The following is a 71,892-nucleotide window of genomic DNA, read 5'->3' as shown; positions in this document are numbered from 1 at the left end:
TCACGCCATACGCCCCCCCCACACACACACACACACACACACACACACACACACCCACACCCCCCCACGTCTCTGAGGCATCATAGATCAAATTAATTTAAACAGCCGTTCGACCACCCACCCCACCCCACCACTACCCAACTCCCCATTAGAACCACACATCTCTCTGCTTAACACTCGTCCACTGTCTCTCCTGTTGTGTGTGTGTGTGTATGTGTGTGTTTGTGCAAATCCGTTATCGCAACTCTGAACTTGTGAGTTGCAATGATTCCCCTCGTAAAGCACAAAACAATCCACGCAGTCTTAACACACAGACCTTTAGAGCAAAGGCAGACTCTCTTAATTCTCCACCAGTCTGCCAAAAATAGCAAGACTTTTCCTCCTCATGCTGTCTGTCTGCGCAGAGTCTCCCACAAAAATGGTCAAAGCTCAGCCGCCATTTTTGGATTTGGTCTAACAACTTTATAGAATCGCACACACTTGTGGGATATCAGTGCTGTACTGTTATACATGCAGGAAAATATCATTTATTGTGTTTTGACAGCAGATTCAGCCTGAGGTTGACATTGGTTCATCTAAAATTGAGTTTGCGGTGAAGCAGCTGTAACAAAACTCTTCCTTCCGAAGTCCCAGCTTTAAATAACTTTTTGTGTGTTTTTATGAATTGCTCATCGGCAATAATGTGTAGAATTAACTGAACAAAATCTACCACAAACACAGATTCTGACCTTTTAAAGAGGTAATTTGAGTCAGCACACCAAGCACAAACACAATCATTAGCTTTCCATCTGTTTGGTGTCACAAAAAGACGAAATAATTCATTATGTTTAATTTTTTAATTTTAGAGCTGCAAAAATATGAGGAATGCAGACTTCACCATAAAAGTTTTCAGCCAAGGCAACAAACATTCAACCACACTGAATTTGTAACCTGAATAAAAGCAGAATTTGCTCTGGAAAAAACAAAAGCTGTCGTGTTTGAGGAATAAAATCGAATATGAGCTTCAAGAGCTTTAAAACCCAGCATGAGTAATTCTGTAAACAACTTCTACAGGTTAACATTGTTCTGTCAAGGATCAAATCCCTTTGATTTACTCTTCCTGTGTCTTAATTAAAATGTGCAAAGTATAAAAGAGCTTTTAAGTTAAAGAAATAAAGGATCCATTGTAACATTGTTGTCGTATTATAAAGAGACCTTCAATGAACAATTGACGATGATGGTGATGGTGACGATGATGATGATGACAATGATGAATGTGGTTTGTATTGAAGAAAAAAAAAATTATGGAAATTTGGAACCAGAATGCCACAAAAAGGAAAATGGTGAATCGGGCCCAGGTTGATGAAGGCCTGAGTTAACAGCGAGGAGATGAGGAAGGCTACAAAGAGGAGAAACCTAATTGCAGAGGAGGTTTCTGGATTGAGCTCCTGTGTGAGATGGTTAATTTATAAGACCGGCGGCTGGAGTAGCGTGACAGGCCAAGTAATGGTAAGGAATAGTTTGAAAGATTCCTTTGTCTCTCAGGTCATGCATCCTTTCACATCACTCAATCCCCTCTGCTGTCTCCTCTCCTCTCCTTTCTTCTCCTCTCCTCTCCTCTCCTCTCCTCTCCTCTCCTTTCCTCATCCCTTTGCAGAAGTAATCAATCTTAATCACAGTCCGAATAAAATATTTGCCTGGGCTCAGCCGGGGAGCATCTTTGTGCCGGGTGGAGTTCTGCCCTGAAACACTGTGATCCAGGAGGTCCTTCACCTCAGGGAAACCTGACCACCTCGGGACTGGATGACAGACAGAGGTGCTGTTAGTGCGTTTAAAAATGTTTCACATTATGATTCTGTAGTACTTTGTTTTTATTTTCTGTTTAACCTCCATTTTTTATCCAGGAGAAATCTGACAACAAATCCCTTTTCTCACACCCTCTTTCCCCTCAGCCTCTGCTCCTTATAGCCTCTCTCTCTCTCTCTCTCCCTCTCTCTCCCGGTGCCTCATTGGCAATGCAGCGTGCATAGCTGCAGCCATAGACCTCTGCGTGGAAACACCCAGCAGACAAGAAAAATGACGGCCGGCGCAATCTCATTTTCTGAGAGGCTGCAAGTCAGGCAGGAAATGGCTATTATTCCATCGACACTGTCGGTATTAAGTTATTTCCTTCTCTAAATACGAGAATGTTCATGAATATCTATTGAGTTCCAGGTGCGAGCGCTGGAGGTTTTGTCGCCACACACTCGGATGATTGCGGCCCTATATTCTGCCTAGTGCGCCCTCACTTCTGAGATTGAAGTGAAAGACAATGGTAGTGGAAATTGCCTAATAAATCCAGAGGAGGCAAAGGGCTGTTTGAGCAGTACTGCTAGCTCATGCATGCTTTTTAAGAAGAGTAAACCTTTTAGTTCTCCTCAACGTTATTCTTTTCTAAAAAAGGAGGCGACCTGGCTAAATTGCTAAATCTCCCCTGCCAAGTCCATGTGCGCTTCCCAACAGCTTGGCTATACAATATCGCAGCGTGGCGAAGGGGATGCCAGAACAAATATACACACACGCTCATACACACCATCTATAGCTCAGCGGATTAGATTATACACTTTTCCGTCGCTAAGTGTGCCACAAACGGTGAGATGGAGAGCACAGCGGGGAGAGTGAAGAGGCTCGTGACAGAGCTGAGAGCGATTTACATTTGTTCTGCGTGTGCTCCTTTCGTTCTGGCGCAGCACCGTAAAGCTTTGTTTATCATGATTCAGAGCCATATAAGTTGGCGGGAGAGGCAGGAAGACGCAAGAGAGCAAAGAGCCGGAAGGATGAAGCCCAGCAGCCAATCTAGGGTTTAAGCAACCAGTTACCTCCCCACTGCACTGCCCAGCCGGCAGGGAGGAGGGCGGGGTAGAGGTCTGAGCTCGGCGTACATGTGTCCAGTCTGAGGCAGTCCATCGTGGAGAAGAAACAGGGGCAGAATTGATTGAAGGTGGTGGACCATAAATGAAGGTATTGATTTTGGGGTCAGTGTCGCAGGATGAGGTCTTGAAATAAATTGAAATAAACATATCAATACATCAAGTATATTACACCCCCAGCACACAAACACATTTTCACAGATATATTATTAACCTTGTTTAGTGTAATGGACAGTTGATTAATGACCATGTAATGACGTCATACAGATAACCGGACGAAATAAGCAAAGTCGGCAATAACTTCTGATTATGATTGTTTCAAAGCAGCTGTTTTTGTGGGAATATTACGCCTGCTAATTGAAGTGAATGAGGGATTACAGACTATAATGAGGCACTATTTGCTATAATACATGCGCCACAATGCAGCATTTACACTTTATACAGCCATTACATTCATGTCTATTTCAAAGCGATTAACTCCGGTGAGCAAATGTGATTTATTTAAATAATTTGTCCGTCGTTATAATTCCGTCGCCGTCTTCTTCTCTGCGAATATTCTAAAATTAAACGCGGATTTTTGGGGAATGAAAAGGATTCAATAAACAGCAGGTGTGAATGATTTCGAGGGCTCTTTCTAAAAAAAAAATTTGAAAATCAATCTTATCTGCATAATAAAAGAATAAAGCGAGCTCTATAAAGTGAGCACTCAGGAAAGGTTAAAGCGCTTCCAATTTATGGGTCAGAGGGAGACGCTTAGCTAGGAGAGGGGGAGAAATTACTTGGCTGGGAGACCCAACAGAATCTCAATGTAAAGACATGGCAGCCAATTAAGAGAAAGGTCAGACCATAAAAGAAGAAGCGGCACAGAAAAGCCTCTGCGCACATGGCGGCGGCGTCTCCACCTTTTTTAACTATCTCTCTCTCTCTCCAGGTCACAAAATGTCTTTATGTCTTTTATAATGACAATTTGTTTTATGAACCACGTTTCCGAGATTATTATTCAGATGAATAAAAGTTTATGCCCAGCTGAAGGGGGAATCGGCAGCTCGGTCGTGTTCTGGATGTCGAATTCAAACTTTCAGAGGAGGAATGGGATCAACATGTCGGCCTGTGAAGCCGGGGATGCATTTTGAGTTCATTTTCCCTTCAAACGCTACAGTTGAGGCCCTGAAGCAGCCACACACACACACACACACACACACAATGAGCTTCCTCACAGGTGCGACCATGTTTTTGGCGTTTGGTGTTTTGTGTTCTTTCTTCCAACACATTCATCATTACAGCTACACACTGTGCTCTCGGTGAGGTGAAGGACGCCTACGCCTACCCAGAGAGTGGCAGCAGCACTAAATCCCCTCTATTTGTCGACAGTTTGACTTCATGTGGGTTGACGAGCACCCAAGTCTCCTCAATGCCTCTCTAACGGTCTCATTCTGACTTTGTTTTGCTGGAATCGTGGTTTGTATTGAGAGAAGGGAAGCAGATCCTCTGGGTGAGCACAGGTCCAATCCCAGCTCCTTAACTGGAACACCTGTTAAGGAGCATTAGCTCGTTAGCTCAGAGCTTCTTTCCCTTTCAAACCCAGACTTTTAAATGTTTAATTGTTTTCTTTGGTTTCAAGTGCTTGTTGTTTCTTTATCTTGACTTAGGTCAAATTGTGTGTGTCTGTTATTGTGACTTTGGTAAAGATCAGACTACATTTATTGAGAAAGTGTGATTAAAGGTAAACTTTCTCTTCATTTTTTGGAAGATAATCTTTTATTTCTAAATTGTCTCCATTAAACTCAGGCTTCTGTCTGTGCTACATTATCTCGCTTTAATAGGAGAAAAAAAGGAAAAACAAAGGCAAACGTATAGGAAACGATGTGATACGACTTTTAATTCGAAGCATTTAGGGAACAAAGCATCCATTGCCATTAAACTGCACTGCCTGGGATCTAACTACTCACGACCTCGCTATTCTGTTTGTTTCAAATAAACCACACTTACTACCAGGAGCATAAATCTTCTTGCGTGCCAGAGTGTTTAGACCAGCAAATGTAAAAACCTTAATGAACTGAGTACAGATTGAATTCCTTTTATCGACCACAACTAGCAAAACAGACATCTGTTTAAATGAAAATGTTGATCATTCTTAATGAAAATCTGAGAGATTTGATGACCGGCTTCCTCCATCACGTCTCAGATTCCTCCACAGCCGCGGCGGCAGCAGACCAGTGTGTCCTCATTAGGGAAGACTGATAATGTTTTTCATTCAGTGCTAATGATACGTGAGGAATTAAACGGTCATTGCAATAACTGCAACTGCAGCAGTTCAACTCTAGTTTTCCCCCACAAATTTCCCCCAAGCCACCAGAAAACAATTAGACATAAAAAGCCCAAAGACACAAGCACACACACACACACACACACACACACACACACACACACACACAATTTGAAGATGATTTAAGACGCTGAACTCTGTGGGGTTAAATATCACGTTGAAATTTTGTCATGAATAATATTGGAAAACGTCTTGTGGAAATACAAAGCTCTGGGATATTTATTCTCTCCCTCTGTTGTTCTCTCTCTCCTTCTCCCTCTTCTGTCCCGGTGATGAATGTGTTTATGTTCATGTATGCACGCATGTGTATATTAGGCGTGTGTATTCTTTCCCATATCAGGGCACGGAGCTGCTGTTTCTCCAGGGGGTGGGGAGAGAGAGGGAGGGAGGGCGGCGGGCTTCGGGCTGACCTCTCAGCTTACACAATGACATCACAGGTCACTCGCCCAGTAGGAAGTGAGATCATGGCTGCCGTGAAACATGCTGTATCTTTTTAAAAGGCTCTCCGGTTCCTCCCTCCCCGCACCCCTGGACACAGCCTTCGCCTTCCCCTCACGACCAGTCAACCGTGGACTCCGTTCCCTGCCTCATTTGCTGAATATAGTTTCTGCTTTGTGCAAGCGGTGGCAGGTGGGGGTGGAGGAGTTGTCAGGTCCAGCAAGTTTCAGAATGGAAGGAGTGTACTGAAATACTACCACGGGGAGTATATGCACTGGAATGGATGGAAATCTTTTGGGGTCCTAGATTACATTTGCCAAGGTAATGAGACAGAACAAAAGCTGTCTAATATCAAGCTGTTCAAATGTATTCTTCATGTACTTAACACTGCTTTCTGCAGATGTTCTTGCCCAGGGGCTGACAGCCAATAGTGATTATATTTTTCATTTGTGAGAAACCTGGGAAAATGTGAGAGACTTGGACACTTACAGCTTCTTTCTACTTCAACCTTTCATAATAAATCTGAGGTTGTGATGCTACACGGAGGTAGAAGATGATCAGCTCTATATTTATACGGTTGTATGGTGAGAAAATGTACAACTTCTGTCATATCGGTGTGTAGGAATGGTGACACTTTGCCCCGTGCTCACCCCCCCTCAAACCCCCGCCCTTGGAGCAGCTGGCCAGGCCCATGGGCATGGGAGCGTGGCATGAGGAATGACATCTGTAATAGGAAGTGGCGTGACAATTAGTGTGCTTATGTGGTACTGGAGGTGGGCTTGGAGCAGAAGGGCAGCCAACATCTCTGCAGGAGTAATAACTAGCATGTAGCAAAAGACCAAAACACCAAACTTTAAAACAATTCTTGATGCTATTAACTACTAGAATAAACATTAAAGTAATTTGCTTGACCTCGTATCGTTTCATCAAATTCTTTGGCGATCCTGCGGGTTAAAATATCAATGATCATTAACTGTCAAAAGGACCATTTATTTAGATTAAAATGGTGCGTGTTATTAGATGTTCCATGAAATTAGTTCGAAGGAAAGAATCTGGACATCAGGGACTGAAACAGTTCATAGCCTCATCATCATCATCATCATCATCATCACATTGAGGCCCGGTGCCAATTGCACTCATAGGAACTCACTGCCAAAAAGGACAAGGCGGTGATGAATCACAAGAAAGATGAAGAAATTGGGAGGAAAGAAGAAAAGAGAAAAATCAATGCCATAGAAAAGTTAGAAATAGCTGAGACTGGAAATTCAAGCATAAAGGATTTTCGACTTCTTCCCTGCTCGTAGTCGCTCTTTCACCTCAGCAAATCACTTTTCTGTCTCTGCTGCAAAGGATCCTGATCCTGAAATACAATTCCCTGACGCCTTGTCACCTCCTTGCTCCTTCTTTAAGGAGCGCCTTTCCCATCTCCGAGCCCCCGGAGCTTATTTAGCTCCCTTTTTTTTTTGCATGCAGCAACTTAGTCAGGAACATGAGAACCTTTTTCTTTGTTTCACACCGAGAAATCTGAACCCATTTTGGTGCCGGAACGATTGCTCCCAAACTTCACTGTTCAGAGGCCCCAATGCGCCAGTTTTCCTCCTTTTTGTGAGCTGCGTGGTTTGCAGTGATGTGGATAATTATCATGGTTAATGTTAGATTTGCACTATATATTTGGTTTGCCATAGTTTAAATCCATTTCTAGGCCATGATGCAGAGCAGAATGGGAGGTTGCGGTACACAGGACTCACTCCATGGGTTTAAGGTTTTGGCAGCAGAATGTGTTTACATTGTAATTAGGACTTAATTGTCCTAATTAGAATCCCCAAACCCTGATTACTCAAAACCTGCAACCTGCTGAGCCAAATGACCTGCCTGTGGTTCAGTCGTCAAGCTTAGACATCCTGCATGGTGCTTGTTCCATAAGCGTGGCGTAATATTGATATCATCCTCCAAAAGGCTCTGATGACTATGAAGGGACTTGCTCAAAACTGCCCAGGGAGCATTGAGAAAAATGGATTTCCTGAAAATGTATTCCTTGCCCAAGGGCTGTGAATACATTAGTGAACATATAGGCTGATATAGAGCTGCAAAACCTTTGTCACAAACTTCATCCCACAGAAAATTTGCTATTGATTTCCATTGAGGAGATTTTATGAGATCAATTTTCCTGCCAACGTGTGTTTCCCCTTATGTTCCTGTCGACTGTCTGCCCCAAAATCAATGTTACGGGCAAACGTAAACACCAAACTTCCTCACTGGGTAGAATCCCCAACCCCCCCACCCCCCCACCCCTTCAGCAGCTGCAGTCCATCTGAGCCCTGTGGCCAGCTCTGCCAAGCCCGACTCCCTGAAGAACACAATGGGCAAACACACCAAACTGGTGGTGGTGTTGGTGGTGGGGGGGGCAGAGCAGGCTGGCTGGTTTGGCTGCCGCTGTGTTGTGCAGCAGGGGGAGCGAGGAGCCCGTCAGACCCCACAGCAGGCCTCTCCTGGGGCGCCGCACGGCTGGACGGGCCTGATGCTCGCAGGCACAGAGGTCGGATCGATCCACAGCCAAGTCACGAGAGGCCACCAGACATCGATGATAGGGAGGAAGGAACGATGAAGACTGGAGCTCTGTGTCCTTTAACACGCTGTCACGCTTCTCATCTTACTTTTCTTTAGGTTTCAATTCCATCATGCACATATTTTTTGTTCTCATTTGGTTTAATATCATTGGCTATTATCTGATAAGGCGTTTCGATGTATGTGTGTGTGTGTGTGTGTGTGTAGATACTGTATGTGTGTGTGTGTGCACATACACACCCGCAGCATCAGTGGGATCACAGTCCATACTAAGCAGCTGTGTGAGAATCATGTAGCAAACTTGCTGCCAAGCTTTAACCGCTATCAACAAAACATTAATTATTTCCTTTTTACAGTTTCCTCTGCAGTCACACCGTGTTTCGTTTCTTCTGCTGTGAAATAATTAAATTAGAAGAACAAAAACATAGGGATGGCCTCTGTGTGTGTGTGTGTGTGTGTGTGTGTGTGTGTGTGTGTATGTGTGTGTGCGTGTGTGTGTGTGTCCTGCGCCCAGCCTACACCACTCGCCCACATCATTTAATGAACCAAGTCCTCTCACTAATGAGGCTAGCAAAGGACTCCAGGGTCAAGTTCTCTCGCACACATTCACAGTCATACACACACACACACGTACTCATACACTGATACACACACTTTGTCTCCATTTGCTCTCATTTTTGAAGATCTGCCTGAAAAGAACAGCCTCAAACTTTAGTGGTTGCGAGTTAATTAGTCAGGATGAGGTCAGAGTCTCTTCATTAGACTTTAGTTCATTAACCTTGGTCAGGAAGATGAAGTGTCTCTTTCATATCACATCACTGAGGGGTCGACTCTTCACGACCTCAGGAGACACCGTGTGTTTGTTCCGTGCAGCTCTCAGGTGTGATTAGCTGAGTCATGACTGAAGCTGCTGTAAAATCCCCCCAATAAATAATGAAACAATCCTGACATAATTTAAATATTCATGTCCTCACAGAAAATCGCCACTCACACTAATATTTATTTGTTGCTCGGCAACCTGTTCGGCAATTATGCTGCTGCACAGAATATCATTATTATTATTATTATTATGAATTTTAAATGAACTCTGCCTCCTGGTGCGCCTGATAATAGATGTAAAGCCTGAATCTCTCGCAGCTTAATGTCTATATCTGATGCTGAACAGCCTCATTAAGGAGCCTGATTCTGTTATTATAAGAGAATATTATAACACTGTAGTTTCAAGTTTATTGAATGTACTGTCTGATTGAATGCAGATTAAATACGCAAGCTGTTACCGTGCACTCTAAACCAGGACATCCAGGTGATGATTCTCGCCTGCGTGTATCTGAAGGCATCTCTCAGTGAGGAGTAGACAATCATTAGAAAATACATACATGCATGCACACACACACACACACACACACACAGACACGTAGATTGTGTGTCTCTGTGGGTGCTGTCAGAGGCCCACTCTTCAGCCTCCCATCCCTCCTCCAGCTCTCCTCTCCTTCCTTTGTTCCCAGAATGCACACCGTCATGTCCAGGTCTCGCCTCTGGGGAGTTCAGCCTGGCAGGAGGCTTGTTTTCAGAGCTTTGCTCTTTTTTCCTTCCTCTTCTTCTCCTTCAGCTTCCTGGGTTTTTTTTTTTTTTTCGTCTGTACCGGCGCTGGCTAATTACCGGCGCATTCTCCTCCTGCCAACAACGTGCTGCTGTCGAGCGCCTGCCCGCACCCCCCCCCCCCCCCCCCTCCTCCCCTCCACTGCCTCCCCCACACCTTTGCTTCCCTCCTCCTCCTCACTCAGGGAGGGAGAGAGAGAGTGGGGGTGGGGGGGTGGGGGGGGGAGTTGAGGGGTACAGATGTGTATTAATGAAGCGGTGAAGGGCAGGGGGGTGACTCGTAGAGAAACAGAGGGAGAGAGATACGGGAAAAGAGGAGCAAGAGGCCATTTGCATGCAGAGACAACGAGATTCAAGACTTCTACAATGCCTCCCTGCTATCTCCATCTCTCTCACCACATTCCTATCTCAGCCAGCATCCTCTCACTGTACTCTCTCTCTCCCCCTCTCTCCCTCTCTCCCTCTCTCCCTCTCTCCTCTTCCTCCTTGCCTCTCTCCTTTGCTCTCCGGCTTGCTGCCACCGCTGATTTGAATAATTCAGCACAAGCCAGTATTCTCCAGGGCCCCATTGTCTGTACGCGGCAGGAGAATGAGAAGGAGAGAGATAGGGAAAGAGAGGGGGGGGTAGCTGAGTGGAGGGCAGTGTGTGCATGTGTGTGTGTGTGTGTGTGTGTGTGTATGTGTAAACGGTGGGGGGGGGCGTCCTGCCTGCCTTCACCTAGCTGTGGCGTAAATCAGCACTAATGAGGCAGAGGAGGAATACCTGGGCCTCATAACAGACTACAGAGCCCTTCGTCACTCAAGCACTCGGATGCATACACAGGTAGACGCACGTGTAGCCATCTTCATAACCTTCACTACTCGCCGCTGTTTCCAGTTATCGACTTGTTGCTGCTAACTGTCGATGCCGTGCGAGTTCCAAACCCGCCATGTGTTCAATGTCATTGAAAAACAAAGATCGTGTGTTAACACGCAGCAAAACAATCGTCACAACCAATCGATGCGGCAGATGCTTGGAGAAAACGCTCCCCACATCTGCCTGGTTGACTCTCATCGGGTCTCTGTCCAGTTTAAAAACAAATGCGGCCATTTCTGACAACGGTTTGAGTTTTCTCTTCACTTTCTATTTACTTCTATTACATCGAGGCGTCTTCACCACTAGATGACCTTGTTTACTTTATAACAAAGTGAAAAGTCATTTCTTGGAAGCGGGAAACTTTTTTAGGGGTTGTGTGGGGAAATAATATCCAGATGGGAATTAACTCAAATCGAATGGTTGATTCATAAAAATTCTAGATACTTTTTTAACATAAAATTGGTAAAAATCCCAGTGTGTTCATGAGTCAAAGTGAAATCAACTATGACATCCAGCCGCAATGAATAATTGCTGGCACCAAACTGAAGCACTTGCTCATGTGTTGACAAAACTGTTAATTTAATTTTTTGCCGCTGGATTATGATCATCCTGATGCAACACTTCAGTCAGGCTTGGTGAGAGAGTTTGGGGCGTTACAGCTGTGTAAATAAGAGAGAGAGACCTGCTGCGGTCTGAACCTGGTACAGAATCAGAGAATCATGAACTTTAAGGCCATAATGTGGTTAGATCAGCTGTAGATTACACACACCAGGGCCAAACACACACTACTGAGGACACAACACACTTTCTCTGCACTTTCTTTCTGTCTTCCCACTCAACACTCCTTCTCACCACCCAATGACTCAAATAGGCAGGGAAGCAAACAACATAAAACAACACACACAAACCGCCCCGTCCCTGACCAGTCCAGGCAACACAAAGCCCGGAGTGTGTGTGCGTGCGTGTGTGTGTGAAGTCTGTGCTGATGCTGCTTTACACACTGCTGCTGATTTGTTCCCATAAGAAAATATGTCAGTAAAAGCTACACCTTCATGAATATGGACCAATGTGGAAGCTTTGTACTGTCGACACAGTGACTTCAGTCAAACACGTCCCTCTTTGGAGACGACATACCAGCTCGTCAGAAGCAGGATTCTTAGGTTCTTTTCTTTTTTTTTAAAGAGAGAGAAACATATAATGTGGCGACATCAAAGGAATGATGCAAATGTTGTGAAAGGGTTTTCTTTTGTAAGTCTTGTGAACTCGCTGTCAAGCACGGGTAAAATACGCATTTTAAAACATTTGGGGATTTTAGATTCCAAACTAAGTCTTGCACATTATTTCTATCAGCGCGGCTTTGGTTCTATATTTGGCTCCTGTGGGTGAAGAACTCAATAAAAAACAATGAGCATGGGGGAGGCACCATCACAAGTTTTATATAGAGGAACTGATTCCCTGGGCACATTTTACAACTGTAATAATCTAATCTGGGGAGCATTTATTGGGTTGTTTATCTGAAATAACAAGCTAACAGTGTGTTAGATTGGCTCAATTAACCAGCGAATCACAAAAGCAGCCTATTGTCTGCGTCTTCCTCTTCTTACATTATTTTTCTTGGGGTGTTGTTTTAAACTGTTTGCTGTTCTGCAACCCCAAGTAATTAAAAAGTCCAAACCATGAGGTGTATTTCATCCTGGCGAACAGAAGAGGAAACGACTCGAGCTCACATCATCAAGCTCTCCGTGATGAATGAATCCATGCGAGTGCATAATAGTTAAATAATCAGCTTCAACAATTTGGCCGATGAATCAAACTGCAGCTTAGGGATCTCGGGGATGACTTTTCTTTTTTTTTTACAATGAGAGGAAAGAGAGGAACTTTCACTCTTTGGCGCTGTGAGGCCTCTGGTTGGGTCTGTGTTCGACTTCGCCTCGCCTCTCTTATAAACCGGAGCAGGGATCGCTTCTTTTGCAGGATCATGTATTCAGTCACAATAGGTTTCAAAATTCAGTTGTACTCCAATAAAGGCGGTAAATCAAATCTCACGTATTCGCTGTAATTTGATTGGAATCGAGGTGAACTCACGCTGTAACACCATGCCATTCTAAACCAGTTCATTGAGGCGGGTAAATGTCTTGGCAGTCTCTCCTCACACTCCAGTTATGTAACAACGCAACATATATATCCTCAAAGAAAGACCAAATCATATCAATCCCATCCACTGCACACGTCTGACTCACATGTGTGTCTTGATTGCAGCACCGACAAATAATCACAAATGGCAAAAGCGCGATTGCCGGCGAGTAATACGTAGATATAAAGGGGAAAGGAGGACACGTCAAGAGAGATGCAAAGGGCGAGAGAAAGCAAGGAAAAGAGGGGGGGGGAGAAAGATAGATTGAAAGAAAGAAAGATTCAACATCTGCTATGCAGCTGGGAGGATTTCTATGAGACGCCAGGAGAAAAAGGAATTAAACACAGGGAGGAGGAGGAAGAGGAGGAGGAGGAGGAGGGGACGCTCGGAGAATTGGAGAAAAGAGAAACAGGGGATCCAAAATGGCAGGGCTGGATTAAAATGGCAGGAGTGAAGGAATAGTTTTTAGCCAATAATATGAGCATGGATGAATTTCCATATCGAGCAGCACCGACCTCTGTCACAGGATGAACAAAGTCAACATATGAGCCCAGTTTTCAAATCCAGAGTCCTGATTTTACTGCGACAATTTGCACCTTTTAATGTGAAAAGTGACTCATTTACAGCTGCACTTGGGTTAATGGTGCAAGAAATCAGTAGTTGTGGGATACAAATTAAAAGTAAACTCCTCGTCTTTCTCTCCAATTTACAGTTCTTCCACAGTTCACACACACTCTCACACACACACACGCACACAGCGGTGCGGCGGGGCCAAAGCGGTGTCACTCCTACAGGCCCTGACAGTAATCAGGAGAAGTGAGTGCTGAGGAAGTGTCAACAGAAACAAACCCTGTGCTTCGTTTAGGCCAGATTAAACTGATAGCTCATTGCCAGTGACATAATTTAGATGAATGGTGTGTGCAATCCATCAGAAGAGGAGAGTCGGTGTGTGTGTGTGTGTGTGTGTGTGTGTGTGTGTGTGTGTGTGTGTGTGTGTGCGGGTGTGTGAGGAGGTGTGCGACCCTCTCTGTGTGCCTGGCTGCCAGTAGGGATCCCATTTCCCTACACCTGTTAACAACACCAATCCTCTTGTATAAACAGTAAAGTGATCCTTTTATCGAAGGCAGAGGAACAGAAAGAGACAGAGGGAGAGAGGGAGATGGAGAGAGAGAGAGAGAGAGAGAGAGAGAGAGAGAGAGAGAGAGAGAGAGAGAGAGAAAGGGACGCAGACGACGTGAGGAGGGAGCTGGGAGGAGAGATGGAGCGGAGGAATGAAGACGTGTTTCTTGTTTGGTTCTAGAGAGACCGGCACCTCTGGACATGATGGATGAACTCGGGGTCTGGAGAGACAAGTCACGGACAGATGGCTCAGACACACACTCACACAGCACAGCACAGCACAGGAAGGCCCTTGACTAAAGCAAGAGGGACATCTAGTGGTAAAAGAGAAAACTGCATCACACAAGCGCTGAATTATTATGACTTGGATATAAAACTGTCAAAAGCATATTTTCAGGAAAGGGGATGTCAACAAGCAAAATGTGTTCAGTTTTTTTCCATGGTGATGTTTTTAGCAATGAAAAAATTATTACCAGCAAATATTTGAGATTTATTATATCTGCAATCCTTTGGAAAATTAAGAAATCATAACCAATAATATATAACTGCAGATGCAAGCTGAAAAGAAATCAAGAGTTTCCATGTAAATAACTGAAATAAATCCAAAAATGATGGTGCATTACACTTCAAATCGGCTGTGGGCCAATATCAATATATTCTTATAAACTGATGGATTAAGTGCAGGTGTCTGAGCTCAGGGCGGCTGGCGTGGAACAGTGTATCGTTTCATTTTGAGGTTTCGTCTTGTTTTTATTTAGCCAATCATGCTCCATGTGATGCTGATTGGAGGTTTCAGCGGTTGGTAGTGGTTAGCAGAGGCCGGCGGGTGCTTGGACGCTCCACAACGACATAACAACGGCAACGGGAATAAAAGAAAAGCTATTACTAATAAACAGTTTACTAGTTATTCCAACAAAAAATGCAGCTTTTGAGAAAGAATAAGTGTATATTTACTTTATCCGCCTGTCTGGCAGAGGTTGGATCTCATTCCTCCAGATATTACAGCCACATGAGCCGTTTGCCTTTTGACCAACAGAAACGAGTGGTGAACCGTGACACATATTGTTAATTCAGTGTGTCGGGGTGGGACGGGGGCGTTAAAGTTAAGTGAGTGGCTATTATCTACTCTTGACAGGCTGTTTTTGTGCGATGCATTATTAAGGAAAGGCTCGTGCTGAAAATCAATGGGAGCAACAATGGTGTGAAAGCGATTAACTCGGAGAATAAATGTTGTCGGCCAAAAAGCAAAAAATCTCTCCGAATAAACGACTCAAATAAAACTAGTATCTGCATCTGTTGTGACGTTCATCACTGAGGCCACCATCATCTTCATCTGCCGTCTTTATTGTTTCCCTCGTGGTGAACTTTGACCACTTTGAGAGGACACAAACACAAGGCCGCTGTTCTCCAGCCTGCGTTGAACATCGACAGCTTCGCAGCTTCACAGCTTCACCGCGATTTAACACCAACAGGATGAGGACATGAAGTGCTCTGTGCAGACGTGTGGACAGATGTTTGTCCTTATTCTCATCTTATTGTGTGCGACATGTTAAATCAAATCCATGCATTGCTTAAAGTTGTGTTGGGTGTAAATGTGAGCTAATTTGACGTGCAGAATTTGAGAATTAAAGCAACTCAGCGTTTGCTGTCTTCAGATCATATGTGCTTGTCAGTCTTGACTTTGGAATTGAAACCAAGACTTGAGACCTATTGGTGACTTGCAAAACATCTGACAGATTGTACCTTTAGCCCCACTTTTGCTGTGGAATATGATGTATAAGACACAGTTTGACTAGTTTAGGACCTTTAGACATCTACATGTTCTTTGAAACAGTCTAATAATTCACTCTGAACATGTAAAAATGGATTTAACGAATAACTCAAATTAAAGCTTAGTCTTTACAGTACATAAAGTAAGACAAAAGATCACAACGTTCCCCATCAGCCTGGATAAAGTTCCTGTTCTTCTACCTTTATTAATATTAAAATGACTAAATACGTTATTAGAAATGTTGAGTCCTCTTTTCTGGATTCCTCTTTGTCTTTTCTTTTGCTATATCACTGTGTAAATGTTCGAACCTGTAACCTGCATTGAGAGGTTGACAGGAATGTGTCGGGTTCTAATAGGAATATTTAATTTACATAAGTGGAAACCAATTCCAGCCATGAAACCAGCATTCATCGTCGGGAGGCCTTAGCGTCTCCCACCCTCCTCCTCCTCCTCCCTCTCCCCCTCTCCCCCTCTCTCTCTCTCGTCAACATTGTGTCTCTAACGAGTCACGTCCGTCCAGCAATTATTATGAAATTAAAGCTATTTTCCGTGGCCGATGTTTGCCCCGGTAATAAGCACGCCGAGATAGGCTTCATTCATTTAACATTTTAGTTCAGCTCAATTCCTGTCGCATTAGCAGGAGGAGCAAAATCAGAGTGTCACTCAGATATTCAGCTTAATGGTTTGGTGATGGCTTGGCCTTTTTTTCTCTTTTTCCTTTTGCGATCCTCCTAACCCTTTCTGCCTGCCAATTATGCTGTTTAATCTATATGTAGATAATGGTGTCCAGGACCTCCCTGTTGAAATGTCAGGTGTGAAGAGGTTATTAGCTAACTTTTAATTACTGTCCATCATTCACCAGCCAGTCGGAGAGATTGGTCCTCGCCGACTGTCCGCTTATCTAGTCTGAATGTTGGCTGGAGGCAGCGGAAAGAAAGCCATTGAGGAAGAACGAGGTCTCCGACTTAATATCGCCATTTTCACACTATTAACAGGAGTCGGGGAGTGTGGAAGAAAGAGGCGGGAGGGAGGGGGGTAGGGAGGAAGGGGGGGGGGGGGGGGGGGGGGCGTGAGCGAGTAGATCATGTGTCAAACACTTTAATGGAAGATGATTTAGAAGTTAAGATGCGGAAAAACAAGGACACCGAGCTAAAAGAGAAAAAAGACGTGAGCGCAGAGGAAAGTGGTTGTGGGATAATGCTGTCCAGAAACATCTGCAGCCCCATGTGGGTTTACGGGGCAAATGTGTGGGCAGCTACAAGTACATAAGCCGTTTTGCACTGACAGAAAGAAGAAGAAGAATCTTTATGAGTGTTCAGACTTTCCAAAACACTTGGAACCACATTGTGTTTTGCGGTCCCGTGCTCGTTGGCTCATGTCGCTCGGTGAATGTTCCGTTGGTTTAAAGAACCTGCGGCCTCAGACACAGAACGCGTTGTTCTGAGCCATCGCTACGTTCTCCCTCCTCCTCTTCAAATGTTTGAAAAGTCTGCAAACCATTTTCATGAACGAACTCCCCTGCACTTGAGTTAAAGCCCCCATTGTACATTTAAAGGCCTGCAACCCTTGACCCACATATTGCTGCCACCTCGTTCCCGTTCCTGCTCTCTAATACTGGGGCCCGAAATAATACGAGCTCAGGCTACAAGTTTGTCTTCACGACAGAGGGACGGATTATTTTCTTATCAGATTACTAATCTGATTTTATCTTTACAGGATGAAACGTGAGATCGTTGAAAATGTGAAAAAATATACTTATTTATTTATTTATTAACTCCTTCTATCGTCTATGTCTTTTTTAATGGATATAATGCCGCAAAAAAACATTGTCATTTATGAAAATATCACAGAAAATCTTTACATTGAGAGAAATTATAATGGTGTTTGAAAAGTCTTCACATTAGATGGAAATATTCTGAATATTTGTGCATTTTTACACAAATTTCCCCATAGTTTGCTTAAGTAGTATTTGGAAACTTCTGGATCTTGATACTTTGTCGAAAAGTGCCTTTAAAGTCTCTTCCCTTAAAGTTTACCCTCATGGTTCTTTAAATTGGGTAAAAAATAAAGGGATGACTCCTTCACACAATGTCACGTAAACATTCCAGATCTTCTTCATTCAAACTTCTTCAAAGTGACGTGATGGTTGCTAGATTCAAACTCAAGTGCTTTGTTTTATGACAGATGGAAATGTGCATTTTAATACAAATCACTCAAAATTCATCCCGGCATATTTTGCAATTTCTTCCACAATGTGGATTAAATTAGTGCTGCTCACTTACCAAAGCTTGATTGTGGTAAACTCGTTAAATAAACTTGATAACTTGATGACTTGATAAATAAAACTGAACTGGGATTTATGCAGTAAAACACTTTTGTCTTCTTTTATAGCTCCTGCAGTTTTTGCAAAGAAGAGGCCTCACATTAGTTTCCAAACCATCCTGCGTGTTTCTTCATGACGCTGCTGAAACTTCACACACTCCGCTCTCGGCGAGTGAGTTAGAACTTTAGTGTGGACCATGTTTTGTAAAACACAACTTTGGCATTGAGACGGAGACGTTTAAGTGTGTTTATTGGCTGTTTTAGTGGTGTGAGTAATGGCGCTTCATGTTGACATTGACAATTTGCCAAGGAGGTGTTTGTGTGATTTGTCTGGGTGTTCTGCCTCCCTCTCTCCCGTCGTCTCAGCGGTGATACACAGCAGGTAAAATTAGAATGAAACGACCTCACCGCTGTTTAATCTAAGTATAGTTACAAGCGAACATACGGCGGGCCTGAAAAAGAGCCTGATCTGTTAAAAATAGAAAAGAAAATGCACAAACGCTAACCTTTACACACTTAACATGGGGCGTACACACACACATACACACACATATCTGCAGGGAAAGCAATCTCTATTCAGCCCTTGAACTGTCTTTGAGCGGATTTACTATTTTAAACTCTGTGGGACCGAGCACTGCCACAATGATTACGGCACCACAGAGAGAAATATTTCCCAAGCTTAGTTTTCCTCTTTCTCTCTCTCCATCTTTTACAGCTTACAGACAAATTCCGTTGGAGGCAATGAGCTGTTATTTCTGCCGACATCCACCACCCCCCCTCCCCCCCATGATGGAGGCTCCGGTTACACATATATCCATACATACACATGCACATAAACGTATACGTGCAGTCCGTCCTGCTTATCCAGGAAAGACCAAAACAGAGAGAATGTTTTAGTAAAATCGCCGGAATTCTGAGACGATGAGGGAACTTTGGAATTATCTCTCATCCGCTAGTGTTTCCTCACCATAGTTGACTCTCTGGATCATCTACGTGGCATCATACATGATATTTTCAACCTTAACTATTAACTAGAGAACATCAATAAGCCGATTAGTGCCTTTCATCCCGGAATACTTGGAGCTTTGTAAGATGTTTAAGTATTAAAGTGAAGCGTCACTGTGTAATGTGTGTGTGTGTGTGTGTGTGTGTGTGTGTGTGTGTGTGTGTGTGTGTGTGTGTGTGTGTGTGTGTGTGTGTGTGTTTGTGTGTGTGTGCGTTGAGGCTCTGCGGTCTCTGGGCTCTGCGGTGAATTACAGCTGACCCATGAAGACCCCGGGCCCCCTGCTGCTGCTCTTACCTATGGAAACCCCCCCGTCATCTGGATCACATCGGGCCGGAAAGGGGGGTGGAGCAGAGAGACCCCAACCCGACCCCCCGTTTGTCTGACACGAGCAAGAGGAGGCCGGAGACTGAATGAAGGTCTACCGAGGTCTGCCGTGTGTGAGCAAGACGGATGGAGAAGATGTGCAAAGCTTGACTTCCACCTCTGAGGTTGAGACACATTCACTTTGTCTCCTCGTCGTCATTTACTCATAACAATGTGCTAAAACGCAACGCTACAGTAATATTCCTTACCATATTCTTCGATCCAGGCTGTAAATGTATAAAGGAGTTTGTGTTTTGTGTTGCATCTTGTTTGAATAAGAGGTTTAACAAATCCAGCTAGTTTTGATTTTGTTTTATTTCTCTTGATGCCACTATTAGATAAGAGTACTGCTTATTGCATTATTTCATTTTCTGGCTATTTTATGGAAAATGCTCCAAACCACAGATGTGCAATGTAAATCTTTGCTGGCACACATGAAGGACCACAACAACGTCCATTTTGTTTGCTTTTATCAAATAAACGAAACTGAAACTTGCTCCTTGAGTTTCCACAGTTTGCAGACGTGACACTGATAGTTTTAGATTCTTAGACGTTCTTGCCACCTTGGTCCCTTGTCTTCTCCCGCTATATGCTTCTCTGAAATCATGAAGCATAACGCCAGCCTCCATAGCTTTGCCACGGATACACAATTCAAAATTTGTGTCGACCCGTATCCTAAACCAACGTCTTACACTTGCTCACCGTCTATGTGTGTGTCTGCAATCAATAAACAGCTGAGTAATCGGTTTTGAAAGCTCAATAAAGATGAGACAGAAATACTTGTGCTCGGCCTAAAGGCTAAATGAAACAGCATTATGCGAGAATGTTTTGGTTTGCGACTTGGTTTACGAGCCGCCTCGTTATCTTCCACTGTGATTCAAGATGATTTCAAAACATATGAGTAACATTCTGTCATCTCGGAAAATATAACCAGAGCGCAGAGTTCGCGTAACCAGAAAACTTCCCCTAAAGCAAACTCCTGCATTTATCACAAAAAGGCAAACGATTGTTGAAACTATTGTCCATCGTGTTGTACTGGTTTGCCTTTTGAGACTGATTCCTTTTGTCTTGTATGACTGATTTGAACGCCCTTTTGTGTGGAGAGTCAGATCCTCCACTATCCAAGTTCATTCACTTTACAGAAGTTAGAAGAAAAAAAAGAGACGCAGCTTTTTCTTCATCTCCAAAATTGTGTAAAAATGAAGTTTTACCCCTGTTAAGCCTCCAGAATGTATAGTGCCATAGTGCCATAGTGCCATTATTGATATTACAAACCCTTTTTCCAGCAAATACAAGCAGAATCATTGGTTTGGTTGTGAAAATATGCACTGCACCAAAAACCATCACCTCCTCTAACCTGAAGAGTTGCTGCCCCCTGCTGTTAGAACTGCAGAACTCCTCAGCAGGGGGAAAACACAGAGCGATGGAGGTCAAAGAGCACTCCAACTGCACTGACATGCAACTGTAACAGTACTGACATGAGGTCATAAAACAATTATAACACAAACCCCTCGCAAGCCATTACAGCCATTGGTTTCAAAAATGACCCCTGACTTATATTTAGTTCTTGTGAATTCTGAGTTTGGTGCAGAGGGAAAGAGAAAATAGCTCTGCTGAAGTATTAATAAACACGTTACGTAAGCTCTCCAAAAAAACCTACACTGGCTTTGTGGACTCATTATTTGAAATGACATAATTAAATGTTTTATACATCGTTGTCCCCATTACTGCAGTATCACCTTTGGAATCTAGATCCTTCAGAAGCGTTGAACTCAGAAAGCCTTTGACTCTGAACATGCTGTGACAGTAATCACGCTACAGTATGTTTACAGCAATCAGCAGAGTAAAGATGGGATTTAACATAATGACACATCCCCATGGCAATCAAATATGTTCCAGGTGGAATCGTGAGACTTTTCCCGTGGAGTGGCTATTCTGAACGCTTTGTTCCTTCGCTTTTGCATGTAACTTGTGAAGATAAGACGCAACAAAACGCGTTTATATAATGTGTAGAACATTTTTATTACATAAGCAGTTAGCAGGAGCAGTAGATATGACAAATTGAGTCATAACATGGCACAGAAACAGCTGTTTATATGTTCTGTTACACAGGTTTGATGGTGCTGGTGAGACGGGCAAGCTGGTGCCACAACTTCGGCTTAACTGGGCTCAAATCAGCTGGGTTATGGTTTCATATTGTTTTTAGGGAGCAAAATCAGCCATTTAAGGGTCACATTACACACACATGCACACACACACACACACTCTCTCACTCTCTCTCTCTCTTCTCACTCACCCACATGCACAAACAAGCCCAATCACTCCATCAACTCCATTCATCCTGTGACGCAAACGCCTAATAAGGTTGCGTCACCAATTCTGCAACTCAATGTTAGCGAACGTAAGGAAGAATTTCGGTTAGTTTGTTAGATTATTAGTTTATTAGTTGGTTAGTTTTGTTAGTTTGTTTGTGGGAAGCTTTTCAAAGCTCCTCAGGTTAGTATCTGTTAACTTTAGAGCGTGTTAGTAGCTTGCAGAGCTGGATTGTGTGTAAGTTGTGGTCAGTAGGTGAAAGTGTGTCAGTGAGGACTTAATTCTCTTACTCTATATCTATAATGTGTTTTGGATGAAAGATTCTGTATCATTTAATTTGATCAATAATGGTACCACCTATTATTGCTGTGGCGTGCACAGTTTAATACAGGTTTATGCTTTGGAGTGAGGAACGGTGTAAAATCTAATTTGACACATCAGGACACTCATGTTTCAATTGGAGAGAACAGAGAGTCAGTAAGAGCAACATGGGGATCTTTCCAGCTTCACCATTGTTAGTATAAACACCATAGAGAGTTAGTAGTTGAGCTGAGGGTTGCTTGGCTTGTGTCGTGCTGCATTAGATGTCGTGGCGACAACAAGCCAGGCACTCACCTTCAAAGGTTGACCACACAGTGCACCGGCAGACACACAAAGCTAGTCTCTGCCAAGACAAATTTGGCCTGTGAAGCGAATGGTTTGGTATCAGATCACACCTATACTGACAGGATTCCTCTAACGTGTATGTGGTCAACCCCGTTTGGAGATCAGCAGTTGTTTCTGCTCCTCTTTTCATTTTGTGGTTAATAATTCCCATCGCAAATCCTGAAACCCTTCTTAACATGTCACATGATGGTTTGTTTAGACTTGTTTTTTCGCCCCTTTAAGGTGAATCTGAACAGGATTTCTGGTAGAAGGATTGCAGGATCATGAGAGAGGAGTGTATGCATCAGACTGCGGGCATAAAGCAGAGGGTTAGTCAGTGTGTTAGAAAGAACAAGGCCAGCCATCAGCATTCAGAGTACAGGTTAGTAATAATCCATCTGTTAGCAGACATTAGTATTGTTAGATATCAGTGAGATACTGTTAGTATGTTCCAGACCTGGGAAAAATGTGGAAAGAGTCATTAGCATCTGGACTGTTAAAGGTGTTGGATGAAGTGGCTTAAAAGGCATCAGAACAAAAGTGCTATCAGGTATAAATGACCCTGATCCGGATGTTTAGCCGGCCTATGGCACATATCAGATATGCAGTGGACAGTAAAAAGCACTTTTCACAGTCATTGATCATTACATCGATCATTGCCGCCTCTCTGCCTTCTATACAATTATGAGGTTGTGGACCTGGAAAGCGATCAGCTGTTTGATTATTTCATCCTCATTTGAGTCCATCGTTAAATTGTTTTAGTCTCTCTTAGAAACTCATTTGCACACAGTTTGTTTTTCAGGTGTACACACAGGTATTAGATATAATTATATAAATAAAACAAAAGGCCATAAAAAATATATTTTGGCAATTACTGCAAATTTGGCACTAAAACCTTTCTGCACTTAAGAATAACACAAATGCTGAGAATCATTTGTAAACATTTTGTCCCAAGTCTGGTACATTATAAGGTAAGAAATGGCAAGAAGAGCTTCAAGCATCAAAGTTTTGCCACCATGAGAGAGTCGCTGAGGCAGAGAGCAGTTCAAGCACATCACAGTCAATGGACCGTCTGTCTCACACACTGGAGAATGTGTCCCGTCAGAATTCAACAGAAAGACACATGCACACATACAATAACAAACACACACACATACAGTATATATGCACGCACATGCACACACAAACACATGCTCACCCCCACACACACACCACTGTCAAATTTATCAATATAAATATAGGATCTGTGTAAATATTGTTATTAAGATTTCATGCAAATCAAGTATCATACCATTTGAAATCCTAATTCTCAAACTATATTATTTAACACACGTATCTATGCATGTACAGGTGTTCAGCATCAATCATTCACTGTCACAGGAGCCCAGACTGATCTTTGCTACCATGGTGCAGAGTTCACACGTGTGTGACTGCACCGCTGGCACAACACTTCCACTTTAGTGACGACGCTGTCTATAGGACCAAGTGGGCGCAGTGTGAATGCAACCATGGTTACGCAGAGAGAGGATCACACCACACAGGAATGAAATGAACGGGCGTGGAGGGTGTTTGGTTACTGCAGCAACAAGAAAGCACCGTAGGAGTTGATGAAGCTAAATTAGTATTTTTCAAAACAAGAGAGAAAAACACTCACACACACACACACACACACACACACAAGCGTACACACATACACACACACACACACACATACACTCAGAGCCAAATTACTTCAGACTGAACACACCACCCGTTTGCTATTTTTGTCTGCTGGCATTTTGGAAGACTTTTAACACCTATTTCACTAACACACACACACACAGCAGCAGCAGCAGCAGAGGTCATCTCTTCGGTCTGTCACACGGGTGGGGGGGGGGGATTGAGCCTCCATCATCTCCATGTAAAGTCGCTCTCTGGCCGTGATAGCAGCAGGCTTGAATCACTGCAGGAGAAATGACAAAGATAGATGAAAGAGGCGAGAGGACCGGAGAACCTGCAGCTAAAGAAAGAAGGAAACACTGAGGGGAACAGTGATCTATTCTCTCATTTTCCTCATTCCCAACGGATGCTGTTAACACATCCCTATTGGCTTCCTTAAAATTGCGCTTTTAAGGACATATTTCTTTCCAGGATAATCCTGCATAATGTTGAATAATGGACCTCAAAAGCAGATTATGCTAAACGGATCTGGTTATCGTTTCAGGTTGGTTTATTTCAACGCATAACCAGAATTTTAAGAAGGATACATTGGGCAACATGTCACCGACTGATGAATTAACTCTTATCTCTGGTGTTGTGTGAGATGCATACAGTATTGTGCATTGTGAATGTAATACTGTACCGGTCTGTGAGGGGGTCTCTGGTGGAGTGACGCTGGAACACAATCAGGTCTGGCACACACACTCTGATCTGCTTTTTCCATCAGTGTAACTGGAGAGGAACACACAACACAAAGCAGCAGAAAGTGGGACACCACTGTCCTCCAAAAATAACCTCGGGGGAATTTGACTCATTGTTTTTATTCTGTTATTCCAAGTCAAATGAAACCCCAAACACAATCAAATACATGATGTCATCCACTTCCATCTCCAGATGAGATGTATTGATATTACTCAGCTAAATGTTTGGGTCACAGCTTGTTACAATGACTATTAACCTCCCTGTTATTTTAATAGAGATATGCCTGCCTGTACACATAACCTGTCATGCGGCGTCCCACGTGGATCCTCCAGCAGCCTGAGCACTGACATGTCCACTGGTCTGTAGAGTTCAGTGCAAGGGGCTACAACACACACACACAGACACACACACACACACACACACACACACAAGGTCGCCTAAAAACCAACAGAACAACGAATGAGTGAGACACTATACACCATCAGATGAGTTACAGGAGCCAGTGTTTATCTTGGAATCCTACTGCATATTTAGCTTTATTATTACTTCAAAGCTAAATAAACACTTTTAATTTAATGTTTGTATGTATTTGTTTAACAGGCCAATAGTAGGGATGGACCGAGGGCTCCACCACATTGTACTGTAATCACTGCGTACAACAATGAAATCAATCTCAGTGTTATCATATCTCATATTGTTCCTAAACATGCGACTATGAAACCAAGATCCCTTAATAAAACCTTAATTTACCACTGAAAAGACAGAAAGGAGAGAGCCTCTTCCATTATCTGCTCATTTCAAAGGCAAAGGCAATTTCCCTTGAAACATAATTAAAAAGGCCATTAATGGTCAATTTAAGAGGAAATGAAGAAGCCTAATTAGCATATCCTCGATTAAATGTTGATTTGAGTAGTCTTCGCGTTTGAAGCACTTCATTAAGATGTGCAAGTGGTTCTGTCTTAGACAAATCGGAAACTGCTGAACCTTTATATATGCTGGTGCTAAACTGACAATGGTGAAACCTTAATCCATTTAAAAACCCTTAAACCCTCAGTATATTTCAATGTTTACAATATAAAGCCTAATAAATGAAAGAAGCCCTTAACTTATTACAAACACAGTAAGCTGAGGGCCCTTTATTCATTTGAAGGGCTACAGTTTCCCTTATAAGCACTATTATAAAGGCCCTTAATTATCAATTACGAAGATTTAAGGAGTACACATTCATTTTGCTTAATTAGCAGTTAACGCTATTGTTAAACATTTGTATTAGCATTGTTATCAACTATCGCTTTGATCTGTTCCACGCTGTAGTGACACATTGAGGCCTATTTTCCAGCAATTATAGTCTATAATGTTTTTTTCTGAATCATCTCATTCGATCCATTGTACACAATAACCACGGAACGCAAACTACATGCTGCATTTTCTTACCGGTGATCTCCAGATTGAAGCCTTCTCTCCTCCTCTTCCTCTTCTTCCATGACGAAGACGAGCTGTTTCTACGCCGCATCTACGGAGCCGTCCTCCGTCCGCAGTGGAGCAGAGGGCAGGTCGTCTCGGATGTACAGAAAGCAGCGGCGGAGCGTCTCTATGGCTGCCGAGCCGAGGCGAGCAGGTGTGGGAGGGCCGGCAGCAGCTGCGCACTGACGGGAGTCCGGTGCGCTGAAAACGGTCTAAGTGGAGACGGAAGCTTCGGAACAAAGGAAACGAACGGAAGGTCTTAAACGGGACGCAGATGTGTGTGTGAGCGAGCACCGCGCAGACCTGCACTGCTCTCGGTCTCCAGCTGCTGCCTGCCACAGGTTTATGGTCTTTTGTATGCGCTCTTCATCCACCATCTGTGTTTCCTGGGCAACCGAGCACTGCCTGCGGGCATCAGCAGTATCAGATACACAGAAACACACACACACACATACACACCTCAAAGCTACAGTGGAGCTACACATGCAGTGTGTATTGTGAGGCACAGATTTAAGCCTTAATATATTTTTTTTCATCTAATTATTACAACACACTTTATTTTGTTCTAAGGGTTTGGTAAATGACTAAGTCCTCCACAAGCCATAGCATGAAAACATAATCAATAGCTTGCGGATCATCTCAAATTGTCAGGGCTACAAATGCTATACTGGGTAATTATTAAATATAAGTGTCTTTTATAGCCAATCGATAAAAGAATAAGGCAATTAATCTCAATCAAACACAGCATCCTGAACTCTAACATGCTATCCTGACTCTATCTAATGCAGAGACCACATCCAAACACAAAAGCACCCAAATGAACTGAAAAGCAAACTGAGACTGTGGTCATGCTTAAACAGCCTTGGGATAAAAGTTGAGCAAAAAATACTCGTAGTTTTGTTTGCCTCATATTTATTTGTGAGCATTCTTGTCTTTTGCTCTTAACTGGCAGAGCAGTTCAGTCAGTTTGGGTTTCTCTGTACGTGTAATAATAAATGTCTTAACTTAAGGAGGGAGGCGTGAAACTGAATAAACCTCTGGTGTTTTGTTTGCTTTTCCTTTTCCACTGAGATCAATGTGTAAGAGCGAAAAGATGAAAGATAACTTGTAAATGTCTTGGTTTGGATAACATCATTGTTTATTCTATTTGGATGACAACAATATTGTCTGTTTAAGTAGCTATAGAGTCTGACACTGTTGCAAGCAATATTCCACGCAACACAGTCTGTTGATTGTACATTTGACTTTTGTGGTCTGTATGACAAACACTGTTGCCAGGCTCACCCATATGCTGAAGAGGAAGAAAGATGTGCAATTACTGTGTAAGCATACAGCCATGATAATAAAATAATTTATCTGTGCACTGAATAAACAATATCTGCGATGCCTGGAAACCAAACAAAGACCAAAGATTATGTTCGCAAAAGCCAATATGCCATGTTTATGAATACACGATAACATTATCCAGCTGGGGGCGCTAGTGTGTGAGATTAACGTGTTTAAATTCGGTCCTATTTGGTTGCCTTACCACAAGCTGCAGGCGCCGTCCTGTCAAAGATAGTAAATTATATTAAAATAATGAACTGTAAAAGTGGAGAAAGTGAGGCGGGGTTTGCTTATAAACCAATACAAATAATAATAATGTAACAATTCCACTTGCTTGCGTAAAGACGGCGCGTCTCGTAGACAGATATTTCATTATAAAAGGCTTTGACTCCATACGATAACGCCGAGATAAGAACGTAATACATTGACGTTTGACTACCATGACTACTGTTGACACTAGGATATTAAATCTGAGACAGTTCCGTTGATTTGGGATTTCCCTGAACACGGAAGTGGAAGCGGGTGAGTGCTCTTGTCTTCTTAATCATCTTCAATGGTTCAAAACAAGAGACTGGAGTGAGTTTTGGAAGTGTAGTTGTTGAAAATGTAAGGGTTTGTGTTTATTATAGTAGCTATATGTGGTTGTTTCTTTTACGTAAACGCGGAATAAACGAGTACACGAACAGGTAATCGACATGTGTTGATGTATTGTCGTTCATACGTGCATGTGCTAACTATGTGTCTATCCTGCCTGGTAGCTGAGACCGAGTCGTCCATGCCTCCCGCGGCTCCTGCAGGTCTCTCCGGCCTGTGCCGAGTCACTGACACGCTGTATCTCAGTAACGGCAGGGCGGCCCGTGACGTGTCCCTGCTGTCTCGCTGCCAAATCACCTGCATCATTGACGCGACCGAGCTGGGGAGTGACAGTCCACCTCCCGGGATGGAGTACATCCACATTCCCGTGTCCGACTCCCCGCTGTGCCGTCTGAGTGATCACTTTGACCGGGTGGCAGAAGTCATCCAGCGGAGGGGTGAGAGCGGCGGGCGGACATTGTTGCACTGTAACGCCGGTGTGAGTCGCTCCGCTGCCCTTTGCTTGGCGTATCTGATGAAGCACCTCGACGTGTCTCTCCTGGAGGCCCACACTCGGTTAAAGTCCTGCCGGCCGATGGTGAGGCCGAATAACGGCTTCTGGCAGCAGCTGATCGTGTATGAGGGGGGTCTTCGTGGGCGCCCCTCTATTCAAATGGTCTCCTCCTCCATGGGACAAATACCAGACATCTATGTGGAGGAGGCCAAGAATATGCTGCCACTCTGAAGACACCGGCATGTTTAGTGTGTATGGGCTAGTGGTGATGGATGTGACCTATTAACAGGGTGTGGTGCTGGGCATGTTGTCTTTATACACACACACACACAGTAAAGAAGATTCTGAGCTGCTGTCCAAGTCAAACATCTTATTTGCTTTTCTGATCATTTGACAAACACAAGAAGCTGGTTAGTCTACATTAACACAAACTGTTGGATGAATACAGTTCATATACACATGGACTACAAAAAACAGTGGGACTCCAATTGGTAAAGGCCAAATGTATTAAGAGGCCTGCGAAAGAGATTTGTGACAAACATCTGAGGCAAAAAGTCTAAAAAATGTGAATGTGGGTTTGTTTTTAGGTGGGATTTGTCCCACTATTCTTTTTTGTGTCTCCCCCTGCTTTTTTCTTACCACAGCCCATGATGCATTCCGAAGCTGCCTACACTCTTGTACGATGTCATCCTTTAAGAACAATACCTATGAGATCATCGGACTATCAATACCTAAGTCATCAAAAACTCTGCAATTACGTTATTATTGTCATTTCAACATAACCTTTGCTGGCTGTGTCACGCTGCTGTCCCTCTGTTTGTCATCCCTTTGTCATAACATTGTCTTTATTTACATTACACAGCCTGGTTCTCTTTATGGTTTTAGTTCTCTTCTTCCTCTCTGTCTTTGCTTCTTTCCCCAGTATGTAAAAGAAGTAAGTCACCGTTTCTTCATCTCCTTACGCAGTTTGACCACATGTATCACATTTCCTCGGCCCCAATCAATATCTCGTTCTGGTTTCTTCCCTTCTCTCCGTATAAGAAAACAATCTCAAAAATGCCCCACACCTGTATGTTCAGTGTCATGCGTCAAATGCTTCAACAAAAATATTCAACAAAAAAAACACCTTTATTTTAGAATCAGTAGTGGTCTTGATTGGGTTAGAACATGTGGTTTACAGCTACACAAGCAAAAGAGTCAAATGAATACATTGCAATCAGGATTTAGTTATTTCTCCAATGAATTCATATAAATATATTAAAATATATATAATATATATAAGGGAAGATCAGCTGATCCTTTGTACTTTAGTTCCCTTAAACCACAGAAACGTTTCATGTAATTAACATGTCACTTTGTATGAAAATTAAATGGACAAATGAATTCTAGAGCTTATTACAAGCTTCATATGTGTTGTCCTTAAGCAGATTGGGCTTTCAGCAGTGTGACATGGCAGCCATTCAATTGCGAACTCCGCAAGAACCGTTTCAGGTAGAAATATAGGTGTAATTTAAGAAACAGGCACATACTACATAAAATTACACACTGATTCACAGTCAAAACTATTTGCAATTTGGCACAGGTCAGTAATCTTGACAAATACTGCAAACACAAAGATACAAATCTATTCTAGAGGCGAGCTAATTCAATTGAGATGAAACTAATCCCACATTCACAATTTCCCCCCCCAATATTGCACTACTGTCAACAAACAGTTGGCTGATTTCTTCTGACAGAGACCGAGATTTTCATTTTTAATTTAAAAGAAAAGTCAACATGGACTGAGGATCCCACATAAAACAATAAGGCTATACAATTATACTGTTCCACTTCAACAGATGACAATTGTTTTGGATACCCAAACACTAACCAGGTGACTGCTTTAAAAGAACATTCAACATTTCAATCAGCAATAAATGATGTCAAATGTTCAATTTTAGACGATGCTTTACCTGTTTACAAAGTGTTCCAACCCTATAGGTAGGGAGTGATAATGGATTGTTAGGGTCTCTTTAAGAAAATAAACTTTTCACTTTTATCTGGCCATGAACACAGTAGAGATTTCTAAACGTTACGTTGTCATAAATCTGAGTTTAATTTAGATACATTAAAAATATATGCAGGTTTTTATCTTTACATCTCGGAAGTCCTTCAAAGGAATGCTAGAGCCGGAACCTTACAATAATTCAAATGGCTTATTTGGGTACACAGTGCAATAACTAATGTACAAACAATGTTGTAATCCAAACAGCTCATATTTTCACTTGCTACTGAAATATCCTGAGTCAGAACCTTAGGCAGGTCTAATTACAAAATATAAAGATTGCCTAACAAGTGCCAGAACACAAGTGCAAAACCAGCATGCTTCTCTTTTTTTTGTAACCTTCACTCATCTTCACCTTAATAAGGCAACCGTGTCGTCTGCATAGTCATGCAATAAGCATCTAAAAAGGTACAAAATAGTACAACATTCATTTAACGGAAATGGAAACCAATGCAGACTACAACAACAAAATGTCTATCATCAATATCCACTTTCACTCTGACACAACCCCACAGTGTATTCAGCCGCTTGCCGATGGCCTCCGTGTCCTGGCGTGAGCTCACATCTGGAGGGGCAAGGCAAAGGATTCAGTCGGCAAAAGACACACAGGAAAAGAGATTTGTTACAGGAAGGAGTGAAAATTCCCTGTCGTCAACTTACATGCTGGTCCAGCTTTTGGTAATCTGATGATTTTGGCCGCCGTGATGATTTCGACCTCCGTCCTTCCAAAACAAAGGCGATTATCTGAAATAAAGATGTGATAAAGACATGAATCGTCTCCTCCTGTGTTTCACTTCCATTAGTTAAGCTTCACAAATTAAGTAAGTAAGGACGTCAACAACAATAAATATATAATAATCTTGAATCATAATCAAATGCTGAACTTCAGTTGAACTAAGATATTACACATATTTACGGGTTCTTGCCTGTGCTGGCAACACTAACTGCAAACCATGTAAGCTGGTACGTTCTGTAGGTGTAAAATGTCCCCTTCAAGAAGCATCAGTGAGTTCCTCCTTAAGTCATCTACTGTGTTATTACTATGGTGACCGCACATCTTATTCTAATTACACAAACTGATACACGGATCCGACTGACTTCCTGGTCTGATCACTGTGGTAGGAGGACACACAGGTATCAGCAACTGCACGATCTCAATCTCCAGGTATTAGTCACCTAAATTCAATACCACTCTGTTTACTTTGCTTAGTGATGGATTGGCCTTAGCCGACTGGAAGAACAGGCGCCTGAAGGTCGGTCATCAGATGTCATCTCAGAGTTTGTTTGCGACAACCGACCACAGAACTTGTTGTTCTCTGATAATGTGGGTCAGTGGAAAAGCCATGTCTGCTGCTTTTTGAAGTTTCATATATACGTCTGTGTGTGTGTGTGTGTGTGTGTGTGAGAGAGAGAATCAGAGAAATGAGCAAACAGCCACACACCTTGCGCTTGTTGTGATAAGCAATGTAGAGCACTGCCACCAACACAGCTGTGCAAACGAGGTAGGTAAAGAAATGACTACTTTCTTCCCCAACACCGGACGGGCTGTACTTCTTCACAACTTCTGGCTTGTCAATCTCAACATCTTCTGGTTTCTTGATCTCAACATCTTCTGGTTTCTTGATCTCAACCTTTTCTGGTTTCTTGATCTCAACATCTTCTGGTTTCTTGATCTCAACATCTTCTGGTTTCTTAATCTCAACATCTTCTGGTTTCTTAATCTCAACATCTTCTGGTTTCTTGATCTCAACATCTTCTGGTTTCTTAATATCAACATCTTCTGGTTTCTTGATCTCAACATCTTCTGGTTTCTTGATCTCAACATCTTCTGGTTTCTTGATCTCAACATCTTCTGGTTTCTTAATATCAACATCTTCTGGTTTCTTAGTCTCAACATTTTCTGGTTTCTTAGTCTCAACATTTTCTGGCTTCTGAATCTCAACATCTCCTGTCTTTCCAATCTTCCCATTATCTGGACTTCCAGTGTTCCCAGGCTTTTCATTCTTCGCCTCTGTAGTTACTTCTTCTCCTGGTTTCCCTGTTTTAGCTTCATCCACTCTGGGTTTCACTGCAGGCTTCTGCCCTTCCGCTGTGGATCCCCTGGCTTTGTCATCCTCAACAGGTGGACTGACGTCTTCTGCAGGGGTTTGCTCGCCTTCGCCATCTGCTTGAGGATGAGGATTATCTTCATTTGCAGGTAGAACACCACCTACTCCTGTGTCATGACTGCCCTCTGGCTTCTTTCCAGCATCCGTTAGGCTTTGTTCCCTTTTGGTATCATTTGTCTTGCCAACATCGACATCAGCCACTGATCCGGGAGTGGTTGTCTTCTCAGCGACCGGCTCGGCTGCATTGTCTGGCTCACCTTCTACTGGAGCTCCTGTAGGCAATAAAAAGAAAGAGATAAATACTTTCTGTCCTTAAAATGCAGAGTACACCTGACAATACAAGACAACCAACACCACAGCCCTGCAGTGAGCGCCACTCTGACTCTAATTTCCTTCTGTTGTCATTGCTTTCCACTGCACAGCTTTAATTAATTTCCCACCATTTGTCCTTATACAGCCTTGTTAGTCATGTCTGGTTGACTTTTCCTGACAGTTTCCCCAACCAGATTAAATTATCCAATATAAATAGATTAGATGATTAGATTGCCTGATCTAAAACATGGTTAGCTCTTCCAAAATGCATTTATAGTAGGCATGGTGCCATTTTATTTGAGAATCAATCCTTGCAGCAATGTACCTCAATGGAACAAGTATGTAATACTTCTATTATCTTAACAAATCATTGATTAACATTGATTAGGCTGTATTGGATGTGGCTCTATCACATTACATAATTACAATCTGTCAATTTTAATAAATGTTTAGGCTTCTTGGTATTTTATAAATCAATGTAAAAGCTGGAGAGGAACCTCGCACTTCTTACTTCCTTCCTTTATTTATTGGGCTGATATCCTTTCAAACATGTTGATTTAATCCTCCTACCATTTTTATCGATGCAGTAAAATGTTGAACAAATCATACTTTTGCAATTTCTACTCGGACCTACTACTTCTACTACAAATAATAATAATAATAATAATAATAATAATAATAATAATAATAATAATAAAGCCCCTCTTTAGCCCCTGAAATCATTTAATTAAACCAAACATTGTAGCTTAGGTTCACATACATTTCTTCCTCTTATCAACTCAAATATGAAATACGTCATGAGAAGGGAGCACGCGCATACGCAACTATTAACAGCTTTTATATTAGAACAGTCAAGGAGCTCAGGAGGCTTTAACGAGGCATGAACACACCAAACACTCACCTCTGACGATACAGCAGCACAATAAGACAGCGACTATCACAGAAACAGCCCGCATGGTGTACAGGAGAACAACTACGAGTCCAAACGTAGTCCCTGTGTGATGTCGGCCGGGGGCAGATCCGTGTTGATTGACACAGGTCGACAGGTTGGACTGAATCCGGTTTGTGCTTCCGTGTACAGGAGGCTCGATTATTGTTCTTCTTCTTCGCCGCTTCGTTGCTGCGCGGATCCGACGTTCATGCGTGCGTGACTGCCACCTACTGGAGAAGGTGGATTTTATTACTTGTAAAATACCGTCACGTGGAAGGAGCTCAGTACTGAATCGGGTCACAAATTCAGTGTTAAAGGAGAAAAACAGGCTGGTGTGTTTCTTTTTTTTGTGGTGGTAAAGGAAAATTTTAATGCAACTACAATAAACAGCAATATAAGAGAATGACTGATGGATCTATTCCGGCCCGGAACAAATATCAGACTATTGTTTTCTATCAAGGTTGCATTTGCTGCTTTTTACTTTCTAGCTGCATGTTAATGCTTTGGGAGAATAAATTCTAACTAAATTTGGGGGAGAAAGTGGCTCCTGCTCCAGAAAGCACAGAAGCTCCAGTTTGTAGAGGTCGTATTATTTTACCACAACAATGACTCTGAACTCTGAAGTGCTTTGTTGGGTTTTGTGTGGAAAGAACTTGACTGACCTGCACAGACTGACACCTTTGGCAACATTTCAGTTTAGTTTTCATCGCAATTTCATTTTGGTAATAATGTAACATAATGTACTCAACATGCTGGGAACTGTACTATTGACACAAGTAAAGGATGTGAGACTATCAAAGCTCCTGCTCGTCGGTTCACAAACAAAGGGTGTAATTCAGGAAACACACGTGGCAGATATTATTGACACATTAGCTCAGCCATTCATAATACACACCCTCACACAAACATTAACATAACATATCAATCAGCTCTGATCTCACACACTGACCTCTTCATCAAGTATCAATACCTGTGCTCACTCGCTCTCTCTCTCTTTCCCTCTCTCGCAGACACACACACTTTTTTTCTTGGTTTGGTTGACAGAATAAATCGTCTCCATGGCCACACTGACAGGATATAGTCCATTTAATTTTCTTTTACTGTGATGAGATCATGTTTGGAAAATTCTGCAAGGTATGCTGTGTCTGTGAGGATGATGACAGTGATGATGATGTAGATCATCTGTGGAGGTTTTCAATGCAGTGTGGTATTCAATTCTAAAGCTTTTATTATGGAAAATACAAATACAAATACATTTGCTAGGTTTTTTGTTTTTTTTTCACACATTTTACTGCCATTTGTTTGAAATATCTTTGTATTTTTATTTCATATTTTAAAATATTATTTTAAACCAGCAAAATCTAATTGACTAGTTGCCAAATCAGCTGAACATTTTAGAAAATTTCCATTACATATCCCAAAGTATTTTTTGCAATTTTTTGTGTTTTTTGTGCTGCACGCACTTTGTTTTCTCCAGAACATAAATTGTATTCTACTCCAAACCATCAAAGGAACAAAGAGCATCCCAAGATGTGTCTATCAAAGGAACAAAAGTCTGTAAAAATAAAACAGATCCCAAACACATTCTTTTATTTTTATTTATTTATTTCATTTATTTTTGATCAGGATCCTGATTAATGTGTGTGGGGGGTTCAAACGCTGTGCTGATGCTAAAGCTGAATACAATTTCCTGCTGACAGCTCTGCTTTAAACTGAGACAATCTGACATTCAAACAGTTTGCCTCTCCAAGTAAATCAGAATTTACTTATTAAAATTCTTTAACAGAACCCCACAAGGGCTTGCACAATCAAAACGTGTTCCTATCTATTTGAAATATGCAGTAAAGCAGCCTTAGGACATGAATGCTTTTGTTCAGTAGAGCTGTAGTGTATAATGGGCAGCTTGTGTGCTTTTCTGTGCAGCAGTTGAGGCTGTCAATGAGCTGTGCTTGCCACTAGGTGACCTCATTTTCTGTATTTAAAACCCCCAGTGAAAAAAATGGCTTCTTGAAACAGGAAATGCAACATTTCGGTGCATGAGGGAATAAAGTCTGTGTGGAGTTCAGTTTGTTCTATTTTTAAATACATTCCAGCTGCTTGACCCTCCTGAAGCGGATGAGTGATATAGAAAATAGATGAGTGTTCTCTTTCTTTCACCCTTCCCATTCCAAAAGTCTACATGTGTGAGCTCCCACCACACGTCCACCTCAACCTTCCGCAATGCCCTTTGTTTGGATGCTTTTGTTTTACGGTTCATTGCTTTAAAAGTGAAAACTCCCGTTCTTTCTTTCTAATGAGCTGCCAGTGGAAATGTTGTGAGGGTTGTGTCAAGATTTGCTGGCATGATGGGAACAAATATTCCAAAAAGAAGAGGTGGTGCCAGTATGCATGTGTATCAGCAGATGGCAGTATTGATATACTATGCAATCTAAAAACAACCTTTTGTACCACAACAAAAGTTACATTTCTACATTTCTGTGTGAATTGTACCACACGTTGTTGGTAAACTGTATGTTATAATACATATCCTATGTAAAAATGACATTGCTGACATGATATTCAAGGAATTTATGCAACGGATGGAAGTTACAGCTTAGTAGAAAAACAAGGTAAGAATAATATAGGGAGGCAAACAACTGGAGGAGCGGATTATGTTGAATTTGGTCAGATATGGAGAGATAGGTTAATCATGAAAATGTTAATTAAATGGAGGTGTTTTACATCTCAGCTGGGTGTGGGGGACCTGTGGGGTCTTGTAATGAATATGTCTTAATTGTGGCAGGCTACTTGACATTTGAAAAGTCTGATGATCCCTCTCATTCTTGACACCCATTTGCATTTCTATCTTGAAGGTCAAATGGTTATAAATAATACATTAAGGTGGGTCTTAAGCTCACAGTCAGCCATACCTGCATTCACAAATGCACCAGCTGAGTCTGAGTCTTACCAAGCTGCTTTGAATGTTAGAGAAACAATCAATTAATATCACTTTGGGGGAAACCACATGTGAAGCAAACACAGCACCCCTAACATCCGATTGTGACTTAGAATATAAGGTCATGGAGGGAAATATAGCATGATGGATACTACATGTGACGTGGGGAACTTACCCTTGTTATTTTGTGGACTTTAAATGGGCGTGATGTTTGTGTCTTTATGTCATATTATTCTTAGTTTAAAAAAATGAGAGTTCCAGGTACAACATCCTGCGTGTGAAATATCAAAGCTGGAATAAATTCAGGATCAAAGGAAGACCTGAAAAAGAACCTTGGCAAGAGATTGGAAGAATTTAATGAGCAAAATTAACATGTATTAAATCTGACCTTGTGCTTACATGGCAGATGCTGAGTGGAGAGGAAAGCACCTACATTATTAGAAATAAACAGAGGGATATTACAGTTGGAGTCGTGCATGTGAACTCTGAGACACCTTTAATGAAATTACAAATAGATTACTTAGGAAATTAGAATCTCCCTGTTAGCAGTTCTTTGTCAAAACGCGCCTAAATTCTACTTACCTGGGAGGACCTATAGATTTTCATGTGTGGCGGTTTGTTGTGATAAGATGTTATTGTCTTTTAAACAAAATATAATATACCAAGATACAAAAGAAACATGCATCAACAAAGAAGTAAATGTATTTACCAGAAACAGATTATATTGCTTCAGTACAACCTGAAGTAAGCAGTATATTTGAAGTCATCCACTTTAGGGACTTAGTTTCATAATAAGGGGATTGTCTTCGGAGAATTGAACATTGCAATAGATGTATGGCCTTGAGGAGACAGATTTGCTGGCTGTTGTGACAACTCATTACCTGTAATTTCCGTGACGGATTGGTGAAGTGGCTCAGAGAAGGCAGCCGTGGCACCAGAGACTCTAGTTTGTGCCTCGAATGATGTAAGACAGAAAGGCAAACAAGCAAAGACTTATTATGGCTAATGATTCTTTAAAACAGAACAGGGAGACTGACAGTTTGGTAGCCGAGCGCGCCGCCGAAAGGGAAACAGATCCTTCGTTTGCCTGTCTGCCGCTTTAATCCGCAGCGGAAAGAAGCCAGTTTGAAATTGGGCTAATTTTGTCTGGAGACCTTTGACCTTTGATGCTGTCACAGATGATATACAGCCTGGGTGATAAATAATACGCAGGCAGTTGTATTCACCGTTATTGCTTAGCGACTTCTCTTTTGGAGAGAAGATCTGGGCTGGAGCCAGAATGTTAGAAATACTAATGTCACAAGTGCTTTTTCAGCAGGGGAAAAAAGTTTTGCCCTCCTTCTTCCTTCTTCTGCAGGAAAATACAGAAACATTCGGTTCATTTCCATTGATTCCCACAGTTAATTTGTTCATGTAAATGTTTTGTGTGACTTTTATTCCTCGTGTAAAATGTTGCACCTTGTCGAATCAGATTTCTAAAAGGCTTCTGTGTAATACAGGGAGTCAATCATCTGCCCGGGGAAATAACACTGTTTTTCTCCTTTAACCACAAATGGGGGGGAATTTAAGGACATTGGCTTAAAATAATGTCAGTATTGGATGTCTTTTACCAAAATCTATTGTCAACTTTGATTATTCTAGATTAGACGCTTCTTCTTGCATTGAGAAATTAGCTATTTCATCAAACTCAAGACGGAGATGATTTTCTCACTTCCCCGAATGTCGATCTGAAACGCCTCAGGTCACTAAGACACACAAGATACCAGGATGAAATACTGAGGACATGACCTCCGTGTCCTCACCGGTCCTCGCAGCTCCGGGCAAAGACACAAATTATTGCAGCACCTATTCATCTGTATTGGTCAATTTTTGAATGAGTTCTTTGGAGGGGTTGAATGTCTCTGTGTTAGAGATCTTTTTGTATAATAAGATCCTGGTCCAGGCCACCACCACCACCCCCCCTTCACTCTAACATAATTGGTCCATCCCTGGCACTACTCCTCATCTCCAACGCCACCAAAAACTGCAACCTACCTTGTGTATTTTTCACTAATTGAATTGCCTAATGAGGTCCCGGGGGCTCCATCCCATTACCTCGGAGTTAATTAAAGCCTAAGCAGTGTGCCAAACGGCGAATAAAGATGCAGTAAAAGTGCAACAGGAACAGGGAGCCCGAGTAAGGTTCGGCGTGCTGGGGATGGGCCTGACCTGCTTTTTGTGTTGTTGTTATGGGACACCATATTCCAAGAAGCAGCAGATGTCTATTATTTTTTATTTGTATTTATTTTGAGCTTCAGGTCTTGTTATCCTCATACAGAATCTCATTTTCCAGTGTGGTTAGCCTATTTTCTTTTCGAATTAAAGATTAAATCTCTGGCCTTCTTCTGAGTTCTTTGCCACTATCAATGAAGGTCTTCTAAGCTGGGAGACAGATACACAGCAAGAGTGTATCAGAGAGCACATCCACCCTGCCAGAACATCACTCAACACCCAAAACATGCATTTCTGTGATTCCTCCCCCATTCACACATACCCCTGAAAATAAATAAGATATGAAGCCGTTCCATCATCCTTTCGTTAATAGCAGTACTGCTCTGGTTCAAGCTCCATAGCTGTTTGAGGCGTTAAAACTGTTTGTGCTTTACCGAATCAGCGCTATCTGAACTAGATGACAGTGTAGCTGCAAACTAGGCACCAGGCTACGCGCTTGGATAAATATGGCTCCTATCTGAAAATGCTTTCCTGACCAGTAGATCCAGATCGTTATACATATCTAAACCAGATATCACCTACGTATTCATGTGGGACACACACGGCATATTTTGTTTCCATTAAGGTTATTTAATGGCTAAGTTTTGTAGAAATTGCTGAAAATGTCACAAAATTACGATAATATCTGGTTCTTCCTCAAAATCCACTTCAGGACATAATCAAACATTAAAAATCTGTTCATAACTCAGATTGTTACCTTCACCTGGAGGTTATGTTTTTGTTTGTTTGTGTGTTTGCTGTATAAGTTAACAGTTTAGTTTACTAATAATCATCTGCACAGCAACAAAAACACTACTTAATAGAATGTGAGTGCTGGAATCCTAATCAGTGTCAGTGTGACTTTAATAAAATTCTAATGCTCATTAAAGCTGCACTCTAAGTACCTACAAAAGGCAGTTATCAGCTTGTTGTCACTATTATAAGAATAACACCAAAGGCACATGAGCTTGTTTCATAAGACTCCTTATTAAACCACAAAACGTGTTCTTACTGCACGTCAAATAAGCCAGAGTGACACATTTCTCTTAAGAAACAATTTCAAATGTTTATTTAACATGTCAAAGAAGGGGCACACACTTGTGAATTGAAAAGGGGGGAGGGTGGGATTGGGGAGGGGGGGAGAGAGGGAGGGGGGCTGCAATTATTGGCCAGTACAATGACTTCAACTTAATACTAACATTAATCAAGTTTTGGCTAAAAAGACAATGTGTTTTTGTTCCTTTTTGTTTTTATGAAGAAACTTTATGTACATTGGTTCTATTATACAAGAAGTTCATTGGGTAAATGCATCAAAAAGAAACCAGTTCTGCAGTAAACTTTACAAAAAATACATTTGTTTCATTGAGAGATGTAGAAAAGGAGACAAAAAGTCAAATATTGACCAATAATATTTCTTCCTTTTCATTATTTAGAAAAAAAGGTGGTTCTAATACCTATTTAAAGAAAAGCAATATACAGCAATAAACGGGAGGAACAATTGCTTTTGCGAGATTTAGTCAGTTTGTTTGGTGACCAGAGAGAGAGGCTGTGACTGGAACAAGGCATGATGGGAGTGAAGGGCCGCCTGATGGAAGGGGGAGGGGGGGGAGAGCATGGAGTGGTGCAGAGAGGTGAAGGGGATGGGCCGAGTCAGGATGGGCGTGGTCGACTGGCTACCTGAAGTACCAAGTGGGATAGAGATGGCATGTTGGGAGGAGGAGGAGGAAGAGGAGGAGGAGGAGGATGTGGACCCCGAGGCCTTTCCGTGTAGGGAGAAGTGGTGGTGCATGCGTCCCTCCGGTTTGGTAGTGAGCGATAGGGGCTGGGCCTGCTCCGAGTGAGTGGCGGCGGGAGCGGCCGGGGAGGCCAACGCTGCCGAGGGAGTGGCCGGCGAGTCCAGCATGCTGCCGTGCGACGACGCCGGGCTGTCACACATCTTCTCAGACGGGAGGTACTGCACACACTGCTTCTTGCTCCTTATGGAGAAGTCTGGAGAGGGAACACAAGGAAAAGGGACCAGGCTCAATTATGGATCTGCTTGCCGCCTTGGAAAACTGGTTACAAGTCCCTCAACGCTGAACAGAAGTAAACGCTGCTTATTAAAACAGGCGAAGATGATGATGACTGCAGTGACGACGCATTCAAAACAACCTGAAAACACAATACGGCTCGATAGGGAAAGTCAAACAGGATGTAAGAGACATGAGCGGACTTGTATGCATGCATGAAGTAAAAACAAACAATAACTTGACGCCTTCGCCATCAGAACGTGCACTGAACCGCAGCAGTCTTGCCTATACACACACACACTCACACACAACAACACTACACATACCTGCTACTATTAGCACTGAACCTCATATGCTGCTTGCATAAAGCATAGATCAGGGAAAAACGTTAGTGCATAAGTGTTAGTGAAGCAAAGAATCCATGCTAAAAGACGTAAAGAAATTAATAAGAAATGAAAATAAAAGGCGTTGTTAGCTTGGGATTCACTCGATCTTTGTTGGACAAACTTCCATTTGAGCTTTAGAGGGAAACGAAAGAAGGCAAAGGCTCCTTACCTTCTGGCTTTGAGTCCACCTTATTGTCTCTCTTCCTCTTTTTCCTCTTTCCCTGTCAAGTAAAAAAAAAGAAGAACATTTTAGGACACACACCAACGAGTCGGGATTACGATAACGATAACAACCGATAACGGGCTGGCCCAATCATGAACCCCTGTCAAACTCACATAGTTGTCTCGTGCTGACCATCCCGGGTAGAGCTGGGAGTGGAGTTGCCTCTCTTTCCTGGCCAGCTCGTAGTATTTGGCTTGCTCCTCTCGTGACAGCGAATGCCACTGCGGACAGAAACAGAAGCGGGAGGTTGGTTAGAACACACACACACACACACACACACACACACAGACATGCATGTATTAAAGACACACACTGTGGTTGTACTCAGCTTACCCGTCTTCCCAGGATCTGGTTGATGGCGGCGCTCTCTTTTAGAGTGCACTCTGCCACTACTTTGGCCCGCATCTCCTTCATATACAGCATGAAAGCGTTCAGAGGCTTCTTGATATGAGGCTTTTTGTCCTCTTCTTTCTTGGAAGGAACCGGAGATTTCCTGCTAATCCCAGATATAAAAAAAAGATGCCGTTAATGGATTCCGAATGTTCTGGAAACAACTTCTCAGAGCGTGAAGCTGGGGTTGTTGCTACTGTGAGGTGATTCTTACGCGTGCATTGACGGGCTCATGTCGCCGATGGGCTCTTGCTTGATGGCCGGTGAGACGATGGCGGGATGGGGGATGCCTGTCTGGTGGAGGCTGTGTGGAGGCGGAGTCACCATGTGAGGCGAGAAACGGCTGGACACCAAGCTGCGGGGCGCAAAAGGAAGCGACACCGTGAGCGTCAACTCACTGAAGTTTGTTCACTAACTTGCCACATAACCTCCCTGGCCTGAGATTCTTTGTGCACACGCTATCTGACTAGACCACATTTATACACACAATGAGCTAAAGGTTTTTTTTTTTTTGTTCAAATAAAGACATTTTCAAAAGCCTCTTTATTCAGCCATGGCTAGAGAAAAGTGGAGTGTGTTGTTACCATGGTGACAGCATGGCTGCGACACCTGAAACCACTTTCCTTACCACGTTCCAGACCACGGAGAGCATTCTGACAGGCGTCCACAAAGAACACCTTTAGAAAGTGTCTCTCTCAATTTCCAATTGTTAATACAATGGCGCATTGTAATGGACAAAGGGGAAAATTAAGCTCCATGGCCCTCTATCGCACACGGCTGCTCCTGTCAGATTGGAAATTGCCTGCATTTTGCGAAGTCATATGAAATGCGTCGGACCGTCACGAGAGTCACAATAATAACCCTGTACGAGCCTATTAGCACGCAGTCTCCCACACAATGGGTTCGAAGAAAATTATGCCGTAATGATGAACTGACATTGTGCGTTATTTTCCTTTTCGCTGCATTAAGGAGACGCCGGCAGAATAAATCTATTCAGACTGTATTTTTATAGACTCCTGCTGAGTCCCTGATGATTCAGCCACCGCCGCCGCTCCGAGTGATGCAGACGAGCTGCGGGAACACACAATATTGCTGGAGAGAGCGCTGGCGGAATTTATAGTTCCGTACTGTACAGTGTCTTTCCATCTGTAAACCTGGTGGCCTTTGTTAAATTATAGCTTCTTTATTGAGTTTGATTTTATTTGAACAGGAAAAGTAAGAAATCATGTGAAAAGCTTTTCACATTATGAGTCTGAGGCACAAACGGCAGGTTTCCATTCTGACTCATTGATGTTAAAGTGTCTCCGTCCCACATAAAGTCTCTGGTTAACATTTCAGATTAAGATTATCCTGGATTAGTTTTACTTTGATGCATCCAATATCAAACCTCCTCCCGGTGTATTTAGAGGTGCGCGAGGTGTGTGTGTGTGAGTCTTGATGCTATCGATCGCAGAATCCCCTTTTGAATATTTCATTTCATACTAACACCGGAAGGCTCGCTACAAATCTTTCCAGTTTTGACAAAGGGGTCAGAGAGTTAAGTCTGATGGGATGTGTAGGTTCAAGATGAGCTTTGATTCGTCCTAATCGATTCCCTGGTCTTTCATCTGAGCGCGCGTGTAGCGGAGAGGCTCAGGACGTCGGCCTCACCGCAAGACGTCGAGCGCTGAGAGAAAAGACGGCGCGATCCGAGGAGGAGAGGATTGAATGCCAATAATGTCTTCCCTCTATTTAATAAGCTGTGCTTGTCGAGGTCGACTTAAACCTCACATCCCTTTGGATCCATCGCCCCACTGGATTTCTGTGATCTCGTCTTTTATCACAGGTGGAAAGCACACTCGTTCCTCTTAATTTCAGACAGTTTTCTTTTATGTGCTGATTTTACACGGTCACCGTGGAGAAACCAAGCGTCTCCCATTCATTTTGTTCTATTTTTCAAAACCGTCGCCTCGACTGTGTACAATGGAGCTTAACAACAACACCGACGTGCTGCCAAGAAAGCAAAGAAATGTGATTACCGCATGACATACAAGCAGCGCGTATTAGGTGTCTCCCTGCAGGAGGGTGGGGGTGTTGTTGAACATGATCCACTCACCTGGACATGGACGCATTCATTGCTAGCGCTGGATAGGGGTGACGGAATCCCCCCGGAGGGATGGAGTACATGGGCTGGCCCTGCCTGAGTGAGAGAGAGAGAGAGAGGGAGAGGGAGGGAGAGAGAGAGAGGTGGTGAAGGTGGATCAAACACAGCTGACAGCAAACCCAACGACTAGAATCCTCTACTAATGTATCTGTAACCTGTAAATGTTTGTAATTCCTCCCAGTAATGTTAAATGTTTTCATTGATTATTGTCGGTTGTAGGATTGTAGGAGAGAGAGAGAATAAAACGGATCAAACTCATTTAAACCAGTTTGTTGCATCATATTCGCATGTTTAAAGCCTCTGAACTGCGTCTGCATCGATAATGTGATGTCCCTTTGCCACAACAACAGAATTTCAATTTCCATCTTGTTGTGTTTTGGCCAAGGCGAGCATCAAGTACCAACGGTGGAAGACAGACCACAGTTTGAGACCCGCTATTACAACTCATCCACAAATAAGTTCACAGTACTTTCAACTTCACAGCCAATAATCAATAACAGAATGAGTGGCCTTTATTAATTATGACTTATGTGTGTGTGTGTGTCTGTGTATGTGTGTGAAAAGTAACTCACTGTGGCATCAGCCAGCCCAGAGGGTGAGCAATGGATCCGACGGCTCCAGGAGAGAGGGGGTAGTAGGGTGAGAGCTCCGATGGGTGAGGTGTCCGAGGGATACCTGCAGGTGTCACAGGTGAGACAAACCAACTTTTAGAATAGAATCCACCACATCGCTAGCTACTGCTGCTGCTGCTGCTGCTGCGTCCAAACATTCACCAGCAGGTCCACAGGGGGGGAGAAGGGGGGTTAGCTTACCAGTCTTTGGGTCGAGGATCTCTGGGGAGAGGTGTGATGGAGGTGTGCCGGGGGAGAAGTGTTCATTGCTGTAGGTGATGAGGGGCGTCAGCGGGTGGACATGGTGGGCATGCTGCACCACTGGGACTTTATTGGACTGTTGTTACAAGGAAATGGGAGAAAGAAACACAGAGAGTTTTAAAGAGGAGTAACATTTAAAAGAAACCCAATGACCGCTGCTCCGTACCTCCCAATCATGTCAAATAGCAAGAAAACAAAACAAAACTCTTCCTCCCACTGCCCATGATCACTGTTTAAATGACACACACTGGGTGAATAGTGGCCATCATGAATGCCCTCCATGGTAAACACTACGGTCTGTGCGTGTGACCGGCCCTGTGATGCAATCTGGACCAGCACCAAGGAACACTAAAAAGCCTTGCAGACACATGCCAAGACCATTACAGCCGTTTAGTCGAGGAGAGAACTGTTTGTTCAGTCCAAGCAAGAAAAACAACAGCGCCACCAGTCCAAAAGTCACACCAGAAACCCACAAACAAACACACACACACACACACACACACAATCAGGCGAAAGCAAACCCAATACCCATAAACAACTGGAAACTTTATCTTGCTCTCAGTATGAGGGGGAAGTATGGACGCTGCAGTGCAGATGACGCTATCAATTAAATAACATTGAAAACAGCTTTCCTTGACAACGAGAAGAAACAGGAAGTGCAAGAATGAAACTGGCTGTGCTGCGATTACAACAAAAATGTGGGATTAGAAACTTAAACACGGATGAAATTAAGAGGATTCTTGTTTTTTGGCGGAACTTGTTAGTTTTTTGATTTACAATACAAAAGATGCCAAATTTAAGCCAATGGAGCAATCACACACACACGTAGATTTAACATACGGCATTATTAACGATTGATGGGATGACTGTTCCACTGCCCCTGAAGATGAGGATGACGAGGACAATAATAATAATAATGATAATAATAACCAGCGTCTCTACTTTCATTAGGCAGCACTCGGGCCTGGCAGTCATTTCCCCCTGGCTGCCTGGCTGAATAGAGCACTTGTTGGCTCAACTCGTCACATGGGAGGGTCAAGGGGTGGGGGGGAGGGGTGAGGGTGGTAGGGGGGGGGAGAAAGGAGTCTTGTTCCTCCAGCCTAACCTTTCTTCAATACCCCCCCCCCCCTTCTCTCCAACCTCTCGTCTCTCCAACGTGGTCTGCCGGGGAACAAGGTTTGCATTGAGACTTCTGTACACTCTCTTGCTTCACGCTGCTTAGAATTGTTCCGAATCTTTGCTGTGCTTTTTTTTCCCCCCACTCCGTCATTTAAAAAAAAAAGGAGAAAATGTTTTAAAGGGAAGGTCTAGCTTTTCCTCCTTTTAAATCCTCAGCAAACTTCTTTCTCCCACGTCGAAAGCACACTTTGATTCGGCTAATGCCAGATGTAGAGAGGAAAATATTGACTGGTGTTAAACACGGCTATATTAAGACCACTTTCCTCAGAGCGCAACTTTCTCGGTTTAATCCAGAGCGTATAAGGTCAATGCATAGGATGAGTGAAAATACACCCAATTCGTACGGAGCACAGGAGAGGCTTTGATTTAGCTGCGTAGCGGTAATAAAGTTGATTTATGAGGTTGGAATCCGAGGTCCCAAAAGTCGTGTTTGTGTTCCTCTTTGTTGTTGGTACTTTGTGTACAATATGCCAGCTTTCCCCCTGTATTGTGAGGGCTGTTTGAGACCTCTGGACCTGGATGCCAACACATTTTGGGAAGCAGTTCAGTGAGAATTTAAAATGACGCCTATTAATTATTCATATTCTGGAATACACCATCCGTGTGCTCCCGACATATTTCTAAGTTTTGAAGGCACCAGTTTCAACTGCGGCCTGCCGCTCAGTTTAAGCGCCCAGAGTGAAATATGGAGTCAAATTGAGTATGCAGGCTGCACATGTGTGAAAACTATCCTGACCTGCATCCTACCTGCCGAAACGGGCCTCCGGAGAGCAGGAGAGATGTTTACCTCATCAGCTAATACGTCTCTTCAAATCAGAACATTTTGGAAGAGAGTTCAACTCAAATCAAATCTGACTTAAATCAAACGTTCATTAAAAAACTCTCCAGAGACCCGAGAGCATAAAAAGTGTCTCATTAAAAAAAAACAACATGGATGGCTTGATCAGAGCTTCGGATTCAATACCAATTTATCAATACCGTCATTCACGTGTGTTTTTGTGTAGCGTTCATTTCCACGCAAGCCCCGAAGAGCTCCGTGCGCTTGGTTTCACGATCAACAAGCGAGGTGTAATAAGGAAACCACATGGAACATGAGCCGTGTTTTAAATATAAACAACATCTACGTGACAGGACGGATTAAGAGCAACCTGGAACCAGATGGTATCTACATCCACTCTTTACATAGACCTACTTGTTACAAACAGCCTCCTGCAGTATAGGCGTGCTGGAGTGGATGGAGTGAGGTGAAGATGAAGAAGGAAAAAAAAAAAGCCCCCAAAAAAAAGAAAAAGCTGCTGAGCTGGTGCAGAGAAAAGATGTCTGTCTGTTAAGAGGTTTTGAAGCTAAAGAGGCCGAGGTGGCAGTACCTCGTTTGGCTGTCCAACTTGGAACGGCGCTAAGAAAAGCACAGTCCTTGGTCAATGTGGGTGGAGGGGTGGATTTCATTCAAGCAAACATGTTTTTGGATCCTGCACATCTGAATTGAATTACTAGGCAAACAGCCGATGGGGAAGAGAGCTTAGAACAAACTGAATAACCCTGCAGCTTTGTGTGCCTTTATGCTGGTTGATTCTGGGTGGGAGGCTCGGAGGCCTTTCAAAAAACTCCAGGAAAGACAGGGTGAAAAGAATGCCCGGCATGCTGAGAAATCCGAGCCTTGTTTGTCAACGCCAACAGGAAGCGGACGTGCGATGGGACTGACCGTGTCGTATGTCTTTAAAAAAATTCAACCGTCCCGAGACTACGGCCATTCATCGCCGGGGTGGGGGGGAGAGAGACGACGAGTGTTGAGCTTAACGTCTGGTCATCGCCTCTGAAAAGGTCAACGGCAGTAATATTCTAGGTTAGAACAACACGGCGCGGTGCGGTGTCGTATTACGGCACTGGAACGCCCGGTGGAGTGAGTGAGTCTCCCTGATAGTGGTTGAATAAACTGCGAGGCCGAGCGACAAAAAATGTATGGATCTCATTGACACGTCGGCCTATAATGAGCCTTTCTGAACCAACAGACAGGACAAGTAACACTGTCGCTGGTTCGCAGTATTTAGTAAGTGTTCCTTTTCAGAGTTTCACTGAAATCAAAGCTCTGTCTTCCTCATTCCTTTTTTTTCGAAGAGGATCTTATCTCTGCGGTAGCCCAGCAGGACTGCAGACCTTACATCAGTATTCAGTTCAGTCCTCCCGAAGCCTTTGATTTCATGATGGATCCCCGGTTGTTCACTGCCTAATGCAAAATGAGGAAATCTCACAGGACTCCGGCAAAGGTTCGCTGAAGAAATGTGGGTCAAAGTAAATGTAACACTGTATAAAAAAAAGAACCAGCATTCGTTCAGTTAATATCTCTACTAAAACTGTCATATGGGTGAGAACGTTGCATTTGGCGCTTTTAGGGGAGAGAAAAAAAAATAAAGCATCTTCGGAATGCTGCACCAGACATCGCCACTTCAATTCACTTTAACAAGTCAGTGACTAAGAGACTGATGACGTGCTGACAGGGTTGTGGCTCCTCGTGCCTTGATAACACCAGGCCATAATACAATATGGAAACAAAGAGGGCGATTCTTCCGTGCCTGTCAAGCGAGGATGGGCCCATATTTGAGCACCGAGCTATCCCTGATCTGATAAGGAAGTACGGCGCAGACACCCTGGTCAGTGCTACCTCATTAGAGCCCCGGCTCCCTCTAATCCGGCATAATAGTGCTAGTCAGTGTAGCCGGTGATGACACATAGAATAGGCTTTGTGGACAAATTGCTGCCAGTGACTGAATGACCCCAGTGAAGGGAGGCACGTAGCCTTGACACCATTATCAACCCTGTGTTAATCACTGTGAATTGGTGCGCTGTGGTGATGAGCATTATGGGTGCATCAGTGAGACAGCAGCCTCTGCTCTCCTCCTCTCCTCCTCTCCTTTCCTCTCCTCCTGTCCGGTCTTCTCTCGACCAACGCTGATGGACTGACAGGTTCTCCATACTGCATCACCTGGCCCTGCGGCACCTTTGATGTATTATTCATTAAGAGCTCAGGAGCTGATGTGGGGGTTTTAGGGGCTCTGTGCTATGTATGTGTGCGTGTGCGTGCGTGTGCGTTTCATGTGTACTTGTGTGTATTTTCACGTGTCTTTTGGGGTGGGGTATATTCATAGGAAAGCTTGTTCCTCTTTCCCCCCCCAGTCCTCCCACCCCACCCTCACCATTACCACCACCAGCATCACTACCAAAAGCAATACGGACTGAATGCTAAACAAACCTGTCTGTTGAATAATTGATCATCTCAGGCCAGAGCAGGTTCAGATTAGCATACAGGCCTTATGGACCCAATCTGCACTGTGACAGAACAGTCTTTCCCTGGACCTCCGTTTTTCACTGAAGGCTCTGATTTCTCTCTTGTTGCGCGCGGCCAGAAAGAGCAGAAGTGTCGAGGTGTTTGCGGTTCAGTCGTCTCGCTCGATATCGTTCCCCAGGGACTGGAATATCAACATTATAATCATGTGACGGCTCACTATAGTGCCTCCTGTGGATGATTAATTAATCAGTAAAGGCACTTGACTGAACAGGCCTCTGAACCAAGAGAATGTCTGATCCCTAAGCTATTATTATTACACAGCTGATATGCACGGAAGATATAAGATAAACAAGCTCCTGCATGCAGGTATTGACAGGTACTTCACATAATTCATCGTGGATATAACCATGGCAGCCCGTCACGCAAACAAACCAGAGTTAACATGCGCTTGCGAAACGGCTTCAAGAATACAGGTCTGCTTGAGGAGTCCCTGCTGGTGTCTCCCGACTGTCTCTCCTCAGGTCTCTCTCTGGCTCCTCTTGGCCCTGGGCAGTAATCCTTGGCCCCCCATGTCTGCCCATCCGCTCCCCCTGCTCTCATTAGTGCAGTGTTGGGGCCTGGGGAGCCGGCAGGCCTGGGGAGCCAGCCTGCTGCTCCCCTCCCACTCGCTCTCTCCGTGGCTGGAGTAATGAGCACATAATCAGCCTGGCTCCCTGTCAGCAGCAGCACACCAGAGGGGCATGTGGGCTCCTGGCCCAGAGTGGGGGATAAGGGCACAGTGGGGTGTTTTACTTTCTATCCTCCTTGCCCAGGGTACTTGCTATTACAACTTCCCACCACACATCAAATCACCCTTTTGTCGCAGGTCATCAAATCTAGAATGGTGACTTCCTCTTATATTGCAACACTGATACATTGTCAGACTGATATTATAGCCCAATAATGGCTTATCACTGATGTATTGGTATCAGGATGAATGACAGATCTGTAAAGAGAGACCATTTGCCCTTATTTTACCAAATTCAAGTTATAAAATAACTACACCTTTGTTGATATGTATTTTCTGTGTAGCGTTTATTTCACTGATTAATTATTTAATACAGAAAATGTCACATGTTTACGTTGTCAGTATGTTTTGATGATATCAGTATATGTGTCAAAAATCCAGAAGGGCTTTGTGTTTAAAATGTCAGTTTCATTCATTAACTTTAATCTACTTTAAATCACCAATATAAAATATAAGTATAATAATTAATGTATTAAAACATCATAATGTGTACTTTAAATTCAGGTCTATAATATAAGACTCCCTAGGTTCTTATGTGCAGCTATTAAGGGTTTAAACAGCATTTTGCATGGTGACTACACACAACATGCTCCAGACTGAGGCAGAACAATCATTAAACTATGCAGAAGTGAAACAATCTAAGCAACATTTTATGAAACCAGTTGAATGCTTCACATTGTCTCACAATTCCAGTGTCTCTTTCTCTGTGGACTCTTATTGTTAAATGCTGTTTAAATCAGACAAAGGTCAAACAAATAAACACAGAGCTAAATGGAATGTCATTAAAAGTAACAAGTATCAATGTCAGAACAGGAACAATCCCAGCTGAGACCCAGACGTCATTGTTCAGCGCATTTTTCATTTTCTTCAAATCGAATTGCTATTATCCGACACGTTGTTCTCGCAATTTGGTCTCAATGAGAATCAGCTTGCTAGAACAAAACATTACAAAGCGGCTGCTGTGTACCATAACCGTCCAGGGTCGCAGAGAGGTCAGCATTTCTTCTAATAAAATATCTTTAATTGCTTTCTGTTGGGACTTTCGTCTGCGCCGGATTCCCATGAGCAAATCATTCAAACAGTTTCTCTTAGCCTTCAGTCAATGAGGGACTTTGTCATATATATCACTGCCATTACTGGACTCTGGAGAACGCACCGCAAACTCAACAAACACGTCTAGCCGGGACATGTAAGGTCAAGGACTGAGTCACCCAGTGTTTCTTCTCCGTCCAGGAATCAGCCTGAGACAAATAAGAGATGTGCACTTTCACACCGCCTATGCAGAATCTTTACCCAACATTTTCAGCCCTGAACATGCGTCTTTCAGCAAACACCACACAGCGAGCGTGTCTGCTGAGGGCCCACATTGTCTAGCCAGAGAGAGACACCGTGATGACTAGTTCTCACCTGTGTGGGAAAAGCTTATGAATGGCAATGATTTATGGAATTAGAGAGCTATGAATTATGGTGCTGCAGAGACAGACAGAGTGACTGCAGGTGGTCTGGGGGTTGACGGCAAGTCGCTGTCATTACTGAATGTCAAACTGTGCCATGTCATGCAGTCTGTTATTGTGAATAACTACATATTAGGTATTTACATTGTCAAATGGTTTCCCTCATAATCCACATTTGATAGTTCGATTAATGTCTTGTCGGATTCAGAGGATAAATCTTATTAGGGCTACAAAATAAGAGAGCGACTGCGACACAATTCTGAATAGCTGGATTAACAGACGCCACAGCGTGAGACGTAACAGAAGTATTATTGTTCTGTTGAGAACTGCATGAATCTAACCCGAGAAAAGGAGCAGGACAAAGGCCAGCGGATTTAGAAAAGATTTGTAATAATAAATAATTATATATAAACTGGCAGATTGGTTCGGTTTGGTTGGAAACAAATTAGCAGCATACTTACTAAATGCCCTGGGGTTGGAGAACGTGAGTCTTTGAGTCCTGCAGATCCAGGGACGTCCAAAAGAGGCCATTTCATCTGCAGGTACTGTGGAGGAGAGGGAAAGGAGCAAAATGAAACAATGCAGTGATAAAGAAAATACAACAAAATGAAACATGCAGCCTTTAACAAAATTCTTGCAAAAAAATGGGACCAACTCTCAAATATTTACTGTTACTTAGGGACTGCGCCTCTTCCTCGAGTAAACAATAGCCTGTATAAATGGTGTCGAGCCTGCAGAGAGCTCCAGCAAACACCTGTATGAGACCCACACCACCGCTGGAGTCAGACAGGGAGTTCTGGCACGGGGGAGCGACAGCAATGTGAACACAGCGGACTGGTGGAGGGCTGTGAAATTGCCCGTTTGTCAAGGAAAAACAATCGGCCAGCTGTGGGCGCCCGTCGTTGAGCGGGTGGGAAGAGACAGCTGGAAGGAAGCTCCGTCCACAGAGCAGTGAAAGGTTTAGGGTGCGGTGGGGGGGAGAGGGTGGGGGACGCCGCGCTCGCTCGCGTCTATCCCGCTCAATTGGTTTGGCCTTTTGACCCGGGCTAAATTAGTGTATCGCGCCTTTTTTCATACATTAACTAAAGTTCTCATGAACATTTGTGTAAGCCTTCCCTCTTTTTTTCTCTTACAGATCTCCGCCACAGTCCGATTTCGTCTCTGCGTCTCACGAGTGCTTTACAGGATCTATGTGCTCAAAGAGAGATTTTGGTGATTTACTGCTCGATACAAAAAAGCTGAACAATTTTTCATCCCCCAGCATGAAGCCAGAGGTCCAAAAGCACAACTCCAACCATCTGGTTTGTGAATCAGTTTAAATACCGGATGCAGCGGCTTGTCATGCATGTGGATTTTTCTCCGTGGTACAATTTCAAATTAATTAAAAGCATTTTATATTATCGCTTATGTTTTGCTCATCGGGGCCCTTGTAGACACATTGCAGACACATTAGGGTGTTTCGCTCGTGGAACTGAACCAGGGGTGATAAATTCTACCTGTTAGAGGCAAGAACCCCGTCCGCTGTGACGTCTAGCATCATTAATGGATTTATAATGTGATCGGAAATCATTTGTCAGATGGGAAAGAATGAAATCGCATTTGTCCCTTTGGCAAGACTGACAAACCCCGGGCAGAATGCGCGCACAGCTTTTGTGTGTGTTTGCAAAGTTGCTGCAGATAAATGATGGCAAACAAGCTAACTGGAGGAGTCGTGCATTCAGGTTTTGATTTTTTAAAACTTCATTCATCACTCAGGGGTTTGTAAGGAGGAAGGAAGCTTGGATGGCCGCGGGTTAAAAATGGAAAAGACATTATAGCAGGAGGGGGGAAAAGGGACAGGAGGGAAAAAAAACATTTTCAGGAATGAGTTTGTCGGAGCAGGCAGAGGGTATTGTTTCCTGACAGCTGGGGTCCAACAGAGCACCGAGGGAGGGGGAAGGGGACCCTTTCTCCCTTGGAAAAGGGGGGAAATTCTTGGAGTTGACATCAGCCCTCTTCATTTTCACTATACTGCTCAAGGCTGAATCGTAGGTTCCAACTAATGGGCCCAAGTCCATACAACTGTCAGGAGGCAGTTTCTTTTAGAGGCTGCTAGCTCCCTATTGAAACTTTACTCTGCTGTGTGCATGGTGCCTAATGAATGCTTCTCTCCGGAGAGAAAATCCAAAACAATGCAGTTTTCTCTGTCTAATCTATGTCAATCATGAGTCCTTCCACAAATGAAACAAGCGCTATTGTGAGCGTTTGGTCTAGCCCGGCCGTGCCCACCCCGACTCTCCCACCCAATCCATCCCTTATTTGACAGCTTCTGCCAGGACTGAGGAACATGCCCCCAGGCACTTTTTTCTGAGCGCCGACTTTTTTTTTTTTAATTGCCAGCGTGCCCTATGGAGCAACTGTTCACACACTCCCTGAAACATCCACCCAGGTAATGCCAACCACACACTGTCACATTAGCTCCCGGCCCTCAACAGTCCCCAGACTACAGCAGCCCTGCCGTACACTAACACATGAGAGGGAGAGGTGGGGGAGGGGGGAGGGAGGGGGGGTGTCTGGGTGCAACTCCAGAGTTGTTTCAGGAAACAAAAGGCGAGGAATTGTGGGCCACGCTGCTCAGCAAAAACTTTCCTCGGTGTTAAGAGTGAGGGAAAAAAAGAACACAGGGGAAGCAGGGCAGGGGAAAAAAAGTTGGGGATGGTAGAATAAGAGCCAGCACTTAAAAACTTGTGATTCAAAAGCAGCTAGGACATGGCTGAGGTGTTATCAAATTGATTGAAACGGCAGATATGGTCAAATCAGCATTTACATTTGCGCTAAACTTCAGTTATGCTTTGCAGTTATGCCCAAACAAATAGATTCTGAACAGGCATATGGTCGGGGCCCATAGCAATGCCGGTTCCACTGTGGGGACCCGGGGCTCTGGTAAACACACTCGGACTGAGTACTGAAGGAAATGTGTAACTAATGTCAAGTTCCGTTGATCCATTTTCGTCGCTCTCTAATTGTCTTCCAGCCTTCCTCACAGCCTCCAACGCTCGGAATAGACATCAGTAGAATGTGCTACTTTTAAAGGACCCAGATGCAACAAAGGTGGCAAAGATGTCGCGCGGATTTTCCAGAAGAGCGGCACTGGAGCCCTTTGGTTTTTTGAACAGAGAGAATACAACATATGCTCTGGGGCATGTGGCCTGCCAGAGCTGGATTCTAATTGTTACACAGCTCTCATAGAGCGAAGGAAAACACAGCCAAGAGTCTTTGTCATCTCTGAAGTGTGTGGTGCCATACTGCAGGCCAACATCAGAGCATGGAGAAGAGACAGATGTCTGGACATTTGCTGTCAAACTCAGTCAGAAACTCTGCCAAAGGGAGAGAAAAAATCCCAAACTTTGCGAGCAACTATCTCACTGCTTCAGAGCAAAATTACACGTCGTGCTGAAGAAGTGACACAGGCACCCAAAAGTTAAATATAACTGTTATAATGGTAGAGTTAGAATCTTTAAGTTACACAACCATTTAGTTACGGTGATTATCATACGTAAACAAGGCATTTGCATACACTCTGATTGCAAGTGCTTAAGGAAACAAACACACAGGTCGTGCTGAAATGTGTCTGTCAAACAATTAAAGAGCAAATTCAGACAAAGTCACACAGCAAATAAAAGAGCAAACAAAGCAGCGGCTCAGACGAGGCCTATGGGAGAGCTTGTGAAATCTCTTCAGGCGGCTTGTGCTGAATGGCTGTGCGGCAGGAATGCCTGCATGGATTGCTCCGGCAGATAATGTCAATCACCTACTGTGTGGAGAGCCCCTCCCCATTGTTTTCTTTTACCCCCCAACAGAAAACAAATGGGCCACACAGCTTGCTGTTTGGCTGAGGTGTTAATTACCCTCCCCTGCCCATATGAACAGCGGCTTCAGACAATGGCCTCGTCAAACAGCAACACAACGGCCCCTCCCTGGGTTTGCTGCGCTGATATCACCTGCTCATGCCGGGCCATTGACACCTCAACTTGATCTATGCATGAAACACAATTAAAGCTTTCAGGGGCCGAGACAATGTAATATGTTGCCCCCGCCTCGCCTCCGAGTTTGCATTCAACCTGATTGTTTGCCGGCATTAGAGGCAATTACACTGACAATTCTTAAGCAAACCTCCGCGGCCATTGTGCTAATTAGTGTGTAATTGATGGGGAAACGACAAACAGCTCAGCTGGTCAGAGCCACATTGAGCTGTTAGGACCACAGCAAATTTTCCTGAATGGAGGCCGTGTGCTGTAATCCAGGCCGACTGTGAGGTACAGAGATTACAGAGGGAGGAAGTTATCAATCAAAGGGAAGGAGGATGGCACAGGGAAGAGACAAGAACAAATATTTGCCTTGCATTTCAGCTGAGAGGAGTCTTTACTACGTTCCTATATTATTATTCATAATGGCTCCGTGTGCCTGATGGCTGAGATCCGCTTTGTCTGCCGGTGGTATCATTAAAGTCAATGATCATAAAGGGAGATTAGGAGGATATTTAACAGCAGATCCTGTCAACATTGCCGCTCATAAAGCAATCGTAACCACCGAGCTCCTTTAACTGTCCTGACACGGAATCAAGTCTTGGGCTTGATATGAAGTTAACCCTGCGAGGCCTGTGCGATGCTAGCACGCTGCTAATAGCTACCACATTTGAAGTGTCCATTAGTCCACAGAGGAATGAAGTTAAGTGACTATGACAGGGGCACTCCCTCACTTCGCTGGGCCTCTATTGTGACCCGGTTGGTCGCCCTGCACTCTTATTCACAGGCGGCGAAAAAAACTGGGTCAAAGGTCAGACATCCAGAGTGCTGCGGTCTCTATGGTAACACGGCCTATTAAGGCCAGGCTCATTGGCCTCTTAACATGCTCTTGTACACAAAAGAACTATTAGCGCACAGAGTGGAGAGGGGCGCGCAGCGCGAGGGAGGTCCTGACAACACGGCCGCCAGGTTTTTCCAAGATTCTCTGCCGCTGACTGTCCACTCCGTCCGTGCCGACGTGTCACACATCCTGATTAAGCGCGGCAGGAAAAAAGGTGTATTATATGACAATACTGTTATCTGCGTTAGTGTCCGTCTTGTGCTCAGCGACCACGTATTGTAATGATCAACATATTAGCACCGCACCCGAAATTCCTCTGCCGACAACTCAATGAGCTTGGTGCCACATGACTGCCTCATGCATATTCTGAAGGACGAGCCGGCCGCGCAAAAGTGCGTTTTTTAGTCTGGGGAGTGAATTTACTGCTGTTTCAGTAATAAAACTGCATTAAGAGGAGACAAGGCTAAGATAAAGCCTCTTTAACATTCTGCCCCAGTGAAGAGTTGCGGCTTCAGCAGTGAGTGTTGCATTTTTGCAACTCAGGCAATTATTTGTTTCAGGGGGTTTATTTTTTTCTCCTTTTGCCCGACGTGATCCTGAGTTATTGCTTCCTGTATGCAGAGTTTGAGTCACGACTAATATGAGACTGTAAACGAACGTCCCCATTGTTCTCACTCTTGTCTCATTGACTTTCAGGGTAATTTCAATCAGATGTTAAAGGAAAAGGTCTTTAGCCTGGCCAGGGTTAAACTTAGGGAATAAGTGAGTAATTGTGTTACAGAGCACAACAGCGGGCCGTATAAAACTCACTGTATAATTAGACACACAAGAAAATAATTACGCATCTGGTGAGAGCGAGGTCGTCTCATAAAGGCAGAGAGGAGGGTGCAAAGCTATTCCAGTCAATTACGTGAAGTCAGTTATGTGGTTTCCCGTACCTGGGAGAGCCGCATTCGATTGTCAAAGGCGACTTCCCTTAATGTCAACGTGATCGAATGTCAAGACGAGCTACACCCCCGATGTCAGCGATGTCGTCCTTTTTCCATTTCCTGTGGATTTGTTTGTCCAGTTTGCACAGGAACACAACTTTTTTTTTTTTTTTATAGTGAGGGGAGTAGCCTCATTTCATTGACATTCACAGCCGTAAACCTCTGTATAATTAACTCCAGAACACGAGGTGGTTAGCGGTGGTTGGCTGGATGTTTACAGTAAAGCTCGACTTAGAAAGTGCAGCGTGTGTGTGTGTGTGTGTGCGTAGGTGTGTAATGTGCGCGTCCAAAATCGACGCCAGTGACACACAAGTGAGACCTGAGTTTTTCATTTATGACCAAACACAAATTGACTGGAGACAGCATGGGTTACCAATATAATGCAGGCTTTGGGGCCAAGGCAGTTAGGAGGCAATAATAAGTCCAACATGCCCCCTCACACTCAACAGGGCGAATACCACAGCGCAGCAATCATTTCAAAATCCTGGCGAAATCTTAAAAATAATGTTTTTTTTCTTCGCTTTCCAGGCGTTGCGTATAAATATTTACCCCCACGCCCCAAGAAGTAACTTTGAGTGTGTCTGCTAAAAAGTTCTTGTTTTTTTGACAGCACAGTGGGCGATTCTTTATTTCTGGGTCGTTTTCTTTCTGCTCTTCCTTTAACTTCTTAAAAGAAGCGGCTGACACAGGCAGGAGAGGCGAAACGGAGCATCGCGACGGGGAGAAAAGTCAGCGTGAAGGGAAAAAAAGAACCGAGGTGGGCATAAGTGGGTGTAGAGGAGAGAGAGAGAGAGAGAGAGAGAGAGAGAGAGAGAGAGAGAGAGAGAGAGACAGAAAAGAGAGAGAGGCTAAATTAAACACATTTGTTTCTGCTCTCACATACCACAAGTCTTATGAAAACAGAGGGCTGATTGTGTTCACTCTGCAAGTACCCCCCCTCACCACCACCCAACTCCACGCCCCCACCCCCATGTCCTGAGCACAGCCCCTCCCCCCTTACACACACACACACACACACACAGGAGGCATCTGCAGGCAGCTGTGTGTGTGTGTGTGTTTGCTTTCCGAAAGTGCAGGCACAAATCTCCAGGCTCGGCAGTCTGGGCCCTGCCTCATCTCAGTTTTACTACCTGACATCCCTATCAACCCACTGCTAACCCCACTCGCTCCACTCTCAAGTCTCCTCACACTCCTCCTCCTCCTCCTCCTCCTCGCCGCCGCCGCCACCACCTCTGCCGCCGGCTGCCCTCAAGCCCTCCCGTACTCAAATACATGGACACATTCACATGCCACAAGTATGCGGCACTCTGCAGCGCTCATTCTATATCGCTCTGTGCAGCATAACTGTCTGCTGAAGTCATAAAATTCAACTTTGGGAACATTTGGGAACATTTCAAGCACTTTAAGAGAGATGACAAGAAATTGGAAACTTGAAAATAACCAAAAAAATGTTGAAATCAACTTAAAGCCAAAGTAAATACAGAATTAGTGGAGGGAGACAGTGAAGCTCACGTTGTTACACACAATGTTACGGAATTACCGCATCATCTTAAAGTGGCTCCAAACTCCTACCGTCATGTCTGATTCGCTGGACTACGACCGTGACATTCCCCAGGATTAGTTATGCGTATTGTCGTTGGAATGGAGAAAGACGTTGGAGTGGAGCCAAAGCATTTTTATACCTGAACCATTTGTAAAAGTCATTCCCACAAAATGAGCCGGCTTGGGTTTCATCACGCTGTGCACGCCGATACGCAGCGCTAAATTATGTGAGAGTGATCTACGTTTGGCTGTAAATTCAATTCACATCCGCGGCTGCCGTGCATGCTCAAAAATGTTTACAGTTTTCTCGTAAAGCTTTAAGGTTTTCGAGGTCAGACACAGCCTGTGGTTCAGCTCGTCCCTCGGAAGCAAAACAGCGGATTAAACTCGTGTCAGTGTGCAACTAAGTCCAGTTTCGTCGATCAATACAATACTTTGCTGCAAAAGTCTGGATTTTTAGAATTTGTTTAATATAAAATGTGTCTTAAATGCTTATCTTAAGGTTTTAAAGTATATTTCTGATATTTACAATGGTTTCCCTTCATCTCTTCTTGTTGCGTAAGACGTTTGCACTAGCTTTCCAAAGCGTGCAAAAATGTCTTTGCACTAAAACCACGACCGTAACGTCAAAGCTTGACGTGGAAACAATATACAGCTGCTGCTATCTTTCAGTTTAATACAATCTAATGAGAACAGCGAGGTGATTATGATCAGGGGCTGCTGTAAATATCAGATTCCCAGGGACGGAGTTTAGGAGAGGCCCCCCTTACAATTACGCCGTATTCAGGAATGCCGAGCACGAACCACAGCACACAAAACGCTCGCGTCTATTCCATTTTAGACTTTAACGTCTGCCGTGCGGTGCATTTACAGTAAATACATCTACGGACTGCATAAAAGCAGAAACGTTTAGCTTTCACGGCGAGCGGATCTGCGCCACAAACGCAACAAACTTCTATTCAATCCCCAAACTGCACACACTTCTGCAAACAATTAGTGATGACCCAAGAACTGTAAGCTGCTCTGAGAGAGAGAGAGGGAGAGAGAGAGAGAGAGAGAGGGAGGGAGAGAATGAAGGGGGGGAGTGACCGGGGGGAAAGCGAGGAGAGCTTGCGCACAATTACAGCAGGGATTTATGGCCTGAGAAACAATTTATAAATCACAGCGCCTGAGCTAATGTGCTCCAGATTGTTCTCCATGCAGCTGCAATTTTGGTCTGCGTGAAACGGCATAATAAACCTGGCTGGAAGACATGTTTGGGTGTTGGTGGAGCAGAGAGAAGTCGGGATTGTGCGGGTGGGGGTTGGTGGGCTGGTGAGGCTGTGGCGCTTGCAAAACTTTTGGAGGTGTTGGGAACAAAGAAACAGAGAACTTTTATACGGGCGACTGTGAGATTCTGCTGAGGAGGAATTTTTGGAATTGTCAACGCGCAAACAGTCAGAATAAGAATGTCTCTGCAGAAACCTCAGGAAAATACCAACTTCCCACATCATGTGGATAACACAAATTAAAGGAAAGTTTGCAAGGCTCTGTGGCGATAATGGTCCTAACACAGAGACCGGACAGCAACAATGCACTGAGACTGAATCTGAAACGGAACAATCACACAGATTTTCCAGTTTTACACACACACACATCATCTAAGTCCAATGTTACACCCTTCCCGGCTTATCCCTTCTAATCACATTCCGGACATACGTTTTTAAAAAAAATGAATTTCAGATCGGCCGGTATAATAAGAAAACACAAGTGTTGCAAATTGATCCCTTCATTGTCGCTGCAGGCTGGCGTGGAAGAAGGGATCGGATGTGCTGAGGGGAAGCCTGGGCTTTTGTGGCCACTCAGCCAACTGGCCCTGAACCTTGACCTCTAACCCTTCACCCTGGGGGGCAAACAAAGCTCTGAGTGACATCTGAAACTAGACACTCTTTGGGGAGAGAGTGTCTGGACAGGACTCAAATAACCCCATTAACTCTGCAGAAAAGATTTATGGCTTTTTCTTTCTGCTCTGCAAAACTCCAGAGTGTCACACAGATCTGTCAGAAATAATCATGCAACTCTACCAATTAGGGGGTGGAGACTTGAATTTAAACTCCGTTACTTGCCAAGAGAGTGGAAGAAGACGAGACGTAAGGATCGCCACGGCTACAGACATGTGCCTATATCAAGATGATCTAATGTTTAGTCTGGCCTTAAGGGTCTCTCTGGGGCATTTCCACCAGCATTTTGTGGATTTTGAACGCCGTTACGTAAACAGGCCGGGCATTAGTATATTGTAAACACCAACAGCGCAACAACAACAAAAAGTGGATGGTAAAATGTGCTCTGGTGAATGTGAGCCTCCGTCGCCAGAATGCTGAAAGCCACTGTAGTATTTAAATCAGGCAAGAAGGGAGGAAGACTGGGCCAAGCATTCTGTAGCTCAGCTGTGAGGCTCTAAGCCGTTGCCCTAGGGTCTTTGTCCTGCCTTTCAGGGCAAGTCTGAGGTAGTCAAAGACCCTATTCATGACCGGCGCTCCCCCTGCCAACACACCCATACAGCCCCAGTCAAGTCAGCCGAGAGCTATAGAGCCTTCCCATTTCACACGAGAATCAGACCTGCCCCTAAAGCCTGCTTCAGGGATTTCCAATAGCCAGCCCCTCCAACCCGTGTACAAATCAAACAAAAGGGCTCCGTGGCCTACTCCATGTCATATAGGGCTGATTAGATCTTTTTTTTTTTCTAATGTAGCTACTCTAAATTTGAAGCAAATAAGTCAGTCACATTTGTAGGGATTTGGTATCTCGCCATGTAAATGGATGAGGGATTATGTCAGCGGAGGTGTGGAGCTGCCATCCAACCCTCCTACGTCCATCAGTCAACGCCAGACAAGATCCATCTCATGTGTAAATGCAAAACATGCCGCGTCGATGATGTGAATAATGCAGCCAAATGTATAACTGAGGCACATTTTGATGATATAACAGAAAGAGAAAACACTTTTGAAAACTTTTTCTTTCCAAATCAAAGGGATAACTGACATCTGAGGCAGTCAACAGGGGAAATCCACAAACCCCAGAGAGTGTCCGAGTCCACAACCACTACTCATAACTAATCAAGGACATTAAAGCTGTAATTGAAATGGGCTAAATATGGACAGGAAAGAGACATTCTGTGGCGGGCTGATGTAAAAACATCAGCTCGTCAAGAGGTTTGTGCCGCCGCTGCTATTTATTCTAACGGGATCCACAAGTCTAGCAGAAGATAAGGAGGCTTTCACATTTGAGATGACTTGTGGCTTTGCTGGGCTTTAATCAGATTTGATGCTGTGCAGAACATTGTGACTCCTTAACAAGTTCAATTGGTTTATTAGAGTAAGTGCGGGAAGCAAAGGGCACGCAAAGTTGAAGCTATGATCATAATTCAACAGCTAGGCTCAGTGACAAGGCCCATCTTACAGGAAATTGATATTTTTGCTGAAAATGGAATGTTCAGTGTCATGTGATAACAAGACAGAATCCGCCATCATGCTTTCGAACCTTTGACCTTCACTTGGTTTATTCCAATAAAACATTTTTAAATCCATTCCATTCTAAACTTGGGAAAACAAAAACAAACCTGAAGACTAAACTTCAACACATAGGTGTCACTGCAACTTCATACTGCAATGTATGAATTGACTGTACTTGTAACTAGATTCAAATCCTCCTGTGCGCTCCACCTGACCTGCTTATTGAGGAGCTGATTAAACCCCAACTGTGATCAAACAAACCCTCGCCTCTGTTGACCGCTGACACGTGTAGCTCATAGCACACACTGTAGGTGATGGACGGCTGCTCATGGGTTGCCTAGCAACAACACACCTTTCACATTCAGGGAGCGAGAATGACAACAAAAACATATCCCTGGATATAAGACATAAAAGAGAAAAAAAAGTGTGGTACTTTGAGTACCAGTAAAAACCACTCCACGCCATAATGAAGCGGTTAAGGTCTGCTGTGGGTCCCACATGTGTGCAGGTGCAGCGTCTTGGCTTGACATGCATCCGTCAAGGGACAAGAGCTGCACCAGCCGTCCAACGTTCCATCATTACAGGGACAAACTCTGTGGGAAGCAGCCAAACTGATTTATAACTTCAACAAGAAGAACAGCTGCTCTGCCTGCTGTCAACTAACCTCATCCTGAACTGATATCCACCCAGTTCTTTATTTAGTATGTCCATTACAGCCTCCCTGACACTGCACACGTATGACATGGCCTTTAACAAACACAGAGATCATCCATACGCTCCCCCTGCGAACTTAAGCGAAGCCCTGATACAAATCTTGGCTACACGTGCGGCGTCTGATAGCCTCCTGCCGTTTGGTGATTGGACCACGACTGTGAAGGAATGGCGGCGCATCGTGATCTACGGCGGAGAAGCTGCGCTCTGTGGGAGACAGAATCCCTCAGATAAGTGAGAGCCTCAAGGTCTGGAAGTTGGCCCACCTCAGGATAACAGGCAAAGGAATAGGAGGACCCATATCTGCCCCAGTTTATTCTCCCACCACCACATCTCATCAACAATCTCTCCTCTTCCCTGCTCCCTCTCTCTCTCCCGCTGCCTGCAGTGCTTAAAGTGAAAACAGCTGCTTGGAATACCAGACTGATGAAACCCTGTTTAGAGCTTTTCCCTTTTCTTTCCTGCTGCACAATCACGTTTTATTAGCGTGGAGTGAGGCGTTTAAGGTACAATTATGGAGGGAAAACATTACTTTACGTCGTCTAAACAGTAGGTGTTATCACCCCGCAAGGGCCACGTACCATTTGTGCTTCTTAACACTTCACTGTTGTCCACCTATTGTCAACAATTCGTTAAAACAATGAGTAACTAAAGGTTATTTTGATTTTAGAATAATCATTTAATCACGTTTTTTCTGAACAGCTAAAGTTTGTGAGCATACAGGAAATCCTCCCGCAGTAGAAGATGGGATTATGCCTCCATGACTGAACTATCATCTATTTGTTATCTACCACTTGACGACCCATCGTCTATCGAATTGCTCAAAGTGTGTGTGACCACCTGGGAGTGAGGCTGATTACGTCGGACCTGATAAATCCAGGGGCCTCCCACCTTCACTGCAAGACTCCTCGAGTAAAAAAACCACAGCGCAGACGCAACTAAGCTGGTCTACACATGACACACGATACGCCAGGTCTCCTCCACCCACACTCACATCGCCAAGAACTCTGTTTCTGGGTTGATAATTAACAGCTGCGTAGAGACTGAAATCTTTGGGTAACGCTGATTTTTACGCCGCCGAGGAACAACTACAACTACAATCTACGCTCCCCCGACAGGACAGTCAGGCAGGAAAAGAGACGTCCAATACATACACAGCTACAAGGCAGGATCTAGTGGGATGGAACTGACCTGATCTACAAACTATCTTCATCTGATCATTAAAACTATGTATTCTGGTGTCGCTTTTTAGCTGCCCAAATGTTCACAGGGGAAACAAATGGATCAAACCCCCAAAAAAACGGCGCTGGAGCCCTGTCCAAACATAGCAAATAAGAAAAACACATAAATTGATAAAAACACATTTGCACACATATTCATCTTTTGGCACATCAAAGGGACTCATTGATGTCGCTGAACATGGGGAGTCTGGAGAGAGGGGAGATGTTGGTTATCCTCCTCCTCAAAGGGTGCTGAGATGCTCCTGATGGGCCCCGGCGCTGGAGAAGCCAGCGAGCGCTATAAACAGAATTTCTAATGTCAAGCGGGCAGGCGGGCGGAGCGGCTAGGTAGTGAACAAGCGGGCGCCGGGCAGTGCGAGGGAGGAAGACGCCAGCTCTCGCTTTTCCGCGGGGGACCAGAAGCGGGATGGATACACACCAGGACTGACACTATTTCACACAGATCCACACAGCCACCTTTTGCCAGTGCGGGTGAGATGTTTATGTTGGAGGGGACGATTAGGACGAAGATTATATAGTCTAAATAAAACACACGGGGACATAAAGGTACACTTTCCTGTTTTGTTGGTTGAGATTTATATGTGCTAAGGTATGTAAACATTATAACCCTGGCTTATTATAGCAACATAATTACACTTTAAACCGCTTTGGTTTGACTGCACTAATTACACCTGCACTATGTGATACAGCCATAAATGCAGAGGCGCACAATTATTGAAACACATATCTATTTTAGCGCAACATCAATCAAATGTTCCTCTCATGGAAGTGAGAAACAAAAGAAAAATCAGCTGAATTGAACTTGATTCCTCTGCACTTTGCACCGAGCGTTTCCACTCAGACAGCAGCAGCCGAGGCGTTTCCCAGACTCTTTTTTTCTTTTTCTTTTTTAAACCCAAAACATTATTGAATAGTGCCACTAAATTGATGTCGATGTGTTTGCCTTTGAAGAAAAAAAAACATCTTCTAAAAACTATAAGCCGAGTCAAAAATGTTCGGCGTGTTTACTCAGCGCTTGGTTAAAAAAATATTTGCGAGCCAACGTTAAGATTACTTTCAGCGGCGGAATACAACACTGAGGGGTTGTCAGAATGTGAGCGCTGCACACTGTTCCCTCTGTTGCAAAGTATCCACAGAAACTCACCTGAACCCCCCCCCCCCCCCCCCCCTCCCCCGCCCACCCCCTCTGCCAACCAAACCTCGCTGACTTACTTACACACACACAGCACGCATGGATGCATGAGCGCACATACACACACACGCACACAGAGAGAGAGAGACACACGAAGGTGAGTGAAAAGCCAAGTGAGCAATATGATGAAAAGACACCTCCACGCACACAAACAGCATTTGCTTATGCAGGGAGAGGCCCTTTTATACCACGGCACAATGGCAATGTTGACTTTTCTTTGTCTGCACATTTTTAAGCACCAAAAGCAGCAGAAAGAATGGCAAAGAGAAGTCAGAGAGGCATGCAATTGTTGCTACTGACATGTTCAGACTTATACAAGCTCCCTATTCATGGGCCAATCTCAAACAATTTTCTATTCAACAATCGTGCAGTGGAGTTTTGAGTGTCCCACTGTGTATTTGATGAAGATATATTTGAGTGGCTAACCTCGCTCTCGCTTACTCGCCACCTCTCACACATAAGAGGCATTTCACTCTTTCGTGGCGACGATGATGCACTGGCAGAGTTATCTCAACTGCTGATGAAGCTGATGGTGATGGCGTCAAGCAGCGTGTGTGTGTGTGTGTGTGTGTGTGTGTGTGTGTGTGTGTGTGCTCACCAATTAAATCTCACACTAGTCTGTCACTATACTGTAGGAACAAAGCTGTGAAATTGCATCAATCAACTGACACAATGGCAAAAAAACAATGAGCTGGACTTGTCGACCTAATCTCAGAGGCGAAACCTTTTTCTGTGTGTGTATTTTTTTGGACCCTCCTCCCCACATTAGGGGGGAAAAGTCTGGTGGAACATCTCTCCAAACATAAAACCTCCTCCTCAGCTCTCTGCGGATTACAGGGGAATGTCAGCTCAGAGCAGCTTTAAATCAGTTATGCTCGCCCCTCCGGGGAACTTGGTGCTGATCCCATGTAGGCCTGTCTCTCATTGCTCATGATAGGGTTGCCACATCCAAATTTGAAAAGCTGAGCCTCATATCATTCATAAAGCAGCAAAGCAGCACATCGTAAAATCAGGCAGGAAGAAAAAAACGCTCTGCTGAACAAACTACCCGTTATTCCCTATGCGTGCTTTGTATGGACGGTAAAGGAAAATAAATGTTAATAATGAGCATGAGTGTGGAATTACACGTAATTATTGAAACTGATACCTCACACACACGTTAACGCGCTATTTTATCGACGCACGGTTTGCGAAAAACATTTGCATATACATCTCACATCTCCCCAGCTGGTCATGAAAGCAGCGAGGTTTGTTTCTTGCTGGTAATCAGATGACCTGTTTGAGAGACACAACTTTTTTTGTTTTTCACCCAGGGCCCTGCAGACCACACACACACACACACACACACACCGCACCACAACACACTTAAAAAGCAAATCTGACAAACCCAATAGGGCTTTCCAGACATAATATTATACTGTTTGTGGGTATCCTGGTATTTCAGGATGAGAGGGAACCAACACAAATGCAGGGTCTCTAACAAAACAGCATATTTCACAGATGACCAGGCGTAGTAAATATAACAAATGTCGGCGCATGCGGTTGTTAAATATCAGGCGTGACAACATGACAGAATCAAAATGCATCCAAAACGGTGAAAACACCGAGTGGGCAAGTCTAGAAATGCCCAACATCCCAAATTTAGTGCAGTCATTCACTCTAATCCATGTGCAATGAGTGTCTGTCTGTATGTGCAATATGGAAACCACACCAACGGCTTAAGATGTCTTGCTTGGTATGTGTCCTAAGTATGCCAGCCATTGTTAGCCTGCTTGTTTTCAACCTCGGCGAAGATTGACACTGTCAGCTCTGTTTGCCCCATTGACCTTATTCTTCTCCCCCACTACAATATGGAGGATTTCACCCCAACGTTTTTACATCGTCTACTAATTACAAGTGACTCTGCCTCGAGCAACAAGAGCATCCGTTTTGATTTTCCAACTTTGTTTTCCTGGATACAAACGCAACGGAAGTGGGAGACTTTTCCTAGCAGGCTGCTCCACGAGGCACAAAGACAAAACAAAGCAGTGAGACCAGATAATGGACTGCGAACATTTTCTGTCAATTACTTCAGTCTATTAAGGCCGTTCCATGAATGATACCGAAAACATCTGTCACCGTTTCCTGCAAAACCCCTTCAGGTAAATTGCCGTAGCAGTAAATAACAACTCACTGCATAGGATGCATTTATATTCCACAATGTGTAGCTCTTGACATTTATTATTCCGGCAAAAACCCAGCCAAAAAGACAGAAGATCGAGGATCTCCACAGTATGCATGTATCACCTAGTGTGAGAAGAGTAGCCATTTAGTTAATGAGCCCCAATGGGGACCTCCAATGAAGCCATCAAGACTGCTCAGAATAACAATGGTCAACTAACGCCTTTCTAATTGAATGGAAGGTACAGCGAGGCGAGGGGAGTGGGCCTGGAACAGTGAAAAGGAGACAGAAAAAAAAGGGGGAGGATGGGGGGGTCTTTTCAGTTAGATGTCTACCAGACCCACGAAAGTAGTCGTTGTTGGATGGGGGGAGACGGGGGTGGGGGGAGGAGGAGGACAAGGGGTTGGGGGATGGACCTGCTCTGAACAACACAGCACTCCAGCAGGGCTTATTTCAGGGGACGTTTGCATAGCCCCCATTTATCTTTAAAAATGTATTCTAGCCCATCCAAACCATACACTGTTCAAAACGTGACCTAAAATCCTGCGCCTTTGTTCTCGCTATTCACCACCATCGGGACTAACACGCCCTTTGACCTGAGCCTAACGTGCTTTTATATTACAACTTTATTTAAATGTTATTGCATTAGTCACGCTTGTCCCACTGTTAATAGGTGTAAAATTGGTGCACGGCCTCAGTGCATAATTAATTTATTGTTCATCCGCATTTGACACTTGATGTTTAAGAAAGACAACTGATGGAAAACTGGCCAGTAATTAAACAAATTTGGACTATTTACAGTCCACTGAAGCAATGCAACAACAATGACAAAAACAGAATTGTAAAAGTCAGCACCAACAACACTTATTGTCTTAAGACTGCCAAACTAATCTAGATTTTGTTTTAAGTGTCTCAACTGCCACCATGGCTGTCATGTACATGGCAGTGAAATGCCTCTCGTGTGTGTGTCAAAGGAAGGTATTACATTGTTGTTATTGTAGACTAACGGAAATGTGCGCTAAACGCCATATGGCCTCAAATACACAAGGAGTTTAAAACCACACCAAGGAAACGGCTTGTTACTCTCACTTATCGGGAAATCACTCAGTGTGGGTGAAGCAAGTATGAGTATATAACATATATAAGTATAACAGAGTGTTAATGACAGTTTTCAGTCCGAAATGATTCCAAAATAAAAAGAACAACTGATATGTGTGAAAGTGGAGGCAGATATATCCCCAAAAAGGAACAAAGAAGCAGTTAGTTCTCCTTGAGAGGCCACTTGGAGGGAATATGGCGGTGTGGCACTGCACAAGTAACTTTTTACGCACGAGCACAAGTTTTTTGGGGAAGAAAGAGCAACGGAAACAAAGATGAAATGTTAGGGAAGATAAACATCCACTCACCGTTCTGGCGCTCGGGGACAGCGAACCGTTGGATAGGTACGGATTGGTGAGGTCTGGGATCATTAGGAACGGGTAGCCAGGGTAGTGTGGACTCTTGAAAAAGCCTCCATCTTGCTGCCTTCTTAGTGCTGGAAGGATGATGGAGGGGGAAGAGGAAGAAGAAGTCTCAGTTACAAATGCATTTTTAAAAAAGCAACAATTGCGTAACATAACTTTGGCACAGGCTCGTTTATCTTTACCTTCACTGAAGTAGTCCCTCGCTTTCTCATAACTTTCTAAGTCGGGTCTGGTTAGGGGGCGCCGCTCCGCCTGCTGACAGGGGCACAACACGCACATGGACGGGAAGATACCAATGAAACTTTGAACAGATACTTTTATTAATTCATTCTATATGTTTACATTTGTCATGCGTTGCGTTCAAGGCGCCTCCGTCTTTCTTACCTCCGAGTCCGACGAGCTGCTGTTGTTCTCCGACTCGTTCACCAAGGAGGACTTCACATCATCCAAATCCCTTTCGGCCGAGACGTTCTCGGAGATCTTTTCCTCCTGTTCCCCTTCGTCTTTGAAGGAAATCATTTCATCGTTCGCCCCCAAATCATCCCCGCCGCCTCCGTTCAACTGTGGCATTTTCTTCCGTCTGAGCAAAAACTGACACTACAGAGGGGAAGGAAAAATAACGCACACTCGCTAAAAACAATCGCGTCGTTTTGTGTTTTTTTCTCTATCAAGATGAGCGTAGTCCCCCAAACGAATCAAGTCGTACAAACTAACTACGAGAAATTGTGCATTTTCACAACTCCGCGTTCATTCTCTCGGCGTGTTCCCGTTCTCCATGGTCAAATCTTGCGATAATCCACCGCACCGCAAAGTTACAACATGGACACTGGCATTAAAATATCTATGAAAGTTGGCGTCAGTGGCCGGATGCGCAGTAACTTGGCAAAGTTTGGTTTCCTTGTGGCCCCTTGTGAGTGTGTGTGTCTCCTTGTTGTGCTGCTGTGGAATGGGACTCTCCTCCTACAGAGCCCGCACGAAATACACGCACACGGACCGATGGTTTACACGAAGAAAACAACAACAACAGCAACAATCACGTCCAGTTTCATCTCCTGATATCCATGAGTAAGAAAACAAGAAAAAAGGCTGGAACCCAAAAAAAAGAAGCGACGATCAAGCTCGGGAGCTTTTTTCTTCACTTTTTCACTCGATTGTCTGCACAGAAGTTTAAACAGACACCTCGGTGTTTGTCCCTAACGCGCGTAAAGAGCTCTTAAACTGCTCAAAATGGCTTAAAACCCAGATGGGAAAGTATTGTTTCAGGAAAAAATGGTTCAGCTGGGTGAAGTCGCTCCTTCCCTCCACATTGCTGCCGGGGAATGCGCCCTGAAAACTACTTGGGTTGTTGAAGTGGAAGAAAAGCGCAGCGCAGCTCGGCCACAGAGGAGGAGTTTGCGCTGAAAACCGACACTTCATTCAGCAGCATGCAGATCAGCTATTCTTAACCCTCAAGCCACCAACACACTGCAGCCAGCGGGACACCAACGGGGACAATTTAATGCGATTTCAGAAAACTTTGCGGTGCCACATTAAGCAAATGAAGAGGAGAAATGCTTTTGTGCAAAAGGATACATTCCTGCATTTATTTACAACAACTTTTATTTTCATGTATTCATACACCAGCACCACCAATAATGATAGTAATAAAAGTCATCATCATCATTGTCTTCCTCTTCTTCTCCATCAAATTCAGTACACATGGCACTCACCAGCTCTGATTACAAAAGGAAATGTGCAAAATGGTGATGGTGTAATCATGTTTCATAGTAACACGGCGTGTCCAATGATACAGTCATGGCCACAGCAGATCTAATGTAGAGGCTACCAGGAGAAACCGCACTGCTACTGCTACCCAGTGACAATGACAGGCCCGACCCGGTGAGAAAGTCATAATTACACACTGCCATGTAAATTGTATGTCTGTGCATGTGGCCCTAAAACGGTGCACTGGGAGAGGCAAAGCGCTGAAGCACCTGGGAGAAGAATGGCCCATTATAGGCATGACACAGTGAGGAAAGGCTCTGAGTGCAGCAGGTTTAAAAAGCGGGCCTCCCACCTTGACAGGACAGGCCTGACTCATTGTCTCTCACTAGGGTGAAATACATGGCAGCAGTTTTGATTTGAGGAACAGGATTGGGGATCTGGTTTTGCAAGCACCGTTGAAAAACAAGAGAAGTGGTTGCACCTTTTGTTTTTCCTGTAAGCTAACCTGGGGATTCAGTACAACTTCATCAGCACATGAATGAGTAATGCAGTGTTTTTTTCACACATAACAAATCAAAGTTTTCTCTCTCTTATTTATTGTCTTTGTCTGTGTAATTTCCGTCGC

The 71,892-nt window shown here is 43.8% G+C and overlaps 3 protein-coding genes across 9 annotated transcripts; 1 reads left to right on the top strand and 2 right to left on the bottom strand.

The window, feature by feature from the left end:
* Positions 1–27,653: 27,653 nt before the first annotated feature.
* Positions 27,654–29,889, top strand: LOC143003451 (dual specificity protein phosphatase 18). Of its 4 annotated transcripts, none has more exons than XM_076154132.1 (2): positions 27,654–28,057; positions 28,294–29,889. In XM_076154132.1, exon 2 carries the CDS (start codon positions 28,311–28,313, stop codon positions 28,851–28,853), a length of 543 nt encoding a protein of 180 aa, XP_076010247.1. In that variant the 5' UTR covers positions 27,654–28,057; positions 28,294–28,310; the 3' UTR covers positions 28,854–29,889. The 4 variants fall into 4 exon arrangements, with proteins under 4 accessions (XP_076010247.1, XP_076010245.1, XP_076010244.1 ...); XM_076154130.1 differs by lacking the exon at positions 27,654–28,057 and adding an exon at positions 28,078–28,141; XM_076154129.1 differs by lacking the exon at positions 27,654–28,057 and adding an exon at positions 28,078–28,221.
* Positions 29,890–31,003: 1,114 nt separating this feature from the next.
* tgoln2 (trans-golgi network protein 2) lies at positions 31,004–34,180 on the bottom strand. Its single transcript, XM_076154128.1, has 4 exons — positions 33,988–34,180; positions 32,109–33,046; positions 31,327–31,410; positions 31,004–31,231 (listed from the first exon to the last, which is right to left on the bottom strand). Exons 1-4 carry the CDS (start codon positions 34,040–34,042, stop codon positions 31,226–31,228), a joined length of 1,083 nt encoding a protein of 360 aa, XP_076010243.1. The 5' UTR covers positions 34,043–34,180; the 3' UTR covers positions 31,004–31,225.
* A 6,093-nt stretch (positions 34,181–40,273) lies between these two features.
* On the bottom strand, positions 40,274–70,923 carry tcf7l1b (transcription factor 7 like 1b). 4 transcript variants are annotated; one of them, XM_076154248.1, is made up of 12 exons: positions 69,948–70,923; positions 69,746–69,815; positions 69,507–69,634; positions 52,390–52,473; positions 45,166–45,301; positions 44,926–45,028; positions 44,306–44,389; positions 42,425–42,565; positions 42,154–42,316; positions 41,934–42,041; positions 41,767–41,818; positions 40,274–41,191 (listed from the first exon to the last, which is right to left on the bottom strand). In XM_076154248.1, exons 1-12 carry the CDS (start codon positions 70,131–70,133, stop codon positions 40,716–40,718), a joined length of 1,731 nt encoding a protein of 576 aa, XP_076010363.1. In that variant the 5' UTR covers positions 70,134–70,923; the 3' UTR covers positions 40,274–40,715. The 4 variants fall into 4 exon arrangements, with proteins under 4 accessions (XP_076010363.1, XP_076010364.1, XP_076010361.1 ...); XM_076154249.1 differs by having other exon boundaries at positions 42,154–42,313; XM_076154246.1 differs by having other exon boundaries at positions 69,746–69,818; positions 69,948–70,922.
* Between the last annotated feature and the right edge of the window lie 969 nt (positions 70,924–71,892).

Source organism: Genypterus blacodes, unplaced genomic scaffold (genome assembly GCF_046128005.1).
Source record: "Genypterus blacodes isolate CSIRO-AG114 ecotype Tasmania unplaced genomic scaffold, CSIRO-AGI_Gbla_v1 ptg000061l_1, whole genome shotgun sequence".
NCBI classification, from domain to species: domain Eukaryota; kingdom Metazoa; phylum Chordata; class Actinopteri; order Ophidiiformes; family Ophidiidae; genus Genypterus; species Genypterus blacodes.
The sequence above is the reverse complement of the archived record's forward strand: the minus strand, read 5'-3'. Positions and strand labels throughout refer to the sequence as shown.

Coding starts and splice junctions, on each gene's coding strand:
- LOC143003451 (XM_076154132.1), top strand. CDS start 28,311: ATGCCTCCCGCGGCTCCTGCAGGTCTCTCCGGCCTGTGCCGAGTCACT.
- tgoln2 (XM_076154128.1), bottom strand. CDS start 34,042: ATGCGGGCTGTTTCTGTGATAGTCGCTGTCTTATTGTGCTGCTGTATC. Junction 33,047..33,987: donor GTGCTGCTGTATCGTCAGAG/GTGAGTGTTTGG, acceptor TATTGCCTACAG/GAGCTCCAGTAGAAGGTGAG. Junction 31,411..32,108: donor CTTATCACAACAAGCGCAAG/GTGTGTGGCTGT, acceptor TCTTTATTTCAG/ATAATCGCCTTTGTTTTGGA.
- tcf7l1b (XM_076154246.1), bottom strand. CDS start 70,133: ATGCCACAGTTGAACGGAGGCGGCGGGGATGATTTGGGGGCGAACGAT. Junction 69,819..69,947: donor GCAGCTCGTCGGACTCGGAG/GTAAGAAAGACG, acceptor TGCCCCTGTCAG/CAGGCGGAGCGGCGCCCCCT. Junction 45,302..52,389: donor CTCCAACCCCAGGGCATTTA/GTAAGTATGCTG, acceptor TTGTAACAACAG/TCCAATAAAGTCCCAGTGGT.